Source organism: Anoplophora glabripennis, unplaced genomic scaffold (assembly GCF_000390285.2).
Source record: "Anoplophora glabripennis isolate ALB-LARVAE unplaced genomic scaffold, Agla_2.0 scaffold446, whole genome shotgun sequence".
Taxonomy (NCBI): Eukaryota; Metazoa; Arthropoda; class Insecta; order Coleoptera; family Cerambycidae; genus Anoplophora; species Anoplophora glabripennis.
The window spans coordinates 388,555-443,834 of NW_019416578.1; the positions used below are offsets into that span (position 1 = coordinate 388,555).

The following is a 55,280-nucleotide window of genomic DNA, read 5'->3' on the forward strand; positions in this document are numbered from 1 at the left end:
AAGTTCACCACAGTTACATGTGAAATATCATTGTTCAATGCAATCGACCTTGTACTAGAATGAGGGTTGTCCTGGAGCTCCACCAGGATATTCAATCTAGTTTCATCATCTACTCTAGGACGACCCGCACGAGGAGCATCTTTCACACTACCAGTTTCCTCAAACCTTGCCAGTACCCTACTAACCGTAGATTGCGTAATTGGTGGTCTGTCAGGGTACGTTGCATTAAATAATTGGCAAGCTTCTTGATGGGTTCGTAACTTATCGCCGAAACCAATCATCCTCAAAATATCAATTCTTTCGCGTTCACTAAGTTTTGCCATTTCGAATTAAACGATTTCACCAAAGAATGTTAAATCGGTACTGATTTTTAGTCTTCAATATTTCAGGTAATCTACTCCTTTCAAGTAAACATTTCTTTGGATCTTTTTTTTTTGAGGAATTTATCGGCAAACTCGAAGACAAAAAGTCGACCTTAATTTGCTACATACTATTTGGATTTTGTGCGGTTGAACTTGGTTCTAAATTTTGCAGTTTAATCAGGATCCTGACAATATCTGATGAATAATTCCGCAAATATTACATAACACCAGTTGCAACTTAAGTTATCTGAAATGCTTTCTGCCGAATAAATTTTTTTCTAAGGCCTTTGATCCGTAAACAGCAAATTATTGCATTCAAGAACTTAAGGTGCATTTTTCTAAAAAAAATTCTTATGTAAGACATCGAAATTTTCACACCGTTGTTTAGATAATTATCACTGTCATCAATTTCGACCGAAAAAAATATGCGTCGTCATTTAAAAAAAAAATTGTCAACGCTGCCGTAAGTGGATTATCGAAAAAAAAAAATTCCACATAACAAGGTGCCCTGGATCAAATAAAAATCGATGGGTCTCACCGTTTTTCGAAAAAAAAATTGTTTAACGAAAATATGAATTTTATGCAGAACTTTTTCGCCACGCTGTATTTCAACAGTCAATATAATTTGTGATATAATGCAAGTCAGGTTTCAGAGTTATAAATATTAACGGATATTTTTTTTTAACCATCCACACATATGTACATTTTGAGAACAACTGTGAACTTGATACGTAATCAATCACGCTAGCGCCCCAACGAATTGCAAGTTTGCCAGGTGTTGTGTCAAGAAAATTATTTACAGTAAAACGTAAGTAAATCTGTTAGTTTCTTACAGAATGTTAAGTCTAATTCTAGTGCTCTGTGGACGGATTATAGTTCGAAAAATAGCAACAATTAAAATTATGTCAATAATCTTAACTCCGATTTTAACTTTGTAATACTGAAAACACAAAAGTCAATACTTTACTGATTTTCACGGTACGAAAATATAACTTCAAATGGTGATATATATTTTTTAATTATCTAGAAATAATCTACAACCTTAATCAAGCACATGAACTATTAGAAATCTCTTAGAGGTTAATTAATAGTTAATCATTAAAGCTCGATGCACAAAGTAAAAGCTTCAATCAATTATTTTCCAACGACTATTTGATCCTTCCACCGCTAATGTGATTTTTTGGTGCTATTTCTTTTGAGACTCTAGGACGATATTGCTTATAACTTTTAAACGGGAAGTAATACGGAAAAATTTATTAGAAAAAAGAGAGCTTTATACAGGAAAAAATATAATTCATGACATTATTAGTCGTTTCTGTCAAATCTCAAAGAAAATACTTTCGATCGAAAATGTAGCTTACCTCGTTCCATTTAACACCACGTGTCCTAAATTTTATTTATTTATACTATAGAGTTTGAGGCACCCTGTCCAACTTATTAACATCTCGCGAAAGAATTGAAAAATATTTGAAAACTTACCTATCGTCATCGTTTTCTTCATGTTTTATTTCAACATCTTCGGTTTTAATATAGGACAGGCCCTCTGCCGCATTGTTGTTACACATATTTCTTATTTTCTCTTCCACATCCAAACAATCGTTTAAGAAACTCGTGTGGGTGCCCAGCGAATCGTGACAAACTTCGCACAAGACGGGTTCTTTGGTGGAACTGAAATTCTACAAGAATTGTTAATTAACATAATTGTTTTCTAGTACACATAATTTCTATAAAAATTTCTAAAACCGCATATTGTATTTACCACTTCTGGAATATATTTGCGGAGCATATCTCCATCAACTTCTTCCACTGATGTAAACTTGCAAGGGACTACTTGCATACACAGCCGACAAATCCTCTCGTCTTCTAAGCTGTCTTTTAAATGTTCTTTACCTCCTTCCTTTAAATAAATGTCCATTAAGTCGACCGGTTCCTTATTTTCGGAATTAACGTAAGGAAAGATGCAGTCTTCGGTATCCATACAAGTTGCTTTGAATTGAAATGCGGCAAACAGTCTTACGGTACAGGAATTACATATTACGGATTTATTATCTTCCACGCTCTAAAATAATAGCGATGAAGGAAATAAAGAAGTCCAATATTCAGTAATAGTTTTGTAGCCTTCTTACCAGCTTCAGCAGAAGAACGTCAAGAACTTCTCTAATGGTTCCATCTATTGTTTTGAAGCTGCCGTCGCCAAATACGTTGAGGCAAAGCCTACACGTTTTCTCAGAGTTCCCCATTTCAATAAGCTTTATAAAAGAAACGGCAATTTCACGGAATTATAAAAAATATGTCGAGAACAAACACATACTCCAAAATCAGCTAACAGCGAACTAAACAGCTTTTTAGTGAAGTTTATAAGGCGTATGACTTCCACAACATAACCTTAATTTACGAAATAATAAAATATCAACACGATATAACGTCACACCAAAATGTTGTAGATATAGTTAGAGATGGGCAGATCATAACTAATCCGGTTCATTGATCTGACTCTTCGTACTGATCCGAGTGAACCGGTTCCTGCTCATTGATCCGGATCGGTGATGATCACCTTATAAGTTTCTGTGGTCTGTAGTATCTGTATTTATATTTATAGGTTTTCATGCATTATGTATTATATGTTTTGTGGTTCTACACTTTAGAAGGAAATATTAAAGTAGTATTAAAGTTTGAAAAAAGCATACATTTATTTTGGATTGCGAATTAAACAAAGTCTGTGGGGCCCTTCGCCTGAAGTAGGCTGCGTATCCACAGGAATTGTTCATTGAATATTGTAATGTGCAGTTAGGGTTACTAATACATATTTTCGTATTTTGTGGAAAGTTATAACAATAATGAGGAAGTTTGAAAAAAGCATACTCATGGAGGATACGTCCTGTAAGCTGTGCCTTAGTAACTTAAATACTGGAGATTTTATAATAATATAAGAAACTATTGAACAGGTCCTTTTGCTGAAACTAGTAAGAAAAGTTAAACCATTGTCATTTGAGACATTCCTGAGATATCATTTACATTTTAGAAAGGGATAAGAGAACATATATCCATAATGTGCCACACTTGTTCCGCTAAACTGTTCGCAGCGTTTAATTTAATAGCTACCTGTATGGATACGGAAGACTGTATCTTTCCTTACATTGATGTTGAAATGGGGGCGCCTGACGACCTAAGTGAAATTTATCTAAAGATAAAAGGTAAAGAGCATTTAAAAGATATGTTAGAAGACGAGAGGGTTTTGTCGACTGTGTATGCAGATAATCACTTGCGGGTTTACGTCAATAAAAGAAGTGGATGTTGATAAGCTCCACAAATATATTCCAGAAGTTGTAAGTACATTATTTAAGACAATAATCTGTTCAAATTATAATCAAGTATATTCTTTTCCAAGAAAAAGAAATTGTAATAGATTTTTTCTTACAGAACTTCAGTTTCGTCAGAGAATCCGTTATATGCAAAGTTTGTCTCGATTCATTGGACACTCACATGGGTTTTTTAATTAACTGTTTAAATGTGGAAGAGGAAGAACAAATAATTCTACGCATAATACCCAAAGAGAACCCACACGAAGGGAAGGAAAAAACTTTTGGTTGAAACACCAGGATTCGTCTAAAGTGCGGACCAACAATCGCGATTCCGATTATGAAACTAGTCAAAAGAGATATCTAGTACTCCACAAAGACATCACCAAAAAACCTGTGTTAACATGTGAATCGTATAACTATAAAACTTTCACCAAGTCCAATCATCACAAAGGCAACTTTCCCAAAAAGCAGATGTATAAATGCGATCCATGTGATTTTAAAACCATTTATAAGAGAAGTCTTGTACGGCATCAACTACAACATAAACACATCCCAGAGGAGGAGATGTTCAAATGCGAATCATGTGCTTATAAAGCCTTTTATAAGAGGAGTCTTACGCATCACCGACTAAAGCATAAAGACGTTCCTGAGAAGATGTTCAAATGCAATTCATGCGATTTTAAAACCATTTATAAGAGCAATCTTACACAACATCGACTAAAACATAAAGACATCCCGCCCGAGAAGATGTTCAAATGTGGTTCCTGCGACTTTAAAACCATTTATAAGAAGAGCCTAAGACAACATCAAATAACACATAAAAACATCCCTGAAGGGGAAATGGTCAAATATTATTCCTGCGATTTTAAAACCATTTATAAAAGCAATCTTACACAACATCGACTAAAACAGAAAGACATCCCGCCAGAGAAGATGTTCAAATGTGATTCCTGCGAATTATTTAAAACTATTTATAAGAAGAGCCTTAGACAACATGAAATAACACATAAAAACATCCCCGAAGGGGAAATGTTCAAATGTTATTCCTGCGATTTTAAAACCATTCATAAGAACAATCTTACGCAACACCAGTTAAAGCACAAGGCCTTCTCCGAGAAACTTAAATGCAATTTGTGTGATTATAAAACCTGGTGTAAGTCCTATTTTACAGGTTTTATAAACATCAGCTGAGACACAAAGACATTCCAGAGGAGAATATATTGAAATGTGATTCCTGCGATTTTAAAACCATTCATAAGAGGAGCCTTATACAACATCGAGTAACACATAAAAAGATCCTTGAAGTGGAAATGATGTTGAAATGCGACTCCTGCGATTTTCAAACCATTCATAAGAGGAACCTTACGCGACATCGACTAAAACATAAAGACATCACCAAGAAGGAGATGTTGGAATGCGGTTCATGCAATTATAAAACCATAAGCACAGCCTTAAACGACATCAACTACAGCACAAAGGCATCGCTGAAAGGAAATATTGAAATGCAATTCCTGAGATTTTAAAACCATTCATAAGAGCAATCTTATTCGACACCAATTAAAGCACAAGGACTTCTCTTAAATGCAATTTGTGTGATTATAAAGTATAAGTACTATCTTACACATCAGCTTAGACACAAAGACATCCCAGAAGAGAAGATATTGAAATGGTATTCGTGTGATTATAAAACCATTTATAAGAGTAATTTAACACAACATCTGTCGAGACATAAGGGATTTGTTTATTAGCTCCAGTCAGCCACTGATTTTATAAATTGGGATTTATAAGCAACAAAAACTAGATTTTTTTTATGATCCATGTCAAACTACTAGCAACGAAATCAGATCTGCCCTGATACAAATAAACGGCATTTTTTGTGTTTTTGTTGTTTACATCTGTTTCTAACAACACTAATGAACAGACACTCAAAGACATACTGTACACTAATTTTTACTGAAAATTTGATAAATAATGAGAACTGGAACAAATTGTTTAGCATTAAAAAAGTTAACGATGTGTCTAGGTAAAAAGATCTGTTTACTCCTTGTCGTTCACTATGCATTAAAAACACAGTAAACACTAAGTTAGTGACCGAATACTGTGAGTCAAGATTCACTCCCGATAAACCTTTGTGGGTCAGCGGTCAAGAGCGGTCCGAAAGAGTTTAAATGATTTAAAAATGCATTTTAAAATTTCTAACCATGTACTCGTATTCTCAATTTGAAAAAATCGTACGGGAAATAGAAAAAAACAAATTGAAGCTGATGAATCAGACTAAATGACCATGTGCATTGATTAGGCCAGAAAAAATTCCATGCGCAGTTTTGAAAAAATAAATGTTAAATTTTTGTCTTGCGTTATTTTTCATTACTCGGAGTGATGCTCTAAAAAAATTTTTTATCTCGAGGTTTCAAAACTAGAATGGTCAAGCTTCAAGATGCTTCTTTTTTTTCTCAATACGACCATTATTCACGAAGTTGCAGCTTTTCAAAAATCACTAAAAAAATTTGGAAATTCTTCCGCACCTTTTAATTTTTTTGCGGAGTTTAGCAATCCGATAGTGAATGGTGCTATAGTAAGGTAGGTACGGTATTATAAAATCAGCATGTACAGTTAACTTTTATTTAATTCATTCGAGCCTACAATACAACAACTATAATAGGATTTAAACCTTATTTCGACGCTTTAGTACGAAAACATGCTACCTCAGATTTCGGTTGGAAAACATGCTATCTCAAATTTCAGTTGGAAAACATGCTAACTCAGATCTTTAAGTAAAAACATGCTCTCAGTGTGACTAGAAATTTAAGTTGGCACATTGAATGATTGAAATCGTGCATTTAACGAGCGTTCAAATAAAAACGTGGTCAAGTTGGTTCTGAAAATTTGGACGTAGGGCGTAGCGTATAGCAAATGAACTTAAACGTCATCTGTCAAAGCGCTATATCGCCGCTATCAATTTGAATATTTTCGTTTTAAAAAGCGTTTAAAATGGTGTTTTCTCAAGAACAAAAAGTGTTTATCATAGAGTCCTACTTTAGAAATGGACGCAAGATTGATGGAATATGGAAGTATTCTATTGAGGAATGTTTCATAGAATTTCAAAATCAATTTCCCGGCGTTGTTGAGTACAAAATTTTTCAAAGTGCAGTTCAGCGTTGTGTTAATGTTTTTCGTGAAACGGGCAGTGTAACAAGAAAAGAAGGAAGCGGCCGACCTAAAAAGCGGACTGAAGAATTAAAAGAAAATGTCCAACAAATAATGGAAAATGCGCCAAGAACTTCTGTACGTGTTTTATCACAAATGGTGGGAGTATCAGTCGGTACCTGCCACACAGTGTTAAAAAAAGATTTGCGTTTGTTCTCCTATCGTTTAACTTGTCAGCAAGAACTTCATGAAGTTGATTTTCCGCGACGGGCTGTATTTTGTGAATGGTTTTTAAACAACTACGGTGAACTTCATAATATCACCTTTTTTTCTGATGAAGCCTGGTTTCATTTAAGTGGTTACGTAAACTCACAGAATATGAGAATGTGGTCTTCTGAAAAACCAGATAACTTTTTTGTCGAGGGCCCTCTACACGCTCAAAAAATTGGAGTTTGGTGTGCTCTCAATCGAAGGAGGATTTATGGACCTATTTTTTTTAATGGTACTCTTACTGCGCAAAGGTATAGAGAAGAAATTATCGCTCCTTTTGTTAACCAGCTGGAAGAAAACGAAATTACAAACTTTTACTTTCAACAAGATGGCGCAAGGGCACATACGGCAGGCGAGACGATGAATATGTTGAGGGAAGTTTTCCAAAATCGACTAATAAGTCTCAATGCTGAACATGAATTTCCACCGAGGTCATGTGATATTACGCCGTGTGATTTCTTTTTGTGGCCTTACCTTAAAAACACTATTTTTGAACTGCCTATTCCTGATTTAAACCATCTGCAGGCTCGACTTATAGACAAGATTCGTGAAATTAACAATACCCCGAGCATCTTAGAAAATGTCTTTAATTCTTTGAGGAACAGGTGTGAAAAGTGCTTGGAACAAGGAGGGGGACACTTTCAGCAGCTGCTTTAATTTATTGTTATAACAAGGAGGGGGACACTTTCCGCAGCTCCTTTAATTGTTTGTTATTGTTATCACGATTATTCTTTAAAATAAAGTTATATAGTCATTAACGTTATTGAAACTGACAGCTGCTATACAGCTCGTTGAGAAATGAGGTTAAGTTGGTCGGTATAAGCTACTCCCTACGTCCAATGTGTCAGAGCCAACTTCGACCACGTTTTTATTTGAACGCTCGTTATAATAAACTTATATAATATATTTTTAAAAAAGTAAGGAATGTTTATGTTCACGTACACTGTTTATTTTATTTTTTTTATTCAACATTTTTCAATTAATTTTGTTAAGTTACGACAAAATTGTTAATCATAAAAATAGAATAATATGCAGTATGCTGCAACACGTACATTACTCGACGTTTTTTGAAATAACAAATTATAAAAAAAATAGTATATACCTTAATCCTTAATATATAAAAATGCTTGTTATTACTAAAAAATATTCGATTTCTTTCATACAAGCTTTGATATCAAAATTAATAGCGCACTCTTACCTGATTTATAGTCACTACTCTTACTTATGTTAATAGAGTTAACATAATAACCGGAATATAAACATAATGTATAAAGTTGAATGATACGTATACATATATCGATGAGACGGGCGCATATGATTTGCACGTGCACATTTCCGCGGTTCCCCATGCACACATGTTTATCATCAGCAGATCATAAAGTACCGGCATTAAAAGTGTCACATACTTGCATTTCATTTCCAAATTCTATGAGGCGAGGTTTTATTGAGGTGCAGTAAGAACGATTCGGACCCGGAGCTTAGAGCCTAGCCTGGTCCACTATATAATTCTTTTTATTGCAGTCTCCTTAGGCATACAAAATTATTTTCAGAATAAATTGTGCATCCCAGATTAGGTGAAAAAGAAAAATAAGTGTATCAAGAATAACGATTATAAATCAGATATGAGTACGCTATTAATTTTGATATCAAAGCAAACTCGTATGAAAAAAATCTAATAATTTTTAGTAATAACAAACATTTTTATATATTAAGGTATACACTATTTTTTTTATAATTTGTTATTTCGAAAAACGTCGAGTAATGTACGTGTTGCAGCATACTGCATATTATTCTATTTTTTAATTAACAATTTTGTCGTTTATAACAGTAACTTAACAAAATTAATTGAAAAATGTTGAATAAAAAAAAATAAAATAAACAGTGTACGTGAACATAAACATTCCTTACTTTTTTAAAAACATATAAGTCAACGTGCCAACTTAAATTTCTAGTCACACTGAGATAGCATGTTTTTACCTAAAGATCTGAGATAGCATGTTTTCCAAGCTTAATTTGAGATAGCATGATTTTCAACCGAAATCTGAGATAGCATGTTTTCGTAGTAAAGTGTCGATTTCTATGTCTTAAAATATCACTAACAAAATACAATAGCGTTACTTACAGCTGTTTTACAGCGAGAATTAATTCATGAATTTCACGAAGTTTTTCATGAATTAACTCATCGGTTTTTTCATAAAAGGTTTGGTTTTACATTGTTCTAAACTTTGTCAATTTCTTTGAAACGAAAACAATTACTACCAACTTCACAGGAAAGTCTTGATAAATAAAGACAGATTGAAAGTGAACACATTTTCTTGAATAAATTAAGTTATTTTTTTAATTACATAACATGAAAAAAAATTGTAATCAGTCGTGCTTTGCCAGTTCAATTATCACTATTTATAAGTGCTGTAATAAAAACTGCAGACAAATAATTTAACCTCAATATTTTTGTTAGTATTTCCAAACTTCATGAAGAAATTCACGAAAATTAGAGCTAATTTATGAAGACTTATATTTTAACTGTGGGAATAATTCACGATGTGAATCAAGTCCAGTGAGAAATCGAAGAATTCATTTCAGCAAGTTAAATCCTACAACAAATATTTAAACGTCTACCACCTGTTCACAGAAAATTAAAGTAGTTGGTGCAAAATATATTTAGGGACTTGCCATAACCTTCCAATGCACATGTACACAACTCGTATTTACAAAATAAATATTTTTGCACAACGTACAAAGGGCAGTAAGTAACTCACACCTGGAAACATCAATTGAGGTCTCCTCAAAAACTCCATATGCATAGTTTTTAAGAAAACGTACAAGTACGATTGCATTTAAGAAGGCTCTTCATGCTTCAACATGTGACATTTAATAACATTCCTGTATTTAGTTTCGAAATTGCACTTGTTACACCTGTACATCTGAACATGTGCAGGATCTTTATGCTTCAGTTGATGGTTTTTAATATTACCGCTGTATTTAGTTTTGAAATTGCAATTGTTACACCTGTACATTTGAACCTGCGAAGGATCCCTATGTGTCAATTGATGGTTTCTGATATTACCCTTAAATATAGTTTCATAATCGCAGTCGTTACACCTGTACAATTGAACCTGTGATGGATCTTTATGCTTCAATTGGTGTCGTTTTATAAGGTTGCTGTATATAGTTTCGTAATCGCAGTCATTACACCTGTACATTTGAACATGCGCAGGATCTTTATGCTTCAGTTGATGGGATTTAATATTATACCTGTATTTAGTTTTGTAATTGCAATTGTTACACCTGTACAATTGAACCTGCGAAGGATCCCTATGTGTCAATTGATGGTTTTTGATATAACTTCTGTACTTAGTTTTATAATCGCAGTCGTTACACCTGTACATTTGAACCTGTGATGGATCTTTATGCTTCAGTTGGTGTCGGTTCATATGGTTGCTGTATTTAGTTTCGTAATCGCAATCGTTACACTTGTACATTTGAACCTGTGAAGGATCTTTATGCTTCAGTTGGTGCTGTTTGATATAACTCTTGTATTTAGTTTCGTAATCGCAGGTTTTACACCTGTACATTTGAACCTGCGAAGGATCTTTATGTTTCACTTGGTGCCGTTTGATATTTGTCTTGTATTTAGTTTCATAATCGCAGTTGTTACACCTGTACATTTGAACTTCAGAAGGATTTTTATGCCCCAACTGGTGCCTCTGAAGTAATTTCTTATTTTCAGTTTTATAATCCCACATTTCACACTTGTACACTTCCCAATCTTCCCCGTATCTAGCACAGTGTGCTGCAAAATGGATCTTACTTCCAGTTTCGTAACTACAATTATCACATCTGTACGATTCATTGCCCTCCTGCTTTTTTTTCATATTATATTTGTTCTTTGATCTATTCTCGTGTTTACATCCATCCTCTTTTGCATCTTTACACTCACTCTTCTCGAATGGTTCATCCTCTAGTGGCGTGTCGCTGAAAAAATTGCATATACAGAGTATTTTCCAAATCAAGGTTTTAATTTTAAGAGGTTATTGCATTATTTCCATTTTATGATGAAATTAAATATGTTAATGATGATCATGAAAATAATTAAGTGAAATCTCTATGAAGTTCAGGAAAAGAATACTAGAGAGAAAAATAAGAACTGAAATTATAAGGTTACCTGCAAAAAGTATGTGGGTATTTTTCCGGCTTCTCCAAATGAAATTACTATTGTTACTATGTCAATAGAGATCTATACCCAAGTACTTGCCCAACAAATCTCATTTAAATGTTTTGTCAACGTTTAAGTAACGTTTAAATATAATACGGGGCGTTTCGCATAAGAACCGACGCAGAGCGAGGGTATGTGGGGAACCAAAATATGATGATTTAACGCAACTTACCTTTATAGTCCATGGGCCCACGTACAAAGAAAAAATGATTATCAGCAAGCTGTAACTTTGCGTGCAGCTTAAGTTTGACGAGTCTCCAAAGATTTGACCACGAGGAAAATTCAACAGTGGTAAGTTTTCCCGTGATTTTCAGGAAAACATGTCAATCTGGCATAAACATGTGACTACGAGGAAAATTCAACAGTGGTAAGTTTTCCCGTGATTTTCAGGAAAACATGTCAATCTGGCATAAATATGGAATGTTATGACCAGCACTTTCGTTTTAAGTTTATATGAAAGATATATATTTTTTAAACCCCCCAAAAATTTGTCCGACAAAAATGTTGGTATTTCGAGTTTGACCCCCACCCGAAATATGTCGATTTGGTGACATTATGGTTGGTGACAACCAGCAAGTTGATTTTTCTGGGAGGGTTTGGTAATAAGATTTGAAATGAAAGTATCTTATTGTCCGACAAAATTCTTGAGAAGTTTTTGCAGTCCGACGCCCCGAAGATGTCGACTTAACGACAACATGGTTGCTGATTTTTTCTCTAATAATTGAAATGTATAACACAATAATATACTTGTACGCCAAAAAGATTGGAAAATTTGCCTTAAAAATGGAAAAAATAACTATTTTTGTGGTACCTAATGTTCATTCCGCTATAAAATAATACATTTTTTAATGAAAAAATAAAGAAGAATAAATAAGAAAATTATCTTGTTAACAGGAGCAACAGAAATTGAAATTCATAAATAATTATGTCTGACTAATTTAATTAATCTCCATCAAAATGATTTCTTTGTTATGTGTATATGTACATTTTATTTTATAAACCATTGAAACTATTTTATAAAAAATGGTAACTGTACAATGAACGCATATACATTTTTGCTTGTGTTTTTTTAAATTAAAATTTGTAATCTTGTTTTGACAAACAGTTTACACATAGTTTTGTTCTTGAAAAACCAATTAAACCTATTTTAAAAATATTATTATACATTTATCAAAGCGTTTATTAAAAGATTGTCTTGTTGTAAAGTATAAATCCTTAATGCGAAATGACTTTGCAGCATTTAAAACCTGCTGTCAAAGTTCTTAACAGGTGTTTGTAGTTTCTCCATAAACAACTGATTTCATGTAACCCCAAAGACGGAAGTGTCGGCATTCCATCTCACATTTATGTACATACAATTTAAATTAAGATGTAATTTTAGGTACGAATAATACTTAACGGACAGTAACATAAAAATGACAGCAATAAGACAAGTGGAGTATGTCAATTATTTGATTTTCGTCCAAACATAAGAAACTTCACCGCTAAATTAATAATACCTGTAGGTACTTCATTGCAATTTAATTCAACAGCATTGGAAGTTTCAGAGCCATATATCTCGAAAGCGGTGCGAGTCAGCTAGTTTTATAAAATGTAGGTTTTTTGTGTAAAAAAGTTGGAAAATAAGAATTTGGTACCAAAGATGAGATACCTTAAAGTATAAAAAAGTTATGCCGGTTTTAACACATTCAATGTACTGCAGCTAGCGCCCTCTATGAACTTTAACCAAAATGTGAACACATTTCTATTCCTCTACTTAAAGAACTCCAAACCTCAAAATTTTGTGAGGATATTTGCATTTGTTAAGGAATAAATGAAAAAAAACTAAAATAATTTTTTACATTTAACACCCTGTATCTCATTAACTATCAACTTTTGGACTAGGGTAAGTTCGGCTAAATAGCAATATTTTTGCTTTGAGAATCTACACATGAATTTTGACCTATTAGCTCGGGACCACAGTGTATATAATTTTTTTGTAATTGTAACGAGCGTTCAAATAAAAACGTGGTCAAGTTGGTTCTGAAAATTTGGACGTAGGGCGTAGCGTATAGCAAATGAACTTAAACGTCATCTGTCAAAGTGCTATATCGCCGCTATCAATTTGAAAATTTTCGTTTTAAAAAGCGTTTAAAATGGTGTTTTCTCAAGAACAAAAAGTGTTTATCATAGAGTCCTACTTTAGAAATTGACGCAACATTGATGGAATATGGAAGTATTCTATTGAGGAATGTTTCATAGAATTTCAAAATCAATTTCCCGGCGTTGTTGAGTACAAAATTTTTCAGTGCAGTTCAGCGTTGTGTTAATGTTTTTCGTGAAACGGGCAGTGTAACAAGAAAAGAATGAAGCGGCCGACCTAAAAAGCGGACTGAGGAATTAAAAGAAAATGTCCAACAAATAATGGAAAATGCGCCAAGAACTTCTGTACGTGTTTTATCACAAATGGTGGGAGTATCAATCGGTACCTGCCACACAGTGTTAAAAAAAGATTTGCGTTTGTTCTCCTATCGTTTAACTTGTCAGCAAGAACTTCATGAAGTTGATTTTCCACGACGGGCTGTATTTTGTAAATGGTGTTTAAACAACTACGGTAAACTTCATAATATCACCTTTTTTTCTGATTTCATTTAAGTGGTTATGTAAACTCACAGAATATGAGAATGTGGTCTTCTGAAAAACCAGATAACTTTTTTGTCGAGGGCCCTCTACACGCTCAACAAATTGGAGTTTGGTGTGCTCTCAATCGAAGGAGGATTTATGGACCTATTTTTTTTAATGGTACTCTTACTGCGCAAAGGTATAGAGAAGAAATTATCGCTCCTTTTGTTAACCAGCTGGAAGAAAACGAAATTACAAACTTTTACTTTCAACAAGATGGCGCAAGGGCACATACGGCAGGCGAGACGATGAATATGTTGAGGGAAGTTTTCCAAAATCGACTAATAAGTATGAATGCTGAACATGAATTTCCACCGAGGTCATGTGATATTACGCCGTGTGATTTCTATTGAAAACACTATTTTTGAACTGCCTATTCCTGATTTAAACCATCTGCAGGCTCGACTTATAGACAAGATTCGTGAAATTAACAATACCCCGAGCATCTTAGAAAATGTCTTTAATTCTTTGAGGATCAGGTGTGAAAAGTGCTTGGAACAAGGAGGGGGACACTTTGAGCAGCTGCTTTAATTTATTGTTATAACAAGGAGGGGGACACTTTCCACAGCTCCTTTGTTTGTTATTGTTATCACGATTATTCTTTAAAATAAAGTTATATAGTCATTAAAGTTATTGAAACTGACAGCTGCTATACAGCTCGTTGAGAAATGAGGTTAAGTTGGTCGCTATAAGCTACTCCCTACGTCCCATGTGTCAGAGCCAACTTCGACCACGTTTTTATTTGAATGCTCGTTATAAAAAAATAAATTTAAATTAGTTATATTTATTTTGAAATTTGAGAAATTTAAATAAAATTTTTTGTATTCATATATTTTTTTTTATTAAATATAAATTTTTCTTCTCCATCATGCGTGAGTATTGAAACCGCAAAATTTTATCATTTAATTTTGTCGGACAAGCAAAAAAAGACGGATAATTTTGTCGGACAATTAAATTCCCAGATTAATATTGCATTTTTTTAAATAATAACGCCTTTGTCCGACAGCTGGTTATCACCAACCATGTTGTCGTTAAGTCGACATCTTCGGGGAGTCGGACTGCAAAAACTTCTCAAGAATTTTGTCGGACAATAAGATACTTTCATTTCAAATCTTATTAGCAAACCCTCCCAGAAAAATCAGCTTGCTGGTTGTCACCAACCATAATGTCACCAAATCGACATATTTGGGATGGGGGACAAACTAAAAATACCAACATTTTTGTAAGACAAATTTTTTGGGGGGTTTAAAAAATATATCTCTTATTTAAACTTAAAAAAAGTGCTGGTCATAACATTCCATGTTTATGCCAGATTGACATGTTTTCCTGAAAATCACGGAAAAACTTAACACTGTTGAATTTTCCTCATAGTCAAATCTTGGGAGACTCGTCAAACTTAAACTGCACGCAAAGTTACAGCTTGCTGGTAATCATTTTTTTCTTTGTACATGGGCCCGTGGACTATTATACTAAGTTGCACACCTGAGAAGTTATAGGCCTTGAAAATGGGGTTTCAAATTTCGAAAAAATTAATAATGGTACGCCTACGGCCCACTCGATCGTAGACGCAGGTTAGGGTGTAGCAGATGGTAGTTAGAGACAAGTTAAAACAAAAACATTTATTACTAAACAATTTTGAAATTAGTTTGCCATAACAATTGAAATGGCCCTTACTATTAAAACTAGAAGATAATACTTACATTAACCCAACCTTTTTCATTTTGGGAGAGAGATGACTTGCCAGTGTCTCACTTAACTTCCAAAAATCTACCGTCTAAGACAGTTCAACGAGCGCGCAACTCCCTTTGAAAAATGGTCCTGTTTGTAGGATCCGACCCAATTTGAGTTTACCGCCCGGTCCGGTGATTTCGCAATCACCTAGTCGTCGAATTGTCTTTTTGTTTCGTAATAAAATTTTATTGATTGTGAAATAATGGAACCGCATAAAAACGTTTAACCCATAAATTCGACGGATCCATAGACGTCCAGAAAAATTTAGCCCTGCCTCGTCTAGTTATACTATATTCCGACCTATATACCATATAATTACCATACCTTCATGTTTAAAATCGCATTGTAATAAAGCATGTCGTAGAATATCTAAAGATTTATAATTATAATCAGGATAATCGCTTCATTTATCTCAAATCATGTTTAAAGTAGGAACTTTATTTTTTTTAATACATATTATAAATTGGGCGCCGCAATCGTCAATTTTTTTTAATTTAATATTTTTCCGTTTCCTCTTTGAACCGTGATCAATCCTTCTTTAATTACGCGATAAATTGGCCTTTTTTGGATATCTTAGTTAATTCGTTAATCCGTTTCCTAACTTTTTTATCACATCATTCACTATTTTCAATTTTCAAACATTCATATATATTTATAAAAGAATTTGTGTATTCCAGGCCAGTTGCGTCCCGAGAAGAATTGTGGAATCGCATTACGGATAAATGCACATTCATTAGAAACAATCAGCTGTGATTCGATAGAGTAGACTTTAACTTTTCACAAATAATAAGTTTATATCCGAGAGAAAACGGTGATCATTTTGAACAATTTCTATAACTTGTCAGTCCAAATTTTCGATGATTTTCAATAATGGCTACAATACGTATTATTAGCTATTCGTGGTTTTGTTGAAATGGACAATGTTTTTTGAAAACTAACAAGAGCAAGGAAAGTTTTAGAATTAAATTCCCCATAAAAATAAAGTAATAATTTTTTAAGTCTACCAACGGGTTAAAAATTCTGTCTCATTTTAATGGTACGTCATCCCTTATCAACCCTTTAAAATGCTTCAATTGAACACTACTTACTGTCGATTAATGCTCTTGCACCTTGAACCAAATTTGGTTTTTCTATGTTCAAGTATAACCGAGATTGATTTTTTCGAAATTTGGGTTCCCCTACATCGGTTCTCATGCGAAACACCCTGTATACAGGGTGTCCCGGTTAGGCTTAAAAATAACTGGAATGTGAGTTCCGCATAAAAAAATAGTGGAGGTAGACTATATAACATTTTTCGAATTAACGTAGCAATTCCGAGAAACAGGGTGTTAAAGTTACATTTAAGACGATTTTTCTTAATTATCTTTAAATTGCTTAGATTAAAATTTTCAAAAATTGTACACGAGTCAATGTCAACCGTACGTTAAGGAAAACGTGAAAACCGTTTTATTACGAAAAGCAGGAACGCGCATGCGGGCGGCTTGAGGGCTATAATTAAGAAAAAATATGTTGACAGTTAAAATTTCGTAAATTTTCAAACCATTTTAAAAATCTCAAAGATTCATACAAAAAAGGTATGCTAGTTGCGATGCTATAGAACGTACTGTTTTCGAGGAAGATGGAGTTAAACTTGTTTGTTCGTCAAGTACTTTGAAAATGTGTTGAGAAATTTCACCAAATCTATGGTAAAGTATCTTTTTAGTAATAATAATAATAATAATAATAATAATAATAATAATAATAATAATAATATATTTATTAGCCAATACTAAAAAAAATTAACAATTTTCACAAGTTGTGCCTAGCTCTCTCCTCTAGCTCCGTGTCAGTTCCAACACGACACCAAGACACACACATTCAAAACAGAACGGAATACAAAATTTCGTTACTAAAATACTTCAAGCACATATTTCTTTAACATACTTTTAAATTTAATATGATTATCACAATTCTTTATTATATCTGGTAATGCATTAAACATGTTCAACCCCCTATATAAAATTGTTCTATTCAACAACCCAGTTCTTGCAGTTCTAATAAAAAAATCTCCATGTTTCCTTGTGTTGTACGAATGAATTTCACTCACATATTGTACCTTATTACACAAATATTTAGCAGTTGTCTGATTTTTTATTTTAAACACCATATTTAAGGTCTTGAAAATTAATCTTTGTTCAACATTCATTAAGTTTAACACCTCCAGCATTAATTTTATCGGTGTATAACGATTACATTTCAATATAGTACGCATAGCTTTATTCTGTAATTTTTGTATTTTACCTAACTCATTTTGACATAATCCGAATAAAATTGCTGAACAATAATCCACATGGGGACCAATCAATGCTTTATACAACAGGATCCTAGTATTCATAGTAATACTATTACTTATTCTATTTAATAGGTATAATTTCTTAGAGATCTTATTCAAAATCTAATTGCAATGTTTTTGAAAACTCAATTTATCGTCCAAAATGACCCCTAAATACTTAATTTCCCAAACTCTTTCAATATCATGATCATTTATAGTAATTCTATAATCTACCTCATTAATTTTATTCATTATACTGCCCCTACACATAATCATATATTTTGTTTTTTCCAAATTTAACAGCATACTATTACCAGTCATTAATCATTTTTAGTTCTTGATTCATTTGATCACTCATTGAAAAATAGTCAAACCCTTCAATATATAAAACTGTATCATCAGCAAACAATGAAATATGACAGTTATTTACTACTTTAACTATATCAGTCATATATATTGAAAACAATACAGGCCCCAAAATGGTGCCCTGTGGAACCCCATGTTTTAGTGTTTTTAATTAAAAAATCTTTAAAACACTTCTACCGTCTTCCTTTCGAAAACAACTGATTGATTTGAAATATGTACGACTCAATATTGAAGCGGACAGAACAATAAAACGATGGCAGCACGAAAATAAACACGGACGACGGACGCTATTGAAAAATGAACAAATGTTAATTTAGCGCCATCAGTCATAATTATTGGTTCACAATAAACAGTAAGAAACCATTGTATCTACACTTGAGATAATCCGATCGCCGATTGGTCGAATGAAATGTTGTAAAAAATTACACCAATCACGATGCAGTAAAACCAAATGTTGCGTTTTCACGTAGTCTTGATCTTATTGTTTTTTTACCAGAATTAATTGCCAACGTGAAGGAAATAAAATTACTGATCATGTCGCTTGTAAACATTTATGAAGGCTTCGTATGAACTACCCCATTATTTTTTCATGAAGAATTCACACTGTATATCGGTTTTAAAATCACTGATTAACGGAAGAAATTAGCCGTTTCAATCATTTGCTGCTCATTTTGGTCCCTGATTTTTGTATTTTTTTTAACCGAGTGCTATCATTATGAAAAATTTTGATCAAAACACCTACATCATATTTGATATGTTTAAAGATTTCACACCAAGCTATAATATGAAATTGTCGGATCATTGTAAATGAATAACAAAACTAAAGAGAAAAATGAAAAGTCTTTGGACTTACTTATAATCTTCAGATTTTAATTCAATTTCTTCTGTGATAATATGGAATGGACTTTCTATGGTTGTGTTGACAGAAATATTTTTAATTTTCTCTCCCACGTTAAAACAGCCCTTTAAGAAACTCGTGTGGGTGTCCAAAGAATCGATGCAAGCTTTGCACACAACGGGATCTGTGGTGGAAGTCAAGTTCTGCAAGAAAAAATCTATTTCAATTTCTTTTCTGGTATGATAATTCAAACAAAAATTTGTTTAAAAAAATCAAATAACGTAGGTATTTACCACTTCTGGAATATATTGACAGAGTGTATAGACATTCAGTTCTTTTACTGGTGTAAATCCACAGGTGACAACTCGCATACACAAACGACAAATCCTCTCGTCTTCCAACATGTCTTTTAAATGCTCTTTACCTCTTTCCTTTAGATAAATTTCTCTTAGGTCGACCGGCGTCCCCATTTCAGAATCGATGTATGGAAAGATACGGTCCTCGGTATCCGTGCACGTCGCCTTGAAATTGAATGCTGCAAACAGTTTAACGGAACAAGCATTGCACAATATAGATTTGTTCTTTTCTATTTCCTTCTAAAATGTAAAAGATATAAGTAGTGTCTAAAAATCACAGCAGTATTTCTTACTAGTTTCAGCAAAAGAATATCTAAAACTTCTTTAATAGTTTCTTCTATTACTACGAGATTTTCGTCGTTCACGACAATAAGGCAAAGCCTACAGCACTGTTCCTTTTTAAACATGTTTTATAGATTTTCAACGTTAATGCTACTCACAGTATACTAATTAGTTTGATTAGCATACTGTGATGTTACTTAATGTTTTCACACAAAACTACAAAATGTTTCTAGGTTGTACTTTAAGATCGATAGTTGTACCCATGGCGACTACACAGTTGTACCAAAGAAAATTTAGTTACTAGTAAATTATAAAGTATATTGTTCTATGATTTGAACATATAGACAAGTAATTTTCTTTGATGCACAACGACAGAGTTGCAGCGTTTTCGATTTATATGAACTTTTAGAATCATTCCACACGACAGCCATCGCAAGACCCGTTCCGTGGTGCGCTTGACAAAGAATGGGTCGTGTTATACTTGGGTGAATACACCTATCCATATTTTGTTCACAGGCGATCGAATAGTGGAAATAATAAAGTTGACCTAATTATAATTGAAAATATAAATAATCAGACTCTATTTCCACTATTCGGTCATATTAATAAAAATACATTAGGCGTATTCGCTCAAATTTCACACGATCCATGCCATGGCATGCGTCCATGGATCGGATGCGTGTGAAATGACTCATAAAAGTAAGCAACGATCTGACGTCAGACAGGATTGACAGGAATTAAATGGCCATTAGTTCTATTTCCATTCAAACGACGTTAGGTTTCATATTATGTTAGGTTATTGTATCGAATTTTTGTTTTTATTTTTGAAGGAAATATTAAAGTAGTAATGTTGAAGTTAGAAAAAAGCATATGCGAGAAGGATATGTCCTGTGGCCTTTGCCACAGCATCATAAATGATGGAAATTTCGTTGTAATAGAAGAAACAATCGAACAAGTCCTAGATGTTCTTTTGCTGAAACTAGTAAGAAAAGATAAACCTTTGAACATTCTTAAGACAAGCCTGATTCATTTACATTTTAGGACAGTACGGAAAGAGACAAATCCATAATGTGCCACACTTGTTCTAGCAAACTGTTTGCGGCATTTAATTTTAAGGCTACCTGTATGGATACGGAGGACTGTATCTTTCCTTACATTGATTTTGAAATGGGAGCACCTGCCGACCTAAGTGAAATTTATCTGAAGATAAAAGGTAAAGAACATTTAAAAGATATGTTAGAAGACGAGAGGATTTGTCGACTGTGTATGCAGGTAATCACCTGCGGGTTTATGTCAATAAAAAAAGTGGATGTTGATTCATCCCGCATGTACATTCCAGAAGTGGTAAGTACAATATTTCATTTTAGACAGAAACTTTTATTCAAATTATATTCAAGTATATTCGTTTCTCAGGAAAAGAAATTGGAATAGATTTTTTCTTGCAGAACTTCATTTCCGTCAGAGAACCCGTTATATGCGAAGTTTGCCTCGATTCATTGGACACCCACACGAGTTTTATAAGAAACTGTTTAATTCTAAAAGAGAAATTTAAAAATATTTCAAGCGACAAAGCCATAAAAAGTCCCCTATGTTTGACCACAGAAGAAACCGAATTAAAATCTGAAGATTATAAGTAAGTCGAAAGAGCTTCCAATTTTTTGTTGAATTATCCACCATTTAGCATTTTTGTAGTAATCTAACAATTTCATGTTATTACTGAAAGTGAATTTAAATGTTTATTAGGTCGTCAAATTCACTGCTTTAAGGGATCAAAGGTTAAATGTCTTTATAATAAACTTTTAACTTTTGAAACAGAATTTGTCACAAATCTAGAAAATGTTTAGATTTGCATAATTTAATTAGTAGATTATTTAGTTAATGTATAAAAATGAGTTTTCACAATAGTCGATATTATAAAATGTTTCATTTTATTTTACTAAAATAAAAATGTCTATACAGGGTGACTCGAGGTATCCGAAATACTTTGTATTTGAATTCCATGATTAATTTGAAGCAAAAATTATTCTACTCACTATTCGCGAATTCCCAACCGTTTTTGAAATAACACGTTTGAAGTTGCTAGGTCATACGGGTAGTTGCTAAACAGTAAATTGCATTGTAATCTAGTAAATTTTTACTTAAACTTGTTTACTGTACGGATCAAAATGTTTTATTATGCATTACTTTGAATCTTTTCAGTGACTGCTCCTGCGAAGATGAACCTGTTGACAACAAAAGTGATTGCCAATCTGAATATACAGATGCAACAAATAATTCTACGCATAATACCCAAAGAGAACCCACACGAATGGAAGGAAAAAACTTTTGGTTGAAACACCAGGATTCGACTAAGGTGCGGACCAACAATCGCGATTCGGATTATGAAACTAGTCAAAACAGATACCTAGTACTCCACAAAGACATCACCAAAGAACGTGCGTTAACATGTGAATCGTATAACTATAAAACTTTCACCAAGTCCAATCATCACAACGGCAACTTTCCCAAAAAGCAGATGTATAAATGTCATTTGTGTGATTTTAAAACCATTTATAAGAGTAGTCTTGTACGCCATCAACTACAACATAAAGACATGCCCGAGGAGATGTTTAAATGTGATTCCTGCGATTTTAAAACCATTTATAAGAGGAATCTTACGCAACATCGACTAAAACATGAAGACATACCCGAAAAAGAGATGTTCAAATGCTATTCCTGTAATTTTAAAACCATTTATAAGGGCAGTCTTAGAACACATCAAGTAACACATAAAAACATCCCTGAAGGGGAAATGTTGAAATGTGATTCCTGCAATTTTAAAACCATTCATAAGAAGAATCTTATGCATCACCAGTTAAAGCACAAGGCCTTCTCTCAGAAGCTTGAATGCAATTTGTGTGATTATAAAACCTGGTGTAAGATATATCTTACTCAACATCAGCTTAGACACAAAGACAACCCAGAGGAGAATATATTGAAATGTGATTCTTGCGATTTTAAAACCATTTATAAGAGGAGCCTTATGGAACATCAAGTAACACATAAAAACACCCTTGAAGTGGAAATGATGTTGAAATGTGATTCCTGCGATTATAAAACCATTCATAAGAGGAATCTTACTCGACATCTACTAAAACATAAGGACATCACTGAGAAGACGTTGAAATGCGGTTCTTGCAATTATAAAACCATTTATAAGCACAGCTTTACACGACATCAACTACAACACAAAGGCATCCCTGAAAGGAAAATATTGAAATGAGATTCCTGCAATTTTAAAACCATTTCTAAGAGTACTCTTGCGCAACATCATTTAAAACATAAAGACATCCCCGAAGAGCAGATGTTGAAATGGTATTCGTGTGATTATAAAACCATTTATAAGAGTAATCTAACACAACATTTGTCGAGACATAAGATATATGTTTATTAGCTCCAGTCAGCCACTGATTTTATAAATAAATAAAATTCCTATAAAACGTAATTATTTTAGTTTTTGGTTTTGGAAAATTTTGAATTGCTATTATCTTTTCTTTTGATGGTAAAATGCCTTTTGAATAAATAGTATGACCTAGAAATGTTAATTGTGTTACTCCAAACTCACATTCTGAAGGTTTAATATTTTGCTAGCAATTAAAATAAACGAATACGAAATTTAGACCAGAAGTAACTTCATTTATGAATCTCTGAAATGTCTCTGCTGCGTTTCTTAGACCGAAAGGCATTCTTATAAAATCAAATAAACCAAAAGGTGTTGTTATTGCAATTTTATATATATATCTTCTTCAGCTACCAGTATTCGATGATATGCTCTAACTAAATCAATTTTTGAAAAAATTTTACAGCCATGTATATGTAAATTAAAATCGTGAATCATTTAATTGTCTATAGTCTCTACAAGAACACCAATCGTTTGGGTCTTTCTTTGGGATCATGTGTAATGGTGAAGCTACTGATGAAGATGATGGTCTGCAAATACCGTATTTTACCATTTCTTCAAATTCTGTTTTTGCTATTTTAAATTTTGTGTAATCTAATCGACGTGCTTTTGAAAAAGGTAAATGATTGTTTGATATAATGTGATGTTTAATGTTGTGTTGTATTGGTTTAGAGCAGTCTGGAGGGTCCTCACTGTTCCTTGTATTTATATCTTTGAAATATGTGTCTATGTTTTTAGGAATAGAAGCAGATTTATTTATTCAATTACTTGCCTGTTGAAATTAAACGTACTGTCGGTGAACATCTATTTAAAAGTAAATTGAAACAATTTCTAGTAAGTGTTATTACTCTGTATGTGAATTTTATCTGATGTTACGTAGTGTTTCCTATTTATTTATTTAATCATTGTATACTGTATATTTTACTTTATTTGTTTTTGACAATTCCTGCATATATGTACGATATGAGAATATCTTTTATAATAAAGACATTTTACAAATATCAATAATAGTTAAATTACAGTTTTCCATAGTTACATCTTAGTTTATTGCGCCCCACCCATGATCACGAATGGTTAGATTTATACTTATTTTTATTATTATTATTTGTTGAAATAACTTCTCTTGTAAAACTATAAATCAACAAGTAAATTCAATTTACATTGTTTGTGCGAAGCATTTTAAATGTTGGCCTCTTTCCTGATTTTACCGTCGTCCCGAGTAAGATTTGAAGTTTAAGTGACCCGAGAAACCTAGGAATTCGATGGGTTACTGGTGCCTTTACTTTTAAATTTTACCAAACACCGTCAGAATGTCATTAATTTTAAGGGAAGATATGGAAAAATGAGTAGAATGCGATTAAAAAATTCTTAAAATGTATACTTGCGCTGGAAAAATATATTTTCAAATCATTGTTCAATCCCCTTTTCGGACCGCTCTCGACTGCTGACTCACAAAAGTTTATCGAGAGTGAATTTTAATTTACCGTATTATTCGGTTACTAACCTAGTTTTTACTGCGGTTTTAATGTGTAGTGAACGAACTAGACACACGAATGAATAAGATACTTTTTTATATTCTAAATTTTAACAAGTGTTACTTATTTCTTACTGAAAACCATAAGGATTAAAATTTATTTTCGAAGGTTAGGTTGTCACAATGTAGTATTTTTAATATTAATAACATTTTCACTATGTTTTAGAAATACACAATTGGTACTTTTCGCAATATTTGCAAAGCAATCGTTGATTTTCCAAAACAGCAAAAAGTCATTTGTTGCAGTTTTTTCAAATTAATGCAGATTATATAAAAAAAAATCTGAAACTAAATTTTGGAAAATTTACCGTTTTAATTTTTTGCCGAGTTTAGTTCTCCGATAGTGAATGGTGTTATAGTAAGATAGGTACGGTATTAATAAAATCAGCATGTATAGTTAAATTTTATTTAATTCATTCAAGCCTACAATTCAAAAATTATAAAGTACTTCCAAACTTCATGAAGAAATACAGGAAAATTAGAACATGTTCTAATTTGTGTAGACTTGTATTTTAACTGTGGGAATAATTCACAGCGTAAATTAAGTCAGGTGAGTAATTTTTCAAAATTACAAATATTTATGGATATAAATTTTTTAATTTAGATATACATTTTGAAAACCACTTGAATTTGCTATCAAAAAATTGTTAATAATAAAACCTCAATCTTTTGGCTTCAAAAATAGAAACTTGCGATAACCTTCCCATCCATATGTATACAACTCATATTTACAAAATAAATAATTTAGAACAGGAAAACAGACATCAACACTTCATTAGCTTACATCTTATTCCAATATTTAGGAACATATATTATCATATCCACATTTGTAGCTCTTAAATGCTTCCATTTTTGATATTTTGCACGAGACACAAAGGGCAGTAATTCACGCCTGCAAACATTTTTGTGCATCATTTGAAGTCTCCTCAAAAACTCGTTATGCATAGAGTTTAGCAAAACATAGCACTATGATTGTATTTAAGAAGGCACTTTATACTTCAACACGTGATTTTCAATACCACTCGTGTATTTAGTTTCGTAATTGCAGTCGTTATACCTGTACAATTAAACCTGCGATGGATCTCTATGCCTTAGTTGGTGTTGTTTGATAGCTTTTTTATATTTGGTTTCAAAATCGCAATCGTTACACTTGTACATTTGAACCTGTGATGGATCTTTATGTTTCAATTGGTGTTGTTTCATATGGCCGCTGTATTTAGTTTTGTAATTGCAATTGTTACACCTGTCCATCTGAACCTGAGAAGGATCCTTATGTATCACTTGATGCCTTTTGATATATTTCTTAAATTTAGTTTCATAATTGCAGTCATTGCACTTGTACAATTGGACCTGTGTAGTATCTTTATGTGTCAGTTGATGCTGCTTGATGACACTCTTGTATTTAGTTTTGTAATCGCAGTCGTTACACCTGTACATTTGAACCTGTGATGGATCTTTATGCTTCAATTGGTGCTGTTTGATGTAACTCTTGCATTTTGTTTTGTAATCGCAGTCATTACACTTATACATTTGAACCTGTGATGGATCTTTATGTTTCACTTGGTGCTTTGTGAGAGCATTCTTGTATTTAGTTTTGTAATCACAGTCGTTACATCTGTACATTTGAACCTTCGTAGGATCTTTATGTTTCAGTTGATGCTGTTTCAAATGACTGTTGTATATAGTTTTGTAATCACAGTCGTTACACCTGTACATTTGAACCTGCGAAGGATCTTTATGTTTCAGTTGATGGCGTTTGATATTATTCTTGTATTTAGTTTCGAAATTGCAGTCATCACACCTGTATATTTGAACCTGTGACGGATCTGTATGCTTCAGCTGGTGCAGTTTGATGGTTCTTTTATATTTGGTTTCATAATCGCAATCGTTACACCTGTACATTTGAACCTGTGATGGATCTTTATGCTTCAATTGGTGTTGTTTACGTTTACGTCCATCCTCTTCTGCAACTTTACAGTTACTCTTCTCGAATGGTTCATTATCGGAGCTCTCAGATAGCGTGTCGCTGAAAAAAATTGCATATACAGGTTGTTACAAATTCGCTTCTCACTACAAGGATCTTGGAAACGGTAAGAGATACGAAGTAATTTAAATGGGGGCAAAGTTGCGTAATCAGGGGACCCACATTATGCCTCTAAAAAATCAAGGCTAACATGATTATTTTTCAAAATATTTGAAAATATCCCGAAATTTTGGAAATCCGTTTTTGTTTAATTTTAGCCTTGTTTGAGGTGGCATTGAAAAGGAAGAACACCTCCTCATGGCAACTTTTTACTTTTTATCGAATGGCATAATCAATTTTTATATGTAACATTTCGTCTGTCCAAGACCATCATCAACTTCATTTTTTTAAATACGGCCCAACACTGTACTGCCTTGGCCCAAATTAGATTCTGACCTTTTGTCTCAAAAAATTAATCTTCTATGTATTCGTTCTAAATTTATCTAAATTCTCTCTAAGTGTCATTAGACCCTGTGAAATCCACCTAGTTATTTAAACTATTACCATCACGCGTTACAACAAAACATTATTAGAATTTTAATTAGTTATTACTAGGTTGCATCGAATTATGTGTGATCCGGTGACGGAGATTAAATCTTTAATGTTTTATTGTAACGCATGATGGTAATAGTTTTATTAACTAGGTGGATTTCACAGGGTCTAACGACACTTACAGTGTACGATAGTTCAATAAACAAAGAAATCTGTATAAAAAATTTAGATAAATTTGGAACGAATAGTGATGGTCCTGGAGAGACGAAACGTTACATATAAAAATAGATTATGCCAATCGATAGACGGTAAAAAGTTGCCAGGAGGTATTCTTCTTTTTTCAATATTACCTCAAACAGGGCTGAAATGAAATAAAAACGGATTTCCAATATTTCGGTCTTTTTCAAATAATTTGAAAACTAATGCAACGATTTTTTAGAGGCATTATGTTGTACCCCTGATTACATAACTTTGCCCCATTCGTATATATTCGTATCCCCACTTCGTTTCTCTTACCATTTCCGAGATCCCTGTAGTGAGAAATGAATTTGTAACAGCCTGTACAGGGTATTTTCCAAAACAAGGTTTAAATTTTAAGAGGTTACGGGTAATGTCAAATGCATTTATAAGTGTCAAAACTGTACATGGCATTATTTCGATTTTATGATGAAATATGTTAATGATGGTTATGAAAATAATTAAGTGAAATTCCTAAGGAATTCGAGAAAAAAATACTAGAGAGAAAAATAAGAAACTGAAATTATAAGGTTACCTGCAAAAAATATGTGTTGGTATTTTCGGAATTCTCGAAGTTTCTACAACTTTTGTCTAAAATATTTTTTTCTAAAATGTTTAGTTTTTTTTAATTCTTTTCTTTTAATGAAAAACTTGTTTGCAAAATTTGGCCGCCATTTTGAAAATGAAGCCCTAGCATTCAGCTGGGGTAGAGTAGTTCATTCAATTCTAGGGAATTTTTCCTAATTTTTACGTGTCTTTGTTTACTGAACTAAATTTTGACACGTACAAATTTAATTTCAAACCATTTCTTTTAATGCTAAAATAGTCTTCCCTTACCTTCCTTCCTCGTCTTCAGATTTTATGTCGACACATTCAGTTTTGATTGATATTTCTGTCTCGTTATTATCGAATTCCCTGTCCAAGTTTTCAGTCTTAACGAATAAATCAGATGGTGACGTTTCTATTTGACCTTCTGTGACTGAATTATCACAAACTCCATTAATTTTTTCTTCTACCTCTGAGCAATCTTTTAGGAAACTGTTGTTAGTGCACAGGGAATCCAAGCATGGCTTGCAAACAACGGGATCTTTGATGATATGTATATTCTACAAAGCAGTTTTGTTACAAAATATGCAAGTGTTTAATATCATTCATACCATTTGAGGAGCCAATTTCTCAATAGCTTCAAGTTCCTCTTCCCGTATGCACCTAAACTCACTTTCTACTGGGTACATACACAATCGACATATTTTCTGATTGTCTGAAATTGTCTCGCTTCTCTTTTCCTTCCTGTACACTTCTCTTAAGTCGAGCTGTAACATTTTTTCGCAATCCACATATGGAATAATTATGTTATCGGTATTCAGACACGTTGACTTGAATTCTAATGCTGCGTATAATTTTCTTTTGCAAGCACTACATATAACCTCCTTGCTCACATCATCCAATTTCTGAAATATATGCATTTTATTCAAACAGAATGACAATAACTATGTCACAAAATAACGTTCTCGAATTGAAATAGTAGAAACCAATCTTTCAATGACTTACCAATTTCAGCAAAAGAACATCAAGAATATCCCTGATAACGTTGTTTATTGCTTCAAAACTTTTATCGACTATAATTTTAAGGCAAAGCCTACAAGAAGTTTCTCGAACACTAGTCATTACAACAATTTCCCTTAAAAAGGTAAGTTAAGTACAAAACAATGATGTGACTTGTATCGGTTGTTTAACCTCAATTAAAACATAGTATGCCGACTTGCTGACAGTTAGTATTCTTCTTCCTCTTCCATACTTAGAGGAATAGAAATGATAAAAGTTAGTTAATAATTATTCTACTCAGGTTTTTCTTGAACACCTAATCCAACTATTATTAGTAACTAACGAATTATTGCAAAAAAAACCAAACAACTCTGAAAGATTTAATTAAATTCGCATGTGAACAAACATGAATCCTGAAGGTTACTTATTGGAGGAAACTTGTGACGTAGCATGAGTTAAGCCACGCCCATAATTTCAGTCTATTACCTACCTCATTTTTAATATTATTTAATTTTAAAAAAGGTACTTTTTTGCTTGCCGAGGGCTACATTTACAGCAAGTAACAAATTTCAGAACCTTAATTTGCAAGAGATACAGCAAAATAAAAAAAAGTCGATTTTTGATGGTTTTTCGATATATTTCGAAAAGTAATATAGCAATCGATATATTTAAAAATCGAATCTATAGGTTTTTTAATAGCTTCAACTTTCTCATTTAACTTTTTTCGATTGGAGTTCAAGTTTTTATTTTATTAGTGCAAAATCGTTTTTACTTTTAATTTTTTTAGGTTAACTTCGCCTTTTATGTGCCACAGGAAAAAAAAACTACCTTTTTTTATTAGAATTTTTTTCTTATATCCACCATATTTTTTGTTTCCAGGTGGTATTTTTTGTAAATTTAACATAAGGCCGTGTCAGATTGATTGGACTATATTACACTGTTTGAACCTCAGAGTAATAAGTACAGGGGAGGCCGCATTCCCTATTTCAGTACACAATGTAAACATGTAACCTCAACCTATTGTATGTTGATAAACAAATGATACACATGTATCATTTGTTTATCAACATACAATGTTGATAAACAAATGATACATAAGTAAACACAATGGTCCCTAGTACAGTGGCGTACCGAGTTTAGGTTTAAAATCTATTATAATATAAGGAAACCATAAAAAATATACTTTTTAATAGAATAAAATCGGAAGTGCTCGATTACTTAAGCTTTCATGTGTAATAAATAGACAATAAATAGGAAAAAGTTAATGATTTCTTCAAAATCTATAATTAATATTTTAAAAACATTTCCAGAACAAAAGAGTGACTAAAGAAAACTCCTCGATTGAAACTATCATTATACTATAGCTATAGCAATGTCATTGCCCGCTATTAGTCCTATTATTTCATAGTAGTTCTCGATTACTGGAAGAACTACATTTATTAAAATAAATAATTTAAATAAAACTACAAGAAAAGGAGCAAAAATATATTTCCTTGAAATCTGCTGGAATATAAACAATGCAAAGAAAACAAAACATATTTGTATTAAAAGTAACGGAAAAATGAATTTACATTGAACAACATTTAATCGTATGGGAAAATAAGCATGTTTTAAATGTACGCAACAAAAATAAGCTGAATTTTGAGCTCATAGCATTTACAGCTCGTCTCTTATGGAACAGGGACATGTGATTGAAGATGTTTTATAGCAACATCTATAGAATTTTCTTCACTGGCAATTTCTCGAAGGGGGAACCTTTGAGACGACACAACCATTTCATCAACACTGTGCTAAAACGTATTACCTTCCAAATGTTGTATTAATAGGGGCAGCTCCATGTGTGAGACATCGTTTTCCAGTTACTGTTACCTTAATATCTGTGGCACGGAAATGCTTCGACAGACATAATTATCCTTTGAAAAATCATATTCAGATATGGCGAAATTTTCTAGCCACACTGCTCGTATCGCAGGATCTTATGGTATTCTACAAATAAACACAGAGCTAGTGGCAGTATCAAAATACAAATATTATAAATTAACAAATAAAATACTTAGGACACCTTACACCCTTGTAAGAACGCCCATGGAAACAATGTCAAACTTACTTGTGAAAAGAAGTAGCACATATTTGGCTCTTTTCCTGTAACTGTCGGCATATTATACACCGCTTTGACATTTTTATTGAAATTAAATAGAAAAACACAGTTTAAAAAGACACAAAACACTGAACTCGGCTAATATCTATTTCACAACAATAGACTGTAATAATGGCGTCCCCTTTTGAACCGTTTAATACCAGCAATGATGCCACTTACAGCGTTTGTATTGCTAGGAATTTCAATAATGTATTTTTTTTCAGATATTCAAAATCTATAATTATAAAACAAGTTGCAAGATAATAGTGTCGTAGTCTTATGCATATTACAATGTAACTAATTTGTAAGTCGAGGTCAAGAATGAGGTAGATCCTTGTACGATAATCAATTAAAATGACCGCTGTACCTAACTATAAAGATAAAAATGTAACATTGGCATCAACGTCAAGGACGTCACAAGTACCAATGTTTGTAAATACACATTATGTCAACACTTCACTATCGAATGTAAATAAAGGCGTCCCCTTTATTTATTAGTCTGAGTTACCTACTCGACCGTCTCTTTTACGGACTTTGCTATGTGCACTAGTGATGGGAATAATCGAATGAATTAAATAATCGAGAGGTTACCGTTCGAATTAATTTTATAATCGAATGATCATTCGAATGTTATATAATCCAAAGTTCACTGACGACTATTTCAAACATCCATGGTCTCTTCTGTAGGTACTTTAAAAAAAACGTACCTACTCTTTATTAATCTTTTTCTACTTTATAAAGTTCTTTTCTTCTCAAAAAAAAAACACATCGTTAACACATAAAATTCACCAGAGTACTTTAGGTATAACGTGAATCGTTTTTGTTCCAATTCATTCTTGAATTGTTGTTAAATTATTTTGAAAAATGGTTGCCCGTTTAAGCAAACAGAATTGAAATTTTAGTTATGATTAAAACGTTTGAAGAAATCGGAAGTATAAAAATTTATCTGGATCAGGTGAAGAACGGTAAGCGAAAATGACCGTCAAAATGTGATGCTTGCCGTTACTGAAAATCCTCTGCTCATCTATTAGATCTATCTCGGCCAACTTTAACTTGCCGAAGTTCACAGAACTCTGAAGTCTCAACGGCATCCTTATAAAGAACTCTGGGCAGATAATACAGACGGAAGATTACAGTTTTGCCAAGAAATTAGAAATTTATTTGAAAGACGACCCAACTTAGAAAATCACAACTTTCACACAACTGCTATAATAAATGATGAAAAAAAGAATCATTACTGTTAACATAGTTGTCCGATGTGGAACAGTCTTATAGTACGATAGGTACGGTATTACATATAAAATCAGCATGTATAGTTAAATTTTATTTAATTAATTCAGGCCTACAATACAAAAACTATAATAGGGTTTAAACCTTATTTCTAAGTCTTAAAATATCACTAACAAAATACAATAGTGTGTTACTTACAGCTGCCTTAGAGTGAGAATTAATTCATGAATAAATTCAAGAAGTTTTTCATGAATTAACTCATCGGTTTTTTCATAATAGGTCACATACGTTTGGTTTTATATTGTTCTAAACTTTGTGGATTTCTTTGAAATATAGACAGATTGAAAATAAACACATTTTCGTGAATAAATTGAGATAACATGAAAAAAAAATGGTAATCATACTTTGCCAGTTTAAGTATCTCTAATTATAACGAATTAAAAATAATTTAACCTCGATATTTTTGATGGTACTTCCAAACTTCATGAAGAAATACACGAAAATTAGAACATGTTCTAATTTGTGTAGACTTATTTTTTAACTGCGGGAATAATTCACAATGTAAATTAAGTCCAGTGAGTAATTTTTCAAAATTACAAATATTTTTGGATATAAATTTTTTTAAATTCGTCTATTTAGATATATAATTTGAAGACCGCTGTTTACATGGAAAGGTAATGATCTTATATACGAATTTGCCGTATTATTAACAATAAAACCTCAATCTTTTGGTTTAAAAAATAGTAACTGGTTTTAAGGACTTAAAATTAAATTATGAATTAATAATCCACGTTTAATTCATGATAATAAAAACCGTAAACAATGGAAGAATTCATTTGAACAAGTTAAATCCTACAACAAATATTTAAACGCCTACCACCTGTTCAAAGAAAATTAAGGTAGTCGGTACAAAATACATTTAGCGAGTTGCCATAGCCTTCCCATCCGCATGTACAAAACTCAAATTTACAAAATGAATAATTTAGAACAATGTTAACAGACATCAACACTTCACTAACTTACATCTTATTCCAACATTTACGAACATATATTATCATATTCACATTTGTAGCTCTTAAATGCTTCTATTTTTGATATTTTGCACGACACACAAAGGGCAGTAATTCAGGCCTGCAAACATTTTTGTGCATCAAAAACTCGTTATGCATAGAGATTAGCAAAACACAGCGCTACATTTGTATTTAAGAAAGCTCTTTGTGCTTCAACACAAATTGATATTTAATACCACTCCTGTATTTAGTTTCACAATCGCAATCGTAACACTTGTACATTTCAACCTGAGATGGATCTTTGTGCTTCAATCGGTGTTGCTTCATATGGCAGCTGTATTTATTTAGTTACGTAATTGCAGTCGTTACACCTGTACATTTGAACCTGGAAGGTATTTTTATGTTTCAGTTGGTGCTTTATAATATAACTCCTGAATTTAGTTTCATAATCGCAGTCGTTACACCTGTACATTTGAACCTGCGATGGATCTTTATGTTTCAACTGGTGGTTTTTGATATGATCCTTGTATTTAGTTTCGTAATCGCAGTCGTTACACCTGTACATTTGAACCTGTGATGGATCTTTATGTTTCAATTGGTGTCGTTTCATATGATTGGTGTATTTAGTTTCATAATCGCAGTAGTTACACCTGTACATTTGAACCTGTGATGGATCTTTATGCTTCAATTGGTGTTGCTTCATGTGGAAGCTGTATTTAGTTCCGTAATTGCAGTCGTTACACCTGTACATTTGAACCTGGGAAGTATTTTTATGTTTCAGTTGGTGGTTTATAATATTACCCTTGAATTTAGTTTGGTAATCGCAGTCGTTACACCTGTGCATTTGAACCTGTGAAACATCTTTATGCTTCAGTTGGTGCTGTGTGACAGCACTTTTATATTTGGTTTCATAATCGCAATCGCTACATTTGTACATTTGAACCTGTGATGGATCTTTATGTTTCAACTGGTGCTTTTTGATATGACCCTTGTATTTAGTTTTGTAATCGCAGTCGTTACACTTGTACATTTGAATCTGAGAAGGATCTTTATGTATCAGCTGGTGCCGTTTGATATCACCCCGGTATTTAGTTTCATAATTGCAGTCGTTACATATGTACATTTGAACCTGCGAAGAATATTTATACCGCAACTGGTGCCTTTGAAGTAATTTCTTATTTTCAGTTTTATAGTCGCAGGTTTCCCACTTGTACACTTCCGAATCTTTCCCACATCTAGCACAGTGTGCCGCAAAATGGATCTTACTTCCAGTTTCATAACGACACTTTTCACATCTGTACAATTCATTGTGCTTCTGCTTATTTTTCATATTATATTTGTTCGGCGATCTATCCTCGTACTTACATCCATCCTCTTCTTCATCTTTACAGACACTCTCCTCAAATGGTAAGGTATCGGAACTCTCCAGTGGCGTGTCGCTGAAAAAATTAGCATATACAAGTACAGGGTATTTCCCAAAGCAAGGATTTAATTTTAAGAGGTCATAGGTTGATTTATTATTTCAGAGTGTACAGCGAGCAATGTTAGAGCTTTGATCACGCGCTCCCAGAGAACTCCAAATAGTCATCTAATAACCGAACGATTCGCATTCGAGGGTAGCGATTCACGGTCCTGCTCAAATGGCAATAATGCCATTCCGATTAAATTTTAACAATAAAAAAAAAGATCTACATTTTTCGACAAGAAAATAAGAAGTCGGTATCGGTAGATTTTTCGCATATTTCCAATTATTTTGCATAACGTGCACAATTTGCACCGGAAGGTACAATTCTTAGAGAAAAATTTTAAGTCTACCATGGGTCACGAAAGTGCATTATTGTATGATTTATTGAAACTTGAAAAAATGTATTTTTTTCGAAAAACTCAATTTTTGCAATAAAAATGCAATTTTTAGCCGTTTTTTTGCAATAACTAATACATTTGGTTATAGATTGACATCGGACAGTGCTCAAAGCTTTTGTTATAAAAAGTTCTATGACTGTTGTCTAAAACATTTTTTTCTAAAATGTTTAGGTTTTTTTTTAAATGAAACCCTAACATTTAGCTGAGGTAAAGTAGTTCGTACAATTCTACGGAATTTTTCGGTGTCATTGTTTCCTGAACTAAAGGATCCAGGCATAATCTTATGGAAATTGGCTTTCAGCGAAATCATCTCAATTTTTGATATGAGATAGGTCTTATCAATCTGACCAAAATTCCCAATGGCCACAACCCCCGGTAATGCCTCTTTTTACCTCTAGAGGGCGGTTAATCCCAAGTTCGCCATTATTCCATGGCTAGAAATTGGCCTCAATGATTTGGGATCGAGGGGGATTATCCCTCTTTATCCTGCCTCATCTCGTGTAGGCCTGGACAACCCCAAGTTGATCCAACTAGTGGTGCTCCTAAAGCAGTCACAACAATTCTTCGCTATCATACTCAATGGTTAAAATTACAAGTTTAAAAAAAAAAATCAGCACAAAACCAAAATGTTTGAAATTTTATAACTCACTTGATAATTAAATAAAAAAACTTTTTAATAACAAATTGAAAATTTTTTTTTAAGATTAATATTTTTCATAATAAATTTCTAACAAAAACGTTATTTTTTCAAGATTTAATGAATCATTGACTCTTAGTCAGAAATAATGCACTAATTTTTTTTCGATGTAACCAAACACGCTTACGACTAATAAAAAACTAGAAAAATAGTTTAAAACATTCTCTATTCATGGAAACTCAAATTTGTTTAAATTTCCCTGAAACTCATAAAATAAATTGAAATTTTCCGAATTATTAATAAAAAACTTAAAATTGGCATGCATTGAAGTTTGACGATGAATATCTTTTAAACGCTTTATTTAATCGATTAATCATAAGACACCATTTTTGTAGAGCAGTTAATTTCCTACAAAACTATGAATTGCGCATTTCATAATGATTTTTTGTTAACGAGTTATAAAATTCATAAGCAAAACCTCAACCTTTAATATCTTTTAAACGGTGAGGTGTACGAAAAAATTGAAAGTGACCTTTTTTGTAGAGAGTTCAATTTCCTACAAGTATATGAGGAGAGATATTTTTAACGAACAGTTGATAGAAGATATGATTTTTTTTTCTAATATTGAGGAAAAAACGGAAAACTGTAAAGCGGAGGACCTTCCTATTAAAATTAAGAGCTCATATTTGGAGAGAATTTTCTAGAGGTGTCTAGGAACCTATTTTTTAGAGTATAAAGTAAAAAAAAATTTGTCGATTTTTTTGACCCACCCTAATGTTAATGATGGTTATGAAAATAATTAAGTGAAATTCCTAAGGAATTCAAGAAAAAAATAGTAGGGAGAAAAATAAGGAACTGAAATTATAAGGTTACCTGCAAAAAATATGTGTTGGTATTTTTTCGATTCCTCCAAATGTAATTACTTTTGTTACTATTAGTCCAGGCGGTATCTGTTCTAAAAAGTGTATACTTGGGTAAAATGCATATGATCGGAAATTTTTGCTTTAATGGCTTCTAAATAACATCAGAAATGATAATTTTTCTATGCAAATAAAAAAAACGTGGCCTTAATTGTTGTTATTGCAAAAAAGTATAAAAAAATAGCAAAAAAATTCATTTTTTTCTTCGTCGACAACTTAAGCAACCATTCGTTTTAGACAAAAATGGAAGAGGAAAAAAGGTTTGTAATTAAATTTTGAACAAGATAGAGTTACAGTCGCAACTTACAAGTATTACCTGGTCCTGAATATTAATATAGTAAATAAATAAACATAATAAATAAATTATTTTTTAAAGTAACTGTTTATTGGCATGTCAAAAGTCCAATAATTAATAATAAAAGGTAGTTGAAAATATGGTAATTGAATTTTTTAAGTTGCAAGACATCGATTTAAAAAAAATCATCGAAATTGGTCCATTAGAAACTGAGATAATTGAAATTTTTCTGAGCGTCGCAGTTTTGAACGTGAGAATTCAGATTGGAGTAGCTGAGTGTTTGCTCCCCTCACCACTGATACTTTACTGATTTAACGCGGTCTTGAATATCTTTGAGTGACATTTTAAATGGGTCGCCCGTGATTGCAAATTTTGAAAATTTATATCTGGAAAGTACTCGGAATGACAAACCTATTAGTTCAAAAAACGGACCTTATACTCATAGTTTTGCTGTAAATAAGGGTTAGCTTTAACGGGCTATAACTCTGAAAATAATGGGCATATTATCAGGTTTCTTTTTTAAATACTCGTCTTTCCGAGTACTTTCAAAGCATATTTTAAAATTAAAAAAATTTGAAAAAACATTAAATTATTGCAATAGTTTATAAGCGTGAAAATTGCGAAAATGTTTAAACAATCACCAAGGCTCACCTAATCGTCCCATTCGAATTTTTCAAAAAGCATTTTAAAGCTTGAGAGCTCTTCTGTTTGTGGTGAAACTTTCAAGTATTCAAAGGCTTTAGATTTTTAGAAACAATTATGTAAAAACTATCGAACCAAATTGGTGAAATTTGGTGTGACGATTCTATGCACTAAGAAGTTTAATTGGGAAAGTATGAAGATCCTAGGTATTATTCAAGTGTCTGAAAAAATTGACAAATAAACTAGCATTTTTTGCAATTTTTTAAATGATTTCAGATTTTTGTAACAATAATTATTTTTTCGAATTGCAACTAACTCCATCTTGTTCAAAATTTAATTACAAAACTTTTTTTCCTCTTCCATTTTTGTCTAAGTTGCAAAGTTGTCGACGAGAAATCCAAGAAAAAAATGAATATTTTTGCTATTTTTTATACTTTTTTGCAATAACAATTAAGCCCACGTTTTTTTAATTACATAGAAAAATTATCATTTCTGATGTTATTTAGAAGCCGTTAAAGCAAAAATCTCCGATCATATGCATTTTACCCAACCCGAAACAGATACCGCCTGGACTATATGTCAATTTTCATTTAAATGTTTTGTCAACTTTGATGTCTTTTAACAAAACAAAGCAATTTAGCACATAGGAATTAATGAATTTGCTGTAACTAATACATTTGTTTATCAATTGACATCGGATTGGGCTCAAAATTTTTCTTATAAGTTCTACAACTTTTGTCTAAAACATTTTTTTCTAAAATGTTTAGTATTTTTAATTCTTTTTTTATAATGAAAAACTTGTTTGCAAAATTTGGCTGCCATTTTGAAAATGAGGCCCTAACATTCAGCTGGGGTAGAGTAGTTCATTCAATTCTAGGGAATTTTTCCTAATTTTTACGTGTCTTTGTTTACTGAACTAAATTTTGACACGTAAAAATTTAATTTCAAGCGCTTTACCATTTCTTTTAATGCTAAAATAGTCTTCCCTTACCTTCCTTCCTCGTCTTCAGATTTTATGTCGACACATTCAGTTTTGATTGATATTTCTGTCTCGTTATTATCGAATTCCCTATCAAAGTTTTCAGTCTTAACGAATAAATCAGATGGTGACGTTTCTATTTGACCTTCTGTGACTGAATTATCACAAACTCCATTAATTTTTTCTTCTGCCTCTGAGCAATCTTTTAGGAAACCGTTGTTAGTGCACAGGGAATCCAAGCATGGCTTGCAAACAACGGGATCTTTGATGATATGTATATTCTACAAAGTAGTTTTGTTACAAAATATGCAAGCGTTTAATATCATTCATACCATTTGAGGAGCCAATTTCTCAATAGCTTCAAGTTCCTCTTCACGTATGCACCTAAACTCACTTTCTATTGGGTACATACACAATCGACATATTTTCTGATTGTCTGAAATTGACTCGTTTCTCTTTTCCTTCCTGTACACTTCTCTTAAGTCGAGCTGTAACATTTTTTCGCAATCCACATATGGAATAATTATGTTATCGGTATTCAGACACGTTGACTTGAATTCTAATGCTGCGTATAATTTTCTTTTGCAAGCACTACATATAACCTCCTTGCTCACATCATCCAATTTCTGAAATATATGCATTTTATTCAAACAGAACGACAATAACTATGTCACAAAATAACGTTCACGAATTGAAATAGTAGAAACTAATCTTTCACCGATTTACCAGTTTCAGCAAAAGAACATCAAGAATATCCCTGATAACGTTGTTTATTACTTCAAAATTTTTATCGGCTATAGTTTTAAGGCAAAGCCTACAAGAAGCTTCTCGAACACCACTCATTACAACAATTTCCTTTGAAATGTAAGTACGAAACAGTGACGTGACTTGTATCGGTTGTTTAACCTCAATTAAAACATTGGATGCTGACGGTTTCTATTCTTCTTCCTCTTCTATACTCGGTGGAATAGAAATGATAAAAGTTAGTTAATAATTATTCTACTCAGGTTTTTCTTGAACACCCAATTCAACTAGTATTAGTAACTAACGAATTATTGCAAAAAAAACCCAAACAACTCTGAGATTTAATTAAATTCGCATGTGAACAAACATGAATCCTGAAAAAATTAGAACATGTTCTAATTTGTGTACTTATATTTTAACTGTGGGAACAATTCACGGTGTAAATTAAGTCCAGTGAGTAATTTTTTTAAATTACAAATATTTATGGATATAAATTTTTTTAAATCCGTCTGCTATCAAAAAATTATTAATAATAAAACCTCAATCTTTTGGTTGCAAAAATAGCAACTTGATCGTTGACACATTTGCGGCATTCTTCTGCGACGCATTCGTTTTCTCTGATGAATTTAATAACACTGTGGAAAGTAACAATTGTCATGTATTACATTTGACGAAAATCTCCGAGTCCGATATTATGAAGGCAATTAAAAGACTAAAAAACAATATGTGTATGTACCCTGACCTAATTCCAGCATTTATTAGATGTAATCTTCTGCAAACAATCATACACTTGCATCTGGTGAATTTCCTGATGTCTGGAAAGTATCGCGTATAACGCCTGTCCACAAGAACGGAGCAAAAAATGAATTCTCAAATTATAGGCCGATTGCTATCTTAAGCAATTTTTGTAAGGTGTTTGAGACTATTTTGCACAACTTTATATCATCCCATACTTCAAATATAATTATCCCTGAACAGCACGGGTTCATACGAGGACGGTCAACAATTTCAAACTTACTGTGTAAGACACAATATATTTCTGCAGCTCTTGATGTCGGAAGTACTGTCAAATAAACTTAGCACCGTAGGTCTATGTAAATGGTTTAATACACTTCTGCAAAAAATTAAGGGAGCAAAAAAATTTTTCGAATTATTAGTGATTTTTCAGAATGCTGTATCTCAGTTAAAAATGATCGTATTAAGGTTTTAAAAAAAGCATTTTAAAGCGCCGAATGTCTAGTTTCCAGATTTCTTAGTTAAAAATTTTTAGTCATCATAGTCATCGCGAAATTCTAAGAAATAAGACTAAAAATTTTTTTTTCAATTTTTTGCGTTTTTTTCTCGGTCCACGGGCTTGGAAAAATTTTTTACACAAAAATCATGATATGGACTTGATAGCCTGTTCATTCAGCTTTAATTTCTTTTTTTAAATTTTTCTCTACGTTAATTTGACCCGGAGATATTCGACTACGAATACAAAAGCATCCTTTTGGCTTTAACCATCGATATCTCAGCAACTAATGATCAGACAGAAAATTGACGGGCAGTTTCGAAATCTCGAATAAATTTCCTACAAGGCTATGTAGCGTTCTTGGAAGAAAAAAATTTTCTTTCATCCTCGACATTAACTTGAAAAAAGTGAAAAAAAGTGACTTTTTGACTTGTTTTGCTAAGTCGACCGCATCTTTGCTAATATCGATGGAGAGTCTAATGCTTGTACGAATTTTTACACCTCGATGTACCCCCAAAAGCTCCGTAAATGGGCAGATCGATCTATCGAACGGTTTTTCCGGACCGCTTAATCAAAATTTCAGAAAAATTTAAAGGAGCAAAATTTACATTTCTGAGCACCCTGTAACGTTCGTAAAAATGAAAAATTTGATTTTTTTTCAATTCTTTCACAATTGGGCATTTTTTGCTCATTGAATTTGAAAAAAAAAATAATTTTTGAAAAAAAAACTTTTTTTTTAATTTTTGAAAATTTTTTGAAAATTTACTCTTTTTTATTTTTTAACAACTCAAGATAAAAATATTGAGTCATTTTTGAAGCGATGTACTCTTTCCGTACCGTAATTTCCTTTATTTTGAATTAACGAAATTGATTAAAAGTTGATACCCCCAAGATTGGTGTAGTCCTCGATCTGCGAAAAAATAGTGCGTATTATCCTAAACTTTCTTACGAAGCTAACAAGTGTGAAAAAAACAGTTTTTTTTTAAACTCTATCTTTGATTCAAAGGAACCAACCAACAGTTTTTCTCAAAACTAACAATATTTTTTGTAATTCTAGTGAAAAAAATTAATCAAAAGTTTTTGTAGACTTCAATTTTTTTAATTTTTGTCATGCCTAGACGGCATTTATCCGCACCAGAAGTCGCTCAGCTTCGTAAGAAAGTTTAGGATAATACGCACTATTTTTTCGCAGATCGAGGACTACACCAATCTTGGGGGTATCAACTTTTAATCAATTTCGTTAATTCAAAATAAAGGAAATTACGGTACGGAAAGAGTACATCGCTTCAAAAATGACTCAATATTTTTATCTTGAGTTGTTAAAAAATAAAGAAGAGTAAATTTTCAAAAAATTTTCAAAAATTAAAAAAAAAATTTTTTTTTCAAAAATTATTTTTTTTTTCAAATTCAATGAGCAAAAAATGCCCAATTGTGAAAGAATTGAAAAAAAATCAAATTTTTCATTTTTACGAACGTTACAGGGTGCTCAGAAATGTAAATTTTGCTCCTTTAAATTTTTCTGAAATTTTGATTAAGCGGTCCGGAAAAACCGTTCGATAGATCGATCTGCCCATTTACGGAGCTTTTGGGGGTACATCGAGGTGTAAAAATTCGTACAAGCATTAGACTCTCCATCGATATTAGCAAAGATGCGGTCGACTTAGCAAAACAAGTCAAAAAGTCACTTTTTTCACTTTTTTCAAGTTAATGTCGAGGATGAAAGAAATTTTTTTTCTTCCAAGAACGCTACATAGCCTTGTAGGAAATTTATTCGAGATTTCGAAACTGCCCGTCAATTTTCTGTCTGATCATTAGTTGCTGAGATATCGATGGTTAAAGCCAAAAGGATGCTTTTGTATTCGTAGTCGAATATCTCCGGGTCAAATTAACGTAGAGAAAAATTTAAAAAAAGAAATTAAAGCTGAATGAACAGGCTATCAAGTCCATATCATGATTTTTGTGTAAAAAATTTTTCCAAGCCCGTGGACCGAGAAAAAAAACGCAAAAAATTGAAAAAAAAATTTTTAGTCTTATTTCTTAGAATTTCGCGATGACTATCGCTCCTAAAAATTTTGAACTAAGAAATCTGGAAACTAGACATTCGGCGCTTTAAAATGCTTTTTTTAAAACCTTGATACGATCATTCTTAACTGAGATACAGCATTCTGAAAAATCACTAATAATTCGAAAAAATTTTTTGCTCCCTTAATTTTTTGCAGAAGTATATAATTATTTCATTCATATCTCCGTAACCTATCCCAATATGTGCAATATCGTGGGTTCAAATCAGATACGTTTCTTCAAACATCAGGTGTACCTCAAGGGTCCATCCTTGGACCTCTTCTGTTTGATATTTTTATTAATGATATCGCGGAAGATCTAAACATTCATTATTTATTATACGCTGATGATGTAAAAATATTTGGTCAGACCAACTCTGTTTTGGACTGTGAGAATCTTCAGAGAAATCTTGCTTCACTTAATGATTGGTGTAATAAAAACACTGCCTCTTAATATTAATAAGTGTATGTTATGTCTTTTCATAGGAAAAAAGTGCCTATCACATTCGATTATGTATTGCAAGGCAATGTTCTCAAGAGGCCTGATTGTATCAAAGACCTAGGTATTATTTCTGATGCGCAGCTGAGTTTCTTGCGGCACATCCACGGTTCCTTAGCCGATGTAATAATATGGAGAGTTTTGACATTACTTTTTGTAATGTAAGAGATGTAAAGGCATACTTTAATTAGGTCTATTGTGTATATTCTTGTTTCTTTTAGTTTTAATATGTATATTTTTTCATTGTTTTTGACTGTTCTGTTGGTCATTTTTATTGACTTCGACTTTTATATATACAGGGTGTTCCGTTTAAAACTCCCCAGCTGGATATCTCGAAAACGGAAAAAGATAAATGATTTCTGAAAAATCCACTGTATAGTTTCAATAAATGGCTTCACTTGTGAGTACAAATCCCGTTCCTCTCAGTGCAGGTATAGATGATGCTGCAATCCGAACACATATTTTGTTGACAGCAGTTTTGAAAAGTGGCGCACATGAAAGATCTCTAAATTATAAGCAACTTTTGTGATATAAAAAATTTTCGAAAAGCCACTAGTTTCCGAGATACTTGGATTTGAGGTGTAGTATAACAACCCCAGGTTCAATAAAAAAATGAATACAACGTAGTTGTGGCCAAAAATATGTATGATCGTCATAAAGGAATCCCTACGTTGTGTATTTATTTTTTTAATTGACCGGAAGGTGCTGGCTACTAACTTTTTTTGAGGGGATGTATGGTTTAATTTTTATAAACACAAAAGCATAGTAAATACACCTAACTTTATTATTTACATACAACAGTCTTCAAATTAAACATGTGACACATAGAAAGAACAACAAAAACATTAACAATCATTTAACATAAAATGAGAGTGCCAGACTCACCTAGAGCTCCTGTGGGGAAAGAGCATGGCAGAGAAACCCACGATCGTTACTCTTACCACCCAAATATAAATACAAAACAACCACTAACCAAAGGCATAAATTAAGAACCTTTGCTAATGATAATTAAAACTGGACTTATTTAATTTCTCACTAAATTTCATCTCACTCAAGTCTGACATACATGCTTCCAAGTAAATCTGAAGAGGTTTTAGTAACAATAACAGCAACAACAACAATAATAATAATAATAATAATAATAATAATAATAATAATAATAATAATAATAATAATAATAATAATAATAATAATAATAATAATAACAATAATAATAGGGAAGGTACTGGAGTCCCATACGGGAGGCAATCCAGCTATAGTTGAGATTTTGGGAGAACAACAACAATAATAACAATAATAATAATCATGGGTGAAAATGTTAGTAAATTCAACAAAGCTCTTACATACGTATGACATAAAGTGAGCACAAGAAATCAAAGAACAACATAATCATGAAAAACAAGTTAAATGTGAAATAAAGAAGTCGTTATTGCAATATCTGGGCGGCCACAACAAAATACATATTTAAACATGTAATAAATAATGAATAATCGTTATTAATAATTGTAACAATTTTACATTAGAAAAATATACGCCCCTGAGCATAAGACAATGAAGGCTAAACATACACAGAATTATTATCATGAAACATCTAAGTTTTTCGAATAATGTTATCATGACAAAAACAAGTTAGATGTGAAACAAAGAAGTCGTTATTGCCAATCAGGACAATATATATATATATATTTAACATGAAATAAATAATGGGCAATCTTTAAGTATAATTATAACAATTTTACTTTAGAAAAATATATGCCCTTGAGCTTAAAGCAATGGAAGCTAAACATACAAAGAATTATTATCATGAAACATCTATAACCATCACAATCACAAAATTACACAAAGCAATTAACAACAAAGTACTTAAAGAATATTACCTGCTAACTAATAACACTTTAAACTATTAACTTTTCACTACTTTGACACACTGCCCGCCGATCGTCTTACTACCTATCTGCACACTGTTCTCACTTCAACTGCCTATCTTCAACCATCTAGGCTTCCTTCCAGAATTCCCTACCTAGCGCTTGTTTTTTGTGCTTCCTTCTACCGACCGTTAATATTACCTTTTCATTATTGTGCAACATCCATGTAACAGATGACGTCGAAGTTGATAAGATAAGTACGGTTTTGCACAGAGGTAATTTTTTTTCCAGGAGGAAGATGTTTTAAAGTTAAGTTTTCAGGCGTAACTACTGCAGATATTCATCGTGTTAGATTGGTTTCAATAAAACAGTGATGAATTAATTTTATTTAACTAATAGATATCACAGGAAATTACTTCATTTAATCTTGTTTACGCAAATCATAGTCTTGTCGATCAAGATAAAGTAATATTTATTTAACAAAAACTGATGCAAAATTAACAAAAATTACAAATAAACGATACAAAAATTAACATAATACACGAGTCACAATAAGTTTTCAAAATTGCCGCCATTCTCATGAATACATAATTCATATCTTTTTCTAAGTCCGGTATTAGTTGCCCGTAATAAAACATTTCGAGAAATAGATGCACAGCTCGCATAAATTTTATTACACAAGTCAGCCAAGTCTTCAATTTCTGTTTAGTAAATTAGGTTCTTTAGGTGACCCCACAAGAAAAAATTGAGTGGGGTTAAATCGGGGGTGCGGGCAGGCCACCTTATTGGACCATTGGTGCCTATCCATCGCCCCTGGAAATATTCATGAAAATATTGCACCCTCCTTTCATTATGAGCTGATGCTCCGTCTTATTGGAACCAGATATTTTGTCTCATAACTAAAGGAACTTCTTCCATAAGAACATTTAGTTGGGTCTGAAGGATTTATAAATAATTGCGACCATTCAAATTTTCCTCATATAATTAATATACCATTAATAATACCACACCATACATTTATAGAAAACGTGATTTGGAAATGTCCCCGTCTTTGGTCCATCTAGGGTTACTGTAATGCCAGAAATCGCTATTATGTCTATTCAAAATCCCATTTTTTATAAATCGACTCTCGTCAGTCCATATAATGTTATTTAAAAACTGGTCGTTTTCTTGAGTGTTTATTTCCATTTCTGCAATAAAATTTAGTATTCGTAGCATATCACCAGGACGTAAATTACGTAAAAAATGCACTTTGTAAGGATGATACGTATTTTGCTTCAAGATATTATGGACCGATGTTCCAAAAGTCCCCGTTTCTTGTTGTATAGCTCGCATCGAGGTATGTGGATTAGTTTCAACCTAACCTAATACCACGGCAGTGTTTCAATCATTTGTAACAGTGTTTCTACGATGCCTCTTTTTGTTAAAAGAACCACAATGAAGCAAATTCGTCGATAAAGATAAAAAGGTTTTAAGATCGGGATGTCGACGGTTTGGGTAACGTACCTGATAAAGTCTTTCTGCTTCTCTGGAATTTCTACGGCATTCACCGAATATTAAAATTATGTCAAGCTTTTCTTCATTGGTATACTGGACCGTACTGAATAAATGCCAAATGTGTCAAAGTTGAAGGTGTAGACTTGTAGTTATGGTAATAGTAGTATGTAATCAACTTTGACACAAGAAAACAAAAGAAGGTTCAAGAAAATGACCAGTTTTTAAATAACATTATATGGACTGATTATGGATATTATTTGTAATTTTTGTTAATTTTGCATCAGTTTTTGTTAAATAAATATTACTTTATCTTGATCGATTTTTTATTCTTTTATAACTTTTATATTAATTTTTAGGATATATTTTTAGTGCTTCTTTTCATTAATGTATTTTTTTTCTTGTACTAAAACTTATTTTTTAAGTGGGTTTCGCCCGTTGGATATTTTAAGAGTAAATAAATAAATAAATAAATAAATAAATATCCATATTTGTAGCTCTTAAATGCTTCCATTTTCTATATTTTGCACGAGACACAAATGGCAGTAATTCACACCTCCAAACATTATTGTGCATCATTTCTTGTGCAAAAACTCCTTATGCATGAGTTTAGCAAAACATAGCTCTACGATTGTATTTAAAAAGGCTCTTTATACTTCAACATGTGATATTTAATACCACTCCTGTATTTAGTTTCTTAATTGCAATCGTTACACCTCTACATTTGAACCTGTGATGGATCTTCATGCTTCAGTTGGTGCCGTTTGATAGCTCTTTTATATTTGGTTTCATAATCACAATCGTTACACTTGTACATTTGAACCTGTGAAGCACCTTTATGCTTCAGTTGGTGCCGTTTGATATAACTTCTGTATATAGTTTCATAATCGCAGTCGTTACACCTGTACATTTGAACCCGCGATGGATCTGTATGCTTCAGTTGGTGCGGTTTAATGGCACTCTTGTATTTAGTTTCGAAATCGCAGTCGTTACACCTGTACATTTGAACCTGGGAAATATTTTTATGTTTCAGTTGGTGCCTTTCAATACTATGCCTGTATTTACTTTTGTAATCGCAATTGTTACACCTGTACGTTCGAACCTGAGAAGGATCCTTATGTGTGAGTTGATGCTTTTTGATATTACCCCTATATTTAGTTCTGAAATCGCAATTGTTACACCTATACATTTGAACCTGTGAAGCATCTTTATGTGTCAGTTGGTGCTGATTGATATGACTCTTTTTTTTAGTTTCGTAATCGCAGTTGTTACACCTGTACATTTGAACCTGTGAAGCATCTTTATGTGTCAGTTGGTGCTGATTGATATGACTCTTTTTTTTAGTTTCGTAATCGCAGTTGTTACACCTGTACATTTGAACATGTGATAGATCTGTATGCTTCAGTTGGTGCTTTTTGATATTCATCTTGTATTTAGTTTCATAATCGCAGTCCTCACACCTGTACTTCTGGACCTGCGAGGGACCTTTATGCCTCAATTGGCGTCTTTGCAGTAATTTCTTATTTTCAGTTTTATAATCGTACGTTTTGCACTTGTACTCTTTTGTATCTTTACAGTCACTCTTTTGGAATCGTTCATCATCGGAGGTCTCCAGTGGGGTGTCCCTGAAAAATTGCATATACAGAGTATTTTCCAAAGCAAGGTTTAAATTTTAAGAGGTTACGGGTAATGCCAAATGCATTTATAAGTGTCAGAACTGTACATTGCATTATTTCCATTTTATGATGAAATTAAATATGTTAATGATGATCATGAAAATAATTAAGTGAAATCCCTATGAAGTTCAGGAAAAGAATACTAGAAAGAAAAATAAGAACTGAAATTATAAGGTTACCGGCAAAAAATATGTGTGGGTATTTTTTCGATTTCTCCAAATGAAATTACTTTTGTTACTATGTCAAATGAGATCTATACCCAAGTACTTGCGCAACAAATGTAATTTAAATGTTTTGCCAACTCTGATCTCATTTAGCGAAACGAAGCAATTTAGCACAGAGGTGAGTAGCGTTAAAATACAAAACAGGGTGTTTCGCATAAGAACCGACACGGAGCAGGGCATGTATACTCACACACTGTACCAAATTTGGATTTTCAAAGTTCAAGTATAACTGAAATATTGATTTTTTCGAAATTTTAAGCTCGACTTTCAAGGCCTATCTCAAAATTGCAGCTTAGTATAAAGGTAAGTTGCGTTAAATCACCGTATTTTCCCTACATGTCCCTGCCATGTCAGTTTTGTCTGGCACTTTAGACAAAAATAACCACACTTTTTTATTTTTATCTTCTGTGTCAACGAAACTTTCGTTCATCCCACTCTTCCGTTCCTATAAAGATGGGCTGTTTTGTTGAAACATAATTTTTATTTAAAAACTCGTTCCGTGACAGGTTGATCGGACACTATTTGAGCCCAAGTAGATGTGGATCGATCATTATTATTTGGTCGATTATTTGTAGCCAACGAATTACTTTGTTCAGTAAATATTATCTGGGCCATCTGGTAGAGATACAGACCGAGGACTCATTCGATTGTTGGGAATTGTCAGAGGTAAATATTATCCTTTTCGCTAGCACTGACATCTGAATTATTGTTTGTGTTGGGTTTTTTATTCAGTTGTTTTCCTATATCTGAAATTTTTTCTTCTAATAACGGTTTGTTTTGTTTTAGTAACAAATAGTTTCTCCGTAATTCATTTATAAGTTGCTTTAGGTACATATTCTCTTCTTTTAAACATAAATGAGAATTATCAATCCTACTTTCTATACAAATAGATTCCTGTAGGCTTGTACCTTCAGAAGATATGTTATATGTTGAACATAACCAACGTTTACAAATAGAATAATTCTTCTCCTTTATGTATTCAACCCTTATCAACCTTTTAAAACGCTTCAATTGCTTAGCTTAGTATAAAGGCAAGTTCATCATATTTTCGGTTCCCCTGCTCTGTGTCAGTTCTTATGCGAAACATCCTGTATACAGGGTGTCCCGGTTAGGCTTAAAAAACTGAAATGTGAGTTCCACATAAAAAAATAGTGGGGGTAGTTCATATAACATTTTTCGTTTCAACGTCGCAATTCCGAGATACAGGATGTTAAAGTTACATTTAAGGAGTTATATCGGGTTTACTAAAATACATAGATGTACTTGAAATTTATATAGCGTATTACCCAGTGCTCCCTCTGTGCGTCATATTTTTTTGAATCTAGATTTTGAGATATTGTTGAAATTTGTTCATTTTAACATAGGTTTATATGGCAAAGATGGACGGTGCAGCTCTTTTTTTGCAAATAACAGAAAAAAATGTAGAAATTGTGAAACAAAAATTTTCCATAGATAGTACATAGTATTATCTTATTTTTTATGTAAAATTAATGTAAGTTTTGAACATAGTACAGCTGTATTAATTAGAAACAGAAACCAATAATTGCATTTCTGTCTGACTTGAGGATTAATGTGGCAACGTCGCAATCAGCTGACAGCAATGAGGGAATACATTTGAAAGAATTGATAAAAACGAAATTGATTTCAAACATATACATTTTTCCTAAATCCCATGTACATTGTTATCAACAATAAATTATCCACAACAGATGATTTTTTGTAATGTTTTTAAAAAACTAGATTAATTAAAAAAGACTAGGAAGCTGTGATATATTTATTGGAATAAAAAATACAGTTGATAAATCCTTTTAATATATTTAATGGTTTATAAAAACATCGTAATCATTACCCAGCAATATTTAGGGTTACATAAAGTTTTCTTTACTTGATTAATATAATTAGTAATACTTGAGATAAAAGCATTTGTACGGAATAACAAAGGAACATAAATATTTCTCAGCAAACTTTATATCTAAAAAATTAGTTATAGTTGCAAAACTTTTGTAACATTACTAAAATAGAGATTAAAAACACGAACAGTGAGTAATAATGTAATTTCTATCACAGAACCTTCAAAATTGCATCCAACATTTTCTTTGACTTGGACGAGAGATGGGCGCGAGTGTCATTTCATTTCTTTAGAACTAAATTAACATAATTCTCGTTGTTTTACCAGTTCACATGATTTACGGATTTTAAATAAAGGATACAAATCTTCGCGAGGATAATACGATATATTTGCTATATATAATAATTATATTGTACATAGTTTACACACAATACATTTTTGAACGCGTACGCATCTTTACCCGAATTTGACGCGCAATATCTCCGATGTCCGAGGTCTGTAGGTTCGCAGTGTGTACAACTGCTAGTCAATTATTAGCGCTGTTGCCACATCTACATAGTCTTTATGCGTTCATTAAATATAATTTAAAACTACTTAAATATGATATTTTTATGTTGTTAATTTTCAATATGTACGTTATGTGCATATTGAGTAGATTTCTTTGCTATATAATGTTTATAGCGGGTTTTAGTCCCATAAGGAAAGCATAGGACCCCCCCTGCAATCCTCACTTCCCTCGGACCCCGATATACCTCCTTAAGAAGATTTTTCTTAATTATCTTTAAAATTGTTACGGATAAAATTTTAAAAAATTGTGCACGAGTCAATGTGAACCGTACGTTAAGAAAAACGTGAAAACCTTTAAAATTGAAGCCAAAGAAACAATAAAACGATGGCACCACAAAAATAAACACGGACGACAGACGCCACTGAAAAATGCACAAATGTCAATTTAGCGCCATCGGTCATAATGATTCGTTCACGATAAACAGTAAGAAACCATTGCGTCTACACTCGAGATAATCCGATTGCTGATTGGTCGAATGAAATGTCGTGAAAAATTACACCAATCACGATGCGGTAAAACCAAATGTTGCGTTTTCATGTAGTCTTGATCTTATTGTTTTTTACCAGAATTTAATTGCCAACGTGAAGAAAATAAAATTACTGATCACATGTAAACATTTATGAAGGCTTCGTATGAACTACCCCACTATTTTTTCATAAAGAACTCACACTCTGTATATCGGTTTTAAAATCACTGAATAACGGAAGAAATTGGCTGTTTTGATCATTTGCTGCTCATTTCGGTCCTTGACTTTTGCATTTTTTTTAACTGACTGCTATTATAAAAAATTTTGATCAAAACACCTACAGCATATTTGATATGTTTAAAAATTTCACACCANTATGTGCATATTGAGTAGATTTCTTTGCTATATAGATAATGTTTATAGCGGGTTTTAGTCCCATAAGAAAATCATAGGACCCCCCCTGCAATCCTCACTTCCCTCGGACCCCGATATACCTCCTTAAGAAGATTTTTCTTAATTATCTTTAAAATTGTTAAGGATAAAATTTTCAAAAATTGTGCACGAGTCAATGAGAACCGTACGTTAAGAAAAACGTGAAAACCGTTTTATTACGAAAAGTAGGGACGCGCATGCAGGCGGCTTGAAGGCTTTAAGAAAATAGTATGTTAAAAGTCAAAATTTCTTAAATATTCAAACTGTTTTAAAAACCCCAAAGATTGATACAAAAAAGATATGCTAGTTGCGACTCCATAGGACGTACTGTTTTCGAGGAAGATGGTGTTAAACCTGTTTGTTTATTAAGTACTTTGAAAATGTATTGTGAAATTTCACCGAATCCATAGCAACGTAACCTTTCAATTAAAAAATCTTTAAAATACTTCTGCCCTCTTCTCATTTCGAATACAACCGATTGATTTGAAATATGTACCACCAAAATAAACACGGACGACAGACGATATTGAAAAATGCACAAATGTCAATTTAGCGCCATCGGTCATAACGATTCGTTCACGATAAACAGTAAGAAACTATTGTGTCTACACTCGAGATAATCCGATCGCTGATTGGTCGAATGAAATGTCGTGAAAAATTACACCAATCACGATGCGGTAACACCAAATGTTGCGTTTTCACGTAGTCTTGATCCTATTGTTTTTTTTTACCAGAATTTAATTGCCAACGTGAAGAAAATAAAATCACTGATCACGTGGCTTGTAAACATTTATGAAGGCTTCGTATGAACTACCCCACTATTTTTTCATAAAGAACTCACACTCTGTATATCAGTTTTAAAATCACTGAATAACGGAAGAAATTAGCTGTTTTGATCATTTGCTGCTCATTTTGGTCCTTGACTTTTGCATTTTTTTTAACTGACTGTTATTATAAAAAATTTTGATCAAAACACCTACAGCATATTTGATATGTTTAAAAATTTCACACCAAACTGCAGTATGAATTTGTCAGATCATTGTAAATGATCTCTCTCTAAAGAGAAAAATTAAAAGTATTTGGACTTACTTATAATCTTCAGATTTTAATTCAATTTTTTCTGTGATAATATGGAATAGACTTTCTACGGTTTTGTCGACAGAAATATTTTTAATTTTCTCTTCCATGTTAAAACAGCCCTTTAAGAAACTCGTGTGGGTGTCCAAAGAATCGATGCAAGCTTTGCACATAACGGGATCCGTGGTGGAAGTCAAGTTCTGCAAGAAAAATCAATTTCAATTTATTTTCTGGTATGAACGTGAATATAATTCGAACAAAAATTTGTTTCAATAAATGAAATAACGTATTTACCACTTCTGGAATATATTGACAGAGTGTATCGACATCAAGTTCTTTTACTGGTGTAAATCCACAAGTGACCACTTGCATACACAATCGACAAATCCTCTCGTCTTCCAACATGTCTTTTAAATGCTCTTTACCTGTTTCCTTTAGATAAATTTCTCTTAGGTCGACCGGCGTTCTCGTTTCAGAATCGATGTATGGAAAGATACAGTCCTCGGTATCCGTACACGTCGCTTTGAAATTGAATGCCGCAAACAGTTTGACGGAACAGTCATTGCACATTATAGATTTGTTCTTTTCTTTTTCGTGCTAAAATGTGAATGATATAAGTAATGTCTAATAACCGCAGCGGTATTTCTTACTAGTTTCAGCAAAAGAACATCTAGAACTTCTTTAATAATTTCTTCTATTACTACGAGATTTTCGTCGTTCACGACATTAAGGCAAAGCCTACAGGACGGTTCCTCTTTAAACATCCTTTATAGATTTTTAACATTAATGCTAAAATACTTTATAAGAAAAAAATGCTTTTCACACAACACAAACCTACAAAATATTTCTAGGTTGTACCATTACCATAGAAATTTTACATACTTACTACTTCGTAAATTATATTGTTGTTCTATGGTTTGTACATTTAGAACGCGCGTGCGCCGTTGTGGGACCAATTCAGAGCGAGCAGCCGAGCTGAGCAGACGTGTTTGTTTGTGAGGTGAAGTGAGTGCAACGAGCAAAATCTACCTGCCTTTATTAAGGCTACCTGGAAAGAATCCCTTTCTTTCCTTTTAATCACCGACCNGGATCCGTGGTGGAAGTCAAGTTCTGCAAGAAAAAATCAATTTCAATTTCTTTTCTGGTATGAACGTGAATATAATTCGAACAAAAATTTGTTTCAATAAATGAAATAACGTATTTACCACTTCTGGAATATATTGACAGAGTGTATCGGCATCTAATTCTTTTACTGAAGTAAATCCACAGGTGACCACTTGCATACACAAACGACAAATCCTCTCGTGTTCCAACATATCTTTTAAATGCTCTTTACCTCTTTCCTTTAGATAAATTTCTCTTAGGTCGACCGGCGTTCTCGTTTCAGAATCGATATATGGAAAGATACAATCCTCGGTATCCGTACATGTTGCCTTGAAATTGAATGCCGCAAACAGTTTAACAGAACAGGCATTGCACATTATAGATTGGTTCTTTTCTTTTTCGTGCTAAAATATAAATGATATAAGTAATGTCTAAAAATCGCAGCGGTATTTCTTACTAGTTTCAGCAAAAGAACATCTAGAACTTCTTTAATAGTTTCTTCTATTACTACGAGATTTTCGTCGTTCACGACAATAAGGCACAGCCTACAGGACGGTTCCTCTTTAAACATGCTTTATAAATTTTCAATATTAATGCTAAAATACTTTATAAGAAAAAAATGCTTTTCACACAACCACAACACGAACCTACAAAATATTTCTAGGAATTCTAGGTTGTACCATAGTAGAAAATATAGATACTTATTCAATTATATTGTTGTTCTATGGTTTGTACATTTCAAACGCGCGTGCGCCGTTGTGAAACCAAGAGGGTCTGTCCCTCTTTGTCCTGCCTTATCACTGCAGGCCTGGGCAGCCTTGTGAAGATGGGCCCCGTCCATCGTCTACCGCGACCACAAGCATAGCTGGTGTAGGTTGTACATAAAGCATATCATGTAAAAGAATAGCGCGCGCCATTATTCCATGGCTAGAAATTGGCCTCAATGATTTGGTATCGAGGGGGATATCCCTCTTTATCCTGCCTCATCTCGTGTAGGCCTGGACAGCCTTCGTAGGCGGGCCCCATCCGTCGTCTACCCCGATCGCAAATGCGGCCGGTGTAGGCGCTTTGTGGGACCTCCTTTTGTCCTGGCTGCCCAGGACAACTGGGCTAGGCACCTGGAGTCGCTGGATCCACAAGACAACACGCGCCATTATTCTATGGCT

The 55,280-nt window shown here is 32.7% G+C and overlaps 5 protein-coding genes across 5 annotated transcripts in view; 2 read left to right on the forward strand and 3 right to left on the reverse strand.

The window, feature by feature from the left end:
• LOC108908727 (zinc finger protein 761-like) overlaps window positions 1-2,735 on the reverse strand; it is an 11,817-nt gene extending 9,082 nt beyond the window's left edge. The window contains exons 1-3 of the mRNA XM_023454997.1: window positions 2,489-2,735; window positions 2,122-2,421; window positions 1,842-2,038 (exon numbers count right to left, since the gene is read on the reverse strand). Coding sequence (XP_023310765.1) covers window positions 1,842-2,038; window positions 2,122-2,421; window positions 2,489-2,602 — 611 coding nt within the window. The 5' untranslated portion in view covers window positions 2,603-2,735. The remainder of the gene's footprint in view (window positions 1-1,841; window positions 2,039-2,121; window positions 2,422-2,488) is intronic.
• Window positions 2,736-4,135: 1,400 nt separating this feature from the next.
• LOC108908728 (zinc finger protein 761-like) lies at window positions 4,136-5,187 on the forward strand. Its single transcript, XM_018712853.1, has 2 exons — window positions 4,136-4,755; window positions 4,836-5,187. The coding sequence occupies exons 1-2, from the start codon at window positions 4,136-4,138 to the stop codon at window positions 5,185-5,187; spliced, it is 972 nt and encodes a 323-aa protein (XP_018568369.1).
• Window positions 5,188-9,655: 4,468 nt separating this feature from the next.
• On the reverse strand, window positions 9,656-20,066 carry LOC108908729 (zinc finger X-chromosomal protein-like). The gene is made up of 5 exons (XM_018712854.1): window positions 19,854-20,066; window positions 19,498-19,800; window positions 19,220-19,407; window positions 10,614-11,056; window positions 9,656-9,675 (listed from the first exon to the last, which is right to left on the reverse strand). Exons 1-5 carry the CDS (start codon window positions 19,965-19,967, stop codon window positions 9,656-9,658), a joined length of 1,068 nt encoding a protein of 355 aa, XP_018568370.1. The 5' UTR covers window positions 19,968-20,066.
• A 558-nt stretch (window positions 20,067-20,624) lies between these two features.
• LOC108908763 (zinc finger protein 578-like) lies at window positions 20,625-24,243 on the forward strand. Its single transcript, XM_018712895.1, has 4 exons — window positions 20,625-20,824; window positions 20,884-21,186; window positions 21,288-21,475; window positions 22,042-24,243. Exons 1-4 carry the CDS (start codon window positions 20,690-20,692, stop codon window positions 23,102-23,104), a joined length of 1,689 nt encoding a protein of 562 aa, XP_018568411.1. The 5' UTR covers window positions 20,625-20,689; the 3' UTR covers window positions 23,105-24,243.
• An 8,430-nt stretch (window positions 24,244-32,673) lies between these two features.
• Window positions 32,674-39,709, reverse strand: LOC108908736 (zinc finger protein 366-like). The gene is made up of 4 exons (XM_018712862.1): window positions 39,552-39,709; window positions 39,158-39,451; window positions 38,838-39,106; window positions 32,674-34,928 (listed from the first exon to the last, which is right to left on the reverse strand). The coding sequence occupies exons 1-4, from the start codon at window positions 39,666-39,668 to the stop codon at window positions 33,830-33,832; spliced, it is 1,779 nt and encodes a 592-aa protein (XP_018568378.1). The 5' UTR covers window positions 39,669-39,709; the 3' UTR covers window positions 32,674-33,829.
• Between the last annotated feature and the right edge of the window lie 15,571 nt (window positions 39,710-55,280).

What these genes read in the sequence shown, in the direction of transcription:
- LOC108908728 (XM_018712853.1), top strand. Translation starts at nt 4,136, where the DNA reads ATGTATAAATGCGATCCATGTGATTTTAAAACCATTTATAAGAGAAGT. An exon ending in AACAATCTTACGCAACACCA is followed by an intron (nt 4,756 to 4,835) that starts GTTAAAGCACAA and finishes CCTATTTTACAG; the next exon opens with GTTTTATAAACATCAGCTGA.
- LOC108908729 (XM_018712854.1), bottom strand. Translation starts at nt 19,967, where the DNA reads ATGTTTAAAAAGGAACAGTGCTGTAGGCTTTGCCTTATTGTCGTGAAC. An exon ending in GTCAATATATTCCAGAAGTG is followed by an intron (nt 19,408 to 19,497) that starts GTAAATACCTAC and finishes TTTTTCTTGCAG; the next exon opens with AACTTGACTTCCACCACAGA. An exon ending in TTAAAATCTGAAGATTATAA is followed by an intron (nt 11,057 to 19,219) that starts GTAAGTCCAAAG and finishes CAATTTTTTCAG; the next exon opens with CGACACGCCACTAGAGGATG.
- LOC108908763 (XM_018712895.1), top strand. Translation starts at nt 20,690, where the DNA reads ATGTTGAAGTTAGAAAAAAGCATATGCGAGAAGGATATGTCCTGTGGC. An exon ending in ATGTTCTTTTGCTGAAACTA is followed by an intron (nt 20,825 to 20,883) that starts GTAAGAAAAGAT and finishes TTTACATTTTAG; the next exon opens with GACAGTACGGAAAGAGACAA. An exon ending in GCATGTACATTCCAGAAGTG is followed by an intron (nt 21,187 to 21,287) that starts GTAAGTACAATA and finishes TTTTTCTTGCAG; the next exon opens with AACTTCATTTCCGTCAGAGA.
- LOC108908736 (XM_018712862.1), bottom strand. Translation starts at nt 39,668, where the DNA reads ATGAGTGGTGTTCGAGAAGCTTCTTGTAGGCTTTGCCTTAAAACTATA. An exon ending in ATGTTCTTTTGCTGAAACTG is followed by an intron (nt 39,452 to 39,551) that starts GTAAATCGGTGA and finishes CATATATTTCAG; the next exon opens with AAATTGGATGATGTGAGCAA. An exon ending in AGAAATTGGCTCCTCAAATG is followed by an intron (nt 39,107 to 39,157) that starts GTATGAATGATA and finishes ACTACTTTGTAG; the next exon opens with AATATACATATCATCAAAGA.